Source organism: Ambystoma mexicanum, chromosome 4p (assembly GCF_040938575.1).
Source record: "Ambystoma mexicanum isolate Mex_15411 chromosome 4p, UKY_AmexF1_1, whole genome shotgun sequence".
Lineage (NCBI taxonomy): Eukaryota > Metazoa > Chordata > Amphibia > Caudata > Ambystomatidae > Ambystoma > Ambystoma mexicanum.
Genome location: NC_090927.1, coordinates 838303731 through 838375819, shown reverse-complemented (window position 1 = coordinate 838375819; position 72089 = coordinate 838303731).

Below are 72089 nucleotides of genomic sequence, written 5' to 3'. Positions count from 1 at the left end.
GTCAAGGTGGGCACTACTTAGTGTCTCTACCACGGATGCATGATTCTCTTTCGGTATATAAGGGAGTGCTTGACGTAGCATTCTCAAGACAAAATGGACTGCTTTGGTCTTAGCTCCCACCTGTGCTTCACTACCAAGATCTTCTTGCCACACACAACCCAGATTTTTGATTTTAGATACGAATTTTAAACTTTTGGCCAACAATGTCGGGATAGGTAACTTCTTGGCAGCTGCCAGCAGGTGTTTAGGTCCAAAGAATATAAGCACGGTTTTAGCAGAATTAAGCTGTAGGTAGTTCTTTGACGTGCAACTGCTCACATCTGCCAGACATTGCCATAATTTGCTAAATGCTTCCTGGAAATTAACGATTTGTACAAATATCTGGGTTTCGTCAGTGCATGAGTGGAAATCCAACCTATAATGTCTTAAGATTTCCAGCAGAGGTTAAATATACAGATTGAACAATAGTGGGGACAAGGAGGATCCCTGTGGGATCCCACAATTTAAACAAATGAGGTCTGACAGGAACTCCCCCAGTCTCACACGCTGTTGATGGCTGGTGCATCATTTCATGCCCATGCGATGAGGCAAAGTAGGCATAGGCTTTCTTTAAAAGGGTAAAGGCAGGATGGAAGTCATCCACACTCATTCATTAACTGGCCATCTGGTCATGGTGAGGGTCTGCTTCTTCTGGCCAATGGGTGTGCCTATGAGAGGAGGGACAACAGTGAAATGTGCACTGTTTGACAGAGGACAGCTCATCCAGGTAATATAAGTAAGAGCACACCTGCACACCACATTTATGCACACTTTCTGCAGGCTATGTTACAATGTGTTCAAGGTGTGCAAATCACATGCTACAGGCTAAGCTAGTGCAACACCCACTTCCAGCAGTGTAGTTGGTCACAGGTTGCTAGTCAAGTTACCCCTAATGACCCCCTGACTTTGGCCCAGTCCAACCTTCTTCCCTAAGCCGCTATATCTAGACAAGCACAGCCCGATATAGTTGCACCATCATCTAACAGGCCACTGTACCATCACTAGCAGCACAGCCTCCAGTTTGTGTGGTAGATTTCAGAGTGTGGCATAAGGCATACTTTGGACAGGACAATACAGGTGAGACAGAGTGGTGAGGGATGCAGGCTCATACTGCATGCATTAGTTGCCTTCTGTCACTTGAGGTGAGTTACATGCAGTAACAGTGGCAGAACCCATGGGGATGGACATGCTCCAGCACCATCCTATCCACCTGTAGGTGACTGGGTAAGAGGGTAGCAAAAGAGGAGACAAGGAAAGCGCAGAGACAAAATAGTGTTGTCTTCCCTGGTAAGCAGAGCCATAGTAATTGAGGCAGGTGACTGCAGTGCTAGGATGTGTAGATATTGGTAAAGCCACAAAACACTGAGTGTGAATGAAACATCTCCACTCAACTACTGCAGTCAAAATAAAGGTATCCACATTTTCCCATGCCCCTACCTCTGTGTGACTGTTGATGGCTTGCACACACATCTGAAGAATCGGATCTGTGGTGTTCCATGAGATGGGTCCATGAGATGGGACAGGTGTTTTTTCCCAGTGTAGTCTTTGGTGAAAAGAAGCTCATTCATTTTTATGAAAGTAAGCTCTCTCAGGTGTGCCACTGAGGCATCACCTGTGGTCTGAGAAAGGTGTCCAGTGGTGCAACAAAATGTTCACACTGCAGACGAACGTGGGGCAGCTTAGGATTTCCACAGATAATTCAACAAGTACAGCTGAACATATTGACTGCTTATCAAGCCAGGACGGCAGTGGCTTGTCATCATCACCCAGTAAAAATAAGTTGACAACATAGGCAACAACCATCTGATCATCAGTGGGTCCGCTGATGCATAAAGCAAGCTGGACTGGTGGAGGAGTCTGTCCCGTAGCCTCCTATGTTTTCCACTCATCAAAAGCTCATTTATGTATTTATTTATTTATTTTCCGCGTGCTTAAAGGTATATTTCATCGCCTTTACCTTATTAAATACAAGCGTATGCCAGTAATGACGATGTATCTGATCTGATCCACTTTTTTGACTACTAGATTTGTTACAAACACAATTGGATTTTATATTAACCCCCGCTATCACGACATTGCAGTTGGCCCATCTCTCTGTGGGCACGTACGCTTTGTTCTACACCATTTGCCACACCAATAAGGTAAAACTAAACTTCATTGCCTTATGTTGCTATTGATTTACATTTCATATCACTTATAGGGTATTCTTATTTTGTCTTTTCTATCCACCAACTATTGAAAACACTGCTGATCGGTATGTTACATTTTCTTTTATTTTTTACAACAAATGTGCATATTATGATGTTAATGTGTGTGTTTTGTACATATCCACTCTGATTACTAGACTTACCCTGAAGAAGGAAATGATGTCCGGAATGCATTGGCATATTTCAGTCTGAATTTGATTGTGGCAATTGCTCCCTCACAAAGAATTCATTAGTGATATTTTTTGTTTTGAATTTCTTTTGGATAAACAATCTTTTTGATACTCAACCATGAAACAGACTCATCTATTTTTTGTATTAAGCATTATACATTTTTGATACCTGATCATATTGCTTTGAACTTTGAATAACTACGTGCCCAGATTGGGCCCAAAAGAGAGCGGCTGTGTGACATAGTATCGCTACTTGGTCTCTAGCTTTTGTTTTATTTATTTATTTTGACATTTAACCGAACCCATAGGCATCTGGGCGCTTTTGCTTAAGAAAGTGGTTACATCAATTGCAAGGTACATTAGTGTCTTGGTACACAAATTGGAATGCCTCACCTCATGTTGCAAGGGGGCTACCTCCAAGAATGCTGTGACAAGTGGTTAAAAAGTGCAGTAAAGATCAGTGCACAAGTTGGAATGCCTCTCCGCATGTTTCAAGGGGGCTGCATCAAGAACATACAGCTACATGTGGTTAAAGATGCGTAATGTCCACGTGCACAGATAGGAAAGCCATCGCCTGATGTTGCAAGGGGGCTACCTCCATGAATGCTGTTACAAGTGATTAAAAGTGTGTTAAAAATAAGATTCACAAATTGGAGTGCCTTGCATCATGTTGCAGGGGAGCTACATCATAAACATACAATTACAAGTGGCTAGGAGATGTGGTAAAAGTCAGGTGCATAAGTTGGAATGCCTCACCTCATGTTGCAAGGGGGCTACATGAAAGAATGCAGTTACAAGTGGTTGAAAGTGCATTAAATATCAGGTTTACAAATTGGAGTGCCTCACATCATGTTGCAGGGGAGCTACATCATAAACATGCAGTTACAAGTGGTCACAGTGCAGTAAAATCAGGTGCACAAGTTGGAATGCCTCGCCTCATGTTGCAAGGGGACTACCTCCAAGAATGCCATGACAAGTGGTTAAAAAGTGCAGTAAAGATCAGTGCACAAGTTGGAATGCCTCGCCTCATGTTGCAAGGGGGCTATATCAAAAACAGGCAGTTACAAGTTGTCACAGTGCAGTAAAATCAGGTGCACAAGTTGGAATGCCTCGCCTCATGTTGCAAGGGGGCTACATCAAAGAATGCAGTTACAAGTGGTTAAAAGTGCGTTAAAATCAGGTGCCCAAGTTGGAATGCCTCGCCTCATGTTGCAAGGGGACTACCCCCAAGAATGCCATGACAAGTGGTTAAAAAGTGCAGTAAAGATCAGTGCACAAGTTGGAATGCCTCGCTTCATGTTGCAAGGGGGCTGCATCAAGAACATACAGTCACATCAGATGCGGTAAAGTCCAGGTGCACAGATTGGAAAGCCATCGCCTTATTTTGCAAGGGGGCTACCTCCATGAATGCTGTTACAAGTGGTTAAAAGTGCATTAAATCAGGTTTACAAATTGGAGTGCCTCGCATCATGTTGCAGGGGAGCCACATCATAAACATACAATTACAAGTGGTTAGGAGATGTGGTAAAAGTCAGGTGCGCAAGTTGGAATGTCTCGCCTCATGTTGCAAGGGGACTAAATCAAAAACATGCAGTTACAAGTGGTCACAGTGCAGTAAAATCAGGTGCTCAAGTTGGAATGCCTTGCCTCATGTTGCAAGGGGGGTACATCACAGAATGCAGTTACAAGTGGTTAAAAGTGCGGTAAAAATCAGGTGCACAAGTTGGAATTCCTCGACTCATGTTCCAAGGGGGCTACCTCCAAGAATGCCGTGACAAGTGGTTAAAAAGTGCAGTAAAGATCAGTGCACAAGTTGGAATGCCTCGCCTCATGTTGCAAGGGGGCTGCATCAAGAACATAGAGTTACATGTGGTTAAAGGTGCGGTAAAGTCCAAGTGCACAAATTGGAAAGCCATCGCCTCATGTTGCAAGGGGGCTACCTCCATGAATGCCATTACAAGTGGCTAGGAGATGTGGTAAAATTCAGGTGCACAAGTTGGAATGCCTCGCCTCATGTTTCAAGGGGGCTACATCAAAGAATTCAGTTACAAGTGGTTAAAAGTGCAGTAAAAATCAGGTGCACAAGTTGGAATGCCTCGCCTCATGTTGCAAGGGGGCTACCTCCAAGAATGCCGTGACAAGTGGTTAAAAAGTGCAGTAAAGATCAGTGCACAAGTTGGAATTCCTCTCCTTATGTTGCAAGGGGGCTGCATCAAAGAATTCAGTTACAAGTGGTAACAGTGCAGTAAAATCAGGTGCACAAGTTGGAATGCCTCACCTCATGTTGCAAGGGGGCTACATCAAAGAATTCAGTTACAAGTGGTTAAAAGTGCGGTAAAAATCCGGTGCACAAGTTGAAATGCCTCGCCTCAGGTTGCAAGGGGGCTACCTCCAAGAATGCCGTGACAAGTGGTTAAAAAGTGCAGTAAAGATCAGTGCACAAGTTGGAATGCCTCTCCTCATGTTGCAAGGGGGCTGCATCAAGAACAAACAGTTACATGTGGTTAAAGGTGCAGTAAAGTCCAGGTGCACACATTGGAAAGCCATCGCCGCATGTTGCAAGGGGCTACCTCCATGAATGCCGTTACAAGTGATTAAAAGTGCGTTATAAATCAGGTTTACAAATTGGAGTGCCTTGCATCATGTTGCAGGGGAGCTACATCATAAACATACAATTACAAGTGGTTAGGAGATGTGGTAAAAGTCAGGTGCACAAGTTGGAATGCCTCACGTCATGTTGCAAGGGGGCTACATCAAAGAATGCAGTTACAAGTGGTTAAAAGTGCGGTAAAAATCCGGTGCACAAGTTGAAATGCCTCGCCTCATGTTGCAAGGGGGCTACCTCCTAGAATGTCGTGACAAGTGGTTAAAAAGTGCAGTAAAGATCAATACACAAGTTGGAATGCCTCACCTCATGTTGCAATGGGGCTGCATCAAGAACATACAGTAACATGTGGTTAAAGGTGCGGTAAAGTCCAGGCGCACAGATTGGAAAGCCATCGCCTAATGTTGCAAGGGGACTACCTCCATGAATGCCGTTACAAGTGGTTAAAAGTGCATTAAAAATCAGGTTTACAAATTGGAGTGCCTCGCATCATGTTGCAAGGGAGCTACATCATAAACATACAATTACAAGTGGTTAGGAGATGTGGTAAAAGTCAGGTGCACAAGTTGGAATGCCTCTCCTCATGTTGCAAGGAGGCTACATCAAAAACATGCAGTTACAAGTGGTCACAGTGCAGTAAAATCCGGTGCACAAGTTGGAATGCCTTGCCTCATGTTGCAAGGGGGCTACATCAAAGAATGCAGTTACAAGTGGTTAAAAGTGCATTAAAAATCAGGTTTACAAATTGGAGTGCCTCGCATCATGTTGCAGGGGAGCTACATCATAAACATACAATTACAAGTGGTTAGGAGATGTGGTAAGAGTCAGGTGCACAAGTTGGAATGCCTCACCTCATGTTGCAAGGGGGCTACATCAAAAACATGCAGTTACAAGTGGTCACAGTGCAGTAAAGTCAGGTGCACAAGTTGGAATGCCTCGCCTCATGTTGCAAGGGGGGTACATCAAAGAATGCAGTTACAAGTGGTTAAAAGTGCGGTAAAAATTAGGTGCACAAGTTGGAATGCCTCGCCTCATGTTGCAAGGGGGCTACCTTCAAGAATGCTGTGACACGTGGTTAAAAAGTGCAGTAAAGATCAGTGCACAAGTTGGAATGCTTCGCCTCATGTTGCAAGGGGGCTACATCAAAAACATGCAGTTACAAGTGGTCACAGTGCAGTAAAATCAGGTGCACAAGTTGGAATGCCTCGCCTCATGTTTCAAGGGGGCTACATCAAAAACAAGCAGTTACAAGTGGTCACAGTGCAGTAAAATCAAGTGCACAATTTGGAATGCCTCACCTCATGTTGCAAGGGGGCTACCTCCAAGAATGCTGTTACAAGTGGTTAAAAAGTGCAGTAAAAATCAGTGCACAAGTTGGAATGCCTGGCCTCATGTTGCAAGGGGGCTGCATCAAGAACATACAGTTACATGTGGTTAAAGTTGCGGTAAAGTCCAGGTGCACAGATTGGACAGCCATCGCCTCATGTTTTAAGGGGGGTACATCAAAAACATGCAGTTACAAGTGGTCACAGTGCAGTAAAATCAGGTGCACAATTTGGAATGCCTCACCTCATGTTGCAAGGGGGCTACCTTCAAGAATGCCGTTACAAGTGGTTAAAAAGTGCAGTAAAAATCAGTGCACAAGTTGGAATGCCTCGCCTCATGTTGCAAGGGGGCTGCATCAAGAACATACAGTTACATTTGGTTAAAGGTGCGCTAAAGTCCAGGTTCACAGATTGGAAAGCCATCGCCTCATGTTGCAAGGGGGCTACATCAAAAACATACAATTACAAGCGGTTAGGAGATGTGGTAAAAGTCAGGTGCACAAGTTGGAATGCCTCGCCTCATGTTTCAAGGGGGCTACATCAAAAACATACAATTACAAGCGGTTAGGAGATGTGGTAAAAGTCAGGTGCACAAGTTGGAATGCCTCGCCTCATGTTGCAAGGGGGCTACATCAAAAACATGCAGTTACAAGTGGTCACAGTGCAGTAAAATCAGGTACACAAGTTGGAATGCCTCACCTCATGTTGCAAGGGGGCTACATGAAAGAATGCAGTTACAAGTGGTTGAAAGTGCATTAAAAATCAGGTTTACAAATTGGAGTGCCTCACATCATGTTGCAGGGGAGCTACATTATAAACAACAATTACAAGTGGTTAGGAGATGTGGTAAAAGTCAGGTGCACAAGTTGGAATGCCTCGCCTCATGTTGCAAGGGGGCTATATCAAAAACATGCAGTTACAAGTGGTCACAGTGCAGTAAAATCAGGTGCACAAGTTGGAATGCCTCGCCTCATGTTGCAATGGGACTACCTCCAAGAATGCCATGACAAGTGGTTAAAAAGTGCAGTAAATATCAGTGCACAAGTTGAAATGCCTCGCTTCATGTTGCAAGGGGGCTGCATCAAGAACATAGTCACATCAGGTGCGGTAAAGTCCAGGTGCACAGATTGGAAAGCCATCGCCTTATGTTGCAAGGGGGCTACCTCCATGAATGCTGTTACAAGTGGTTAAAAGTGCGTTAAAAATCAGGTTTACAAATTGGAGTGCCTTGCATTATGTTGCAGGGGAGCTACATCATAAACATACAATTACAAGTGGTTAGGAGATGTGGTAAAAGTCAGGTACACAAGCTGGAATGTCTCGCCTCATGTTGCAAGGGGGCTACATCAAAAACACGCAGTTACAAGTGGTCCCAGTGCAGTAAAATCAGGTGCACAAGTTGGAATGCCTCACCTCATGTTGCAAGGGGGCTGCATCAAAGAATGCAGTTACAATTGGTTAAAAGTGCGGTAAAAATCAGGTGCACAAGTTGGAATTCCTCGACTCATGTTCCAAGGGGGCTACCTCCAAGAATGCCGTGACAAGTGGTTAAAAAGTGCAGTAAAGATCACTGCACAAGTTGGAATGCCTCGCCTCATGTTGCAAGGGGGCTGTATCAAGAACATACGTTACATGTGGTTAAAGGTGCAGTGAAGTCCAGGTGCACAAATTGGAATGCCTCACCTCATGTTGCAAGGGGGCTACATCAAAGAATTCAGTTACAAGTGGTTAAAAGTGTGGTAAAAATCAGGTACACAAGTTGAAATGCCTCGCCTCATGTTGCAAGGGGGCTACCTCGAAGAATGCCGTGACAAGTGGTTAAAAAGTGCAGTAAAGATCAGTGCACAAGTTGGAATGCCTCTCCTCATGTTGCAAGGGGGCTGCATCAAGAACAAACAGTTACATGTGGTTAATGGTGCGGTAAAGTCCAGGTGCACAGATTGTAAAGCCATCGCCTCATGTTGCAAGGGGCTACCTCCATGAATGCCGTTACAAGTGATTAAAAGTGCGTTAAAAATCAGGTTTACAAATTGGAGTGCCTTGCATCATGTTGCAGGGGAGCTACATCATAAACATACAATTACAAGTGGTTAGGAGATGTGGTAAAAGTCAGGTGCACAATTTGGAATGCCCCACGTCATGTTGCAAGGGGGCTACATCAAAGAATGCAGTTACAAGTGGTTAAAAGTGCGGTAAAAATCAGGTGCACAAGTTGGAATGCCTCGCTCATGTTGCAAGGGGGCTACCTCCTAGAATGTCGTGACAAGTGGTTAAAAAGTGCAGTAAAGATCAGTGCACAAGTTGGAATGCCTCACCTCATGTTGCAATGGGGCTGCATCAAGAACATACAGTAACATGTGGTTAATGGTGCGGTAAAGTCCAGGCGCACAGATTGGAAAGCCATCGCCTAATGTTGCAAGGGGGATACCTCCATGAATGCCGTTACAAGTGGTTAAAAGTTCATTAAAAATTAGGTTTACAAATTGGAGTGCCTCGCATCATGTTGCAGGGGAGCTACATCATAAACATACAATTACAAGTGGTTAGGAGATGTGGTAAAAGTCAGGTGCACAAGTTGGAATGTCTCGCCTCATGTTGCAAGGGGGCTACATCAAAAACATGCAGTTACAAGTGGTCACAGTGCAGAAAAATCAGGTGCACAAGTTGGAATGCCTTGCCTCATATTGCAAGGGGGCTACATCAAAGAATGCAGTTACAAGTGGTTAAAAGTGCATTAAAAATCAGGTTTACAAATTGGAGTGCCTCGCATCATTTTGCAGGGGAGCTACATCATAAACATACAATTACAAGTGGTTAGGAGATGTGGTAAGAGTCAGGTGCACAAGTTGGAATGTCTCGCCTCATGTTGCAAGGGGGGTACATCAAAGAATGCAGTTACAAGTGGTTAAAAGTGCGGTAAAAATCAGGTGCACAAGTTGGAATGCCTCGCCTCATGTTGCAAGGGGGCTACCTTCAAGAATGCTGTGACACGTGGTTAAAAAGTGCAGTAAAGATCAGTGCACAAGTTGGAATGCCTCGCCTCATGTTGCAAGGGGGCTACATCAAAAACATGCAGTTACAAGTGGTCACAGTGCAGTAAAATCAGGTGCACAAGTTGGAATGCCTCGCCTCATGTTGCAAGGGGGCTACATCAAAGAATGCAGTTACAAGTGGTTAAAAGTGCGTTAAAAATCAGGTGCACAAGTTGGAATGCCTCGCCTCATGTTGCAAGGGGGCTACCTCCAAGAATGCTGTGCCACGTGGTTAAAAAGTGCGGTAAAGATCAGTGCACAAGTTGGAATGCCTCGCTTCATGTTGCAAGGGGGCTGCATCAAGAACATACAGTTACATGTGGTTAAAGGTGCGGTAAAGTCCAGGTGCACATATTGGAAAGCCATCGCCTCATGTTGCAAGTGGGCTACCTCCATGAATGTCATTACAAGTGGCTAGGAGATGTGGTAAAAGTCAGGTGCACAAGTTGGAATGCCTCGCCTCATGTTTCAAGGGGGCTACATCAAAAACATGCAGTTACAAGTGGTCACAGTGCAGTAAAATCAAGTGCACAATTTGGAATGCCTCACCTCATGTTGCAAGGGGGCTACCTCCAAGAATGCCGTTACAAGTGGTTAAAAAGTGCAGTAAAAATCACTGCACAAGTTGGAATGCCTCGCCTCATGTTGCAAGGGGGCTGCATCAAGAACATACAGTTACATGTGGTTAAAGGTGCGGTAAAGTCCAGGTGCACAGATTGGACAGCCATTGCCTCATGTTTCAAGGGGGCTACATCAATAACATGCAGTTACAAGTGGTCACAGTGCAGTAAAATCAGGTGCACAATTTGGAATGCCTCACCTCATGTTGCAAGGGGGCTACCTCCAAGAATGCCGTTACAAGTGGTTAAAAAGTGCAGTAAAAATCAGTGCACAAGTTGGAATGCCTCACCTCATGTTGCAAGGGGGCTGCATGAAGAACATACAGTTACATGTGGTTAAAGGTGCTGTAAAGTCCAGGTTTACAGATTGGAAAGCCATCGCCTCATGTTGCAAGGGGGCTACCTCCATGAATGCCATTACAAGTGGCTAGGAGATGTGGTAAAAGTCAGGTGCACAAGTTGGAATGCCTCGCCTCATGTTTCAAGGGGGCTACATCAAAAACATGCAGTTACAAGTGGTCACAGTGCAGTAAAATCAGGTGCACAATTTGGAATGCCTCACCTCATGTTGCAAGGGGGCTACCTCCAAGAATGCTGTTACAAGTGGTTAAAAAGTGCAGTAAAAATCAGTGCACAAGTTGGAATGGCTCGCCTCATGTTGCAAGGGGGCTGCATCAAGAACATACAGTTACATGTGGTTAAAGGTGCGGTAAAGTCCAGGTGCACAGATTGGACAGCCATCGCCTCATGATGCAAGGGGGCTACGTCAAAGAGTGCAATTCCAAGTGGTTGAGGTGCAGTAAAGTCCAGGTGCACAGGTTGGAAACCCTAAGCACATATTGCAAGAGTGCTATTTCAGCATGCAATTACAAGGCGAGGTAGAGAATGGTCTAGGTGCACCGTTTGGGAAATATAGTCTAAGGGGACGCAGCAGCTATAACGAAACATGTGATAATAAGTGGGCGAGATGCAGGCTGTGGAGTACAGAGTGTATGAGACCATGGTTACAAGTGGGTTAGCGCGGGCTGCAACATGTCCTGCACCAGTACCTAGACGTGGGTTAAATGCAAGAATAAAGCAAGCTGCAGAGGGACAAAGCCAGTAGCTATAGATATGTTGCACGCAAGTGCAGCGTAGTTTATGTCAATATATGTATCTGTGGCCACAGTAGAAGAGGTGTCGGCTGCATAGTGTTTGAGGTCGGAGAAGTGATTAGGTAGTGTGCAGAAGCTGCGCATAATGCAGTGATATAGTTGTAGTAGTTACAGATAGGTAAAGAGATTACAGCACAGGCCGCAGCAAAATTCAGGCTCAGTGGTAAGGTAATGCTTCCTTGCATGGGAGAAGAAGTATTACCTTGTACTGCATATGAGGAAGGGCAGGGTTGATGACATCGATGTAGATGCCCGGCATGGCGAAAAGACTCGGGCCGGAGCACCGTCCACACCCGGACAGGGACAGCTAGGGGGAGAAGCCTTGAACGTCAGCCTTCAACGTCAGGACCATCCGGCTTTGCCATCGAGCTCGGGGGCTGGGTGGCTATTGATGCACTTCCCAGCCAATGTTAATGCTCAATAGGAGCAGGCTGGTGAAGCGCGGAAGTAAGGTTGCATGGCTGGAGGGGGTCACAGGCGGCAGCCATGATTGTGTGGAGCTCCGGCTCCCATACACCAGCTGGGGCACCAGCAGGCAGAGCTGCAAGGATGGAAAGAGCAAGCCTGCCCTGCTGGTGCTGCAACCAAGATTAAATGAAAATGTGGTGCCACCTAAACTTGTTTCAGGATTTATGGAGAATGAGGATGCACTGTCAATTAGATTTCTCTGCAGTGCTGCTTCCTCACACTGATTTTCTGATCTCTGATCTTTGTCTCTCCCTTCTCATTCCATACAGGTATTTAAATAATATTTTTAGTGCATCCTATTGCCAGCATGTCCTTTTGGGAATGACAAACCCCTATATTTCCCTAATCTGCACACCTGTGAATTTGAAAAGTTACCAACTTGAACTGTGGCTCAAAATAAGATACCCCGAGGTACTCCGTATTCCTATTTATCACAACAATGCCTGGATCCATTTGGAAGGCCATGAGCAGATTCATGGGCAGTTGCACTGGTCCTGCATTGTTAGACAAGCCATGTTCATACATTATGTTTGACAGTTCGAATTCCAACAGTTTCACATGGGGCAGCCAGCTGCTGAGTGATGGAGCACACAGGGTGACCAGCTGGGTGGCCTATTAAAAAGGCTGCAGAAAAGAAAAGAAAATATTGCCCAACATTCGTAACAGCATATGTGTTAAGTATACATGAAGTTGCTAGTTGCTGGCTCTGGCTATTGCAGTGAGCAGTCACTGCACTGGACTGTTCTTGCAGATGCTCCAGTTTTTGAACGGTTAAATTCCACTGAGTCATGTGAGGGGTCAGAAAAGAGAGGCAAAAAAAACGTTTTTATATTTTAATTATTTGACATCTTTATTAAAATAAAAAGGTTGGATGAAGGCCTCTCTGTCTCTATTCTAAAGAGAATTTCCCTACCTAGAAAACTAAAACTAAAGATCAGTCTGTGTCTCGTTGTCAAAACATATAAACTGTCTTTGTGTGCAAAACATACTACTCTGACCCTCACACTAGAAATAAACAACTAAGGGTGTAAGGAAATGTCTCTGACTCTGGTTTGGCAAAAAGTGTTTGCAATGAAAGCAAGCAGAGTAATCCAACAAAAATGGTATTTGCCAAGGATAAATCCTTGGATCCAGAGGTGGTTCCCTTCCCCTGGATTATCTAGGTAGGATGGTAAAAGTGTCTCTTTTAAACAAGTTTCGTAAGGATGGCAAAATAACTCTTGGTTCCTTATATCTGGTTCAGGAAGTTCCTGTGCCGGGAATATGTCCCATATCATTTAGCCCTTCCTAGATTTCTTTGCACTGAGTTCACAAACCAAAAGTCTCTTATTCAAAATAAAATGTTCCACATAGGGTTCTCCTTAACCTTGTTGATATCTTAGGGGACCACTTGATCTACTTGTCCATCATGAATCCTCCTGAGAGCTAGTCAGGTCTTTGCTTATACCCTTCTGTCAGGTATTTTGATTTCAACAGGAAACAGTCTTTATTTAATTTCATAACTTCAAATTGCCGGTTTTCCTAGAGTCTCTGGTATACTTGTTTTACCATGTATTTTGCAAAGTAAGTATGTTTCTTTCTCGGACTTTAGGGGACATCCTTGTATATTACCCTGCCAGGAGTCTTTTAGTAGGTTCTTCAGATCCCCTGATATAGTCTCCTGCCAGGTATCTTCCCACAATTTTAAAGTGCTTATTTAACTTGAACTTCCTTTCATCTGGTTCTTAGATGCCTTGGTATACTCTCCTGCTAGGTATCTTTTTACAGTTCCTATTTATAGCGGGTTTCCTGGTACACTCCCCAGCCAGGAATTACTTGCTGGGGTCTTGTAGTTCCCTTGTATACTCTCTGCTAGGTATTTTCCCTCAAATGTTCACTGCCTGATGTACTCCTTGCACCTTGACTTCCTCAATGGGTTTTTATACAGCACAGTTGTATTACTTCACTGTGCCTATACTTCACTGGCTTGAGGTACTACATGTTTCAATTTTCCCCACATTTATATATTCATTAGTATTCATTTGCTTGAGGTAACACCTTCTCCAACTGTCCCCACATTCATATCTCATTCATGGGGACTTGTTTAAGTTCTGTCTTTCCACTTTACTTGGTCAGTATTCAATATGTGTCCCCCACATTCACCCCATACAATGTCCACTCTGGGCAACCCCAGATTATTTCTGTCTAGTTCTGGAAGGTTACGTTAACATGTAACAGATAATCAGTCCTCCATGATTCAAGGAGATGCTGGAGTACAACTAAAGGCCATCATGCATCCCTGTACTCACTAATACCAGTGCCAATATTGCATGAAAGTACTAGTGGGTTGTGGGTTATAAGCTACTCTGAGGAGCATTTTGAATTAGCCCTTTTCCTGATCAGTGCTATTCCCCAGTCTGTCCCCAGTCTGTCTGTATTGACACCACTGACATCTATGCTATCATACACTTCATTCCTTCCTTAAATCCCATCTCTGTACATAACAATCCCTCATGCCTGTCTACAATCTGCTCCCCCTTCTCTCATCCTCTCCTAGTCCCTGTTACATTCCTCTGCAGCCTAAGATCTGGAGACCTCTGGTGGAGGCGCAATATGCCACACTTCTGGCAAGCCTTGGCACTGTAAGACCCCTTCTCTGGTGAATGGCACAGTATACAAATTCAGTAGCAAAACAGAGTTGCAGAACTTTGCACATAACATAAAATAACAGAAAATACCATAACATATATAATGATGAGAATTCCATCGGAGATGGTTGTTGAAGATTATTGGGGCTGGGTTAATAACACTATAAGACTGTAGGGCTTCCTCCTGGGCGAGAATATAATATGATTGTAAGGGTGTTACCATTGAAAAGTCCTTAATCTCTGAGAAAAGAGAATTGGGGGTGATGGGGAGCAAGCTGGGTGAAGGAAAGGTGTGGGAAGCAGCACAGGGCTGAGGGTTACGCTTAGGATCAGGAGACCTTGGGAGAACATAATGTGAGTTATTAAGTAGCAGGTTGGAGATGCAACCAGTTGGCGGGGGGGGACTAGTCCTTGGACAGATTTAACAACAAAAGAAGGAATGTAGAGAGTGGTGTTTCATGGATAGGCATCATCTGAGAAGACAAAGTGCGTAGGGGGTAGGGATGGTAAGAGGTTGTAGAATATATGGATAGTTCAGTACCTTCATGAGAGGCTCCATTTCAAGTTGAGCAATATTGTTAAAGGCATTTTGTGGCATGAGAATGCATGTGTGTGTGGAATGGTTCTCACCTATAGCATATGAGGGACATCATTATGCCACCAGTCCTTTGTAATAGGTCGATTTCAACAGACCCATGCAATATTAAGATCCACAAAACGTCAAATACACTTCGTTAATGTATATAAATAATGCTTTGTTCCTTTGAGGGAACTTGTTTATGTCTCGCCATGGGGATATGTGGCTAATGCGTGCTTTGCATTCTACAGGTGTGTGCTTTTTAACGGCCAACAAATTCTGAAAAGCCAAAACAACCATTTTGGCTATAATTGTTGGTTTTGCAAAGTATTAACATAACTCATTTCTGGCACCCGAATTAATTGAAAACATATAGATATGTGTACAATATCTCCCTATACAGCTTAGAAAATTACAGCTGGTTGGTGAATCTCTGGAAAATAACCACGCTTGTCCATGGTCACCAAAGTGGAGATTTACATTTAAATTATCAAATGGAATGCGTACATGGCAAGTGTGGGCTATCTGGCCCCATCATCTTAACATGACCTGGTGCAATGGGTCCTGTCACATTGGACTGGCACAAACCCTTATTCTAACATAGCAGGAATACATAATCTGCGCTGCATGTCATGTGGTGTTCTGACTACAATGCCTGCAATAGTTTAAATTAAACTAGGTCACTTATTGAAGAATTAATACAACAATGTTTCTCCAAATGAACATGAATGCCTTTCTTCTAACATACTCAAAACCGATAACACCCAACATCTTTTGATGATTTAAAGTCATAAAGAACCAGCATATGAACATGGAGGAAACTCTCATTGGATTAAAGTGAGTTTAAATCACCAGCATGAAAGTATATTGGTGGTCATAAACATGACTTCTGCTGTGATAGTCAATGAAAGATGCAGTTTGCATAATTGTTAATTATACCTGTATCAAAGGTCTAAAACCCTGCACATACTGCTGCAATCACTAGTGTGGAGCTATGAGGTTCCACTAAGACTAGAACCAAATTTCTTAAGACAGCTGTTGTCCATGTCCCCCCAAGTGCCTCAACAATCACTGTGTAATTGAAGTTGGCCATGCATCTGATTAGCTGTGAAGTGACACCGAAGGATATGTCGGATTTTGGAACCAAAGCAAACTCTTCCTAAAATATTTCAATTCACTTTCACTTTGAGTAGGGAACCTGGGTATGCGAGGTGGGCACCGCTAAAGGATGAGGAAGATAGATAGAGAATCAACACCTAGGATTGGAGTCCTTGCCATCTCGTTTTATATATATTTTTTTTAATACAAAGATGAACATGTATCAGGCCTGTCCCGCATGCTGATCAAGACTAATTTGCTACCAGAACATGAGTTATGTAGACACAAGACACATGTCCGTAATTTGTTTTGTAAATAAACGGTAACTCCATTTTTGAGAAGTTCCTGAAAAGAAACATTATACAATTATTATATATTGTTATACCGCGAACAGAGAGATGTACAGTTGATACACCTTAGAGGCCAGGCAGAGACCACAGGCAATAGACTAGATTTAGTTATCCTTTAATACAATCAAGTCAGATGCAGTTTCGCTTGAAGCCTTTAAAGTACATGAAGGACAAATTGTCACCCGCCAGCCATCTTAGTCGCTCACCTCAGCCTCACAAATGACACTCTACAGTCAAAACACAGACCCAGCATTCCAACATTATCAGGGCTGACAGGCACATTACATTTATGAACATTCGGGCTCCCATTCAGAACAGCAAGCAAGGCAAGCAAACAGGACATAAAGCACATTATTTCCACACACCACACAGATCTAAACCAAACCCAAGACTCACTTAAGGAATGCATAACATACAGCTCAGAGAGCAAAACATTGGTTGCCAGAATTTGGCAATTCATCAACTAAACATTAGAAAAAATTATCAAACTACAATATATAGGGATGAGGGTGTGCACAGGAGAACTGGAAACTAAGTTTCTCCGGCTCTCACAACACAGACACAGACTCTAAATCTCTAAACTCAATCTACCAAACCATCCAGGCTTGGATGGCCCAACATGGTTTGTGCCTAAATGATGAAAAAACAGAATTACTCCCCATAGGATCACAAAACCTTCTCAACACTCTGCGACTCCTTCATGTCCTTCACTATCGATGCCATCACTATCAATGTGTCCAAGGAAGTAAAGATCCTGTGTTTTTACCTTGACTCAGCTCTTATCTTAACAAGACAAGTCAACGCCCCGCCATATGCAGCAGCTTACATTTCTAAGCTTATCAATGCCTGCAGACCCTTCCTGCCATCTGACAGGTGTATTACGCTGGATAGAGACCTTATCTTATCCAGATTAGACTACTGCAATGTCATCTATGCTGGCACCAAGAGCCATAATATCAAAAAGCTGCAGGTGAATCAAAATAACGCCTTAAGAGCGGCCTCGAACATCTACAAAAATACTCACATCACTGTAACGAGACGAAACACCCACTGGTTATCAGTCCAAGATCAAATTCTATTCAAAACCCTCTCCTTAACACACAAATGCCTATCTAATTCAGCTCCCAAGTATTTAGCCAATACATTTTCCATGAATCAATCCAACAGACCCACGCACTCATCATACTCTTACCTAATCTCCATCACCAGATTTAAGTTACAGAAGGCCGGGGGTAGCAGCTTCCCAGTGGTAGATGCCAACCACTGGAGCAACTTGCCAGCCTCATTAAGGTCGGAGTCCTCCTTCTGAAAAATTTGAAAACCTGGCTATTCACACAAGATCTACTAAAGTATGCCTCTCTCACAGCTACCCCAACTATATTAACAACCTGAATAAAATTGTAACCTAAGATGTATGATGTATTGTACTATTCTATGTATATATGGAATCATGTAATTATTTGTTTCACTACTGTCAAGAATAGCGGCCAGATGCCTCTGGGTTCGGTGCACTCTACAAATATAAAAATAAATAAGTTAAACGAAAGGGTTCTTACAAAATCCAGGTCTTCGATTATTTCCTAATCTGAGGAAGTCTGAGTAGGCTGCATTGCCACAGGGATGAACTTTCAGAGAATGGGAGGGTAACATGATAATTACTGTTTCTTAGCTTTATCCTTTTGAGACGGTTTAGTTTACAGTTTGTGGAAGGTCTTACTGCGAGATGACCGTATGCTGCAAGATGTTTTAAGTTTGGCCGTTAGGTAGGCCCGTGCAGCAGTGATGTTTGCCTTGTAGATTAGGAACATTGTTTTGAATCAGATCCTATCCAGAATGGAGAACCAGTGTAATTCTCGCACAGTGAGGGTGATATCATAACATTTCCTAGATTTTCTGGTTCCTTGATTTAGTGATCAAAGAGATTGGAAGGACCTCCTGTGCAAATGCACAAAAGGTTCTATGTAAAGTCTGTGCTTCTCTGTTCCTCCAATGGCATGTACAAAGATAGATGGTCAAATTATGAGCTGTGGGTGAAGGACTAAGGGGGGTCATTATTGCGCGTTCTCATTGGCAGCAATCTGAACTTCATGAATTCATCACCCCCACTACTATGGCTGCCAGGAATGACCAACTTAACATCCATAAAACCCATCCCTATCTCACCTTTTCACTCTACCAAAACACTCAGCACCATATAGCAGACAATGAATCCGTGGGGGAAGTGAAGGGATGAAGGTGTCATTGGGAAAGAGTTTAGGAAAAACAACATTTGGTCTGTCTTTGGTGACCACTACTTTTTTAGTTGGGCATTATGAAAGGGAGCATCACCGGGTCATGGATAATAGAAAGGCAGTTAATGTTGTCAAAGGACATCTATGGGGTGACGTAAGTAGAGGAAGATTTTAATACAATTTACATATAGTTGACATCGGAAGCTAAAGTAGGAGATTGGACAGTGGAAGTGTATACCTCTACCAAAAGGCAGGTGATGAACCGAGTATAAGGCCAACCAAGTGAAGACAGTGTCTTGAAATCCAAGAGAATGTATAAGAGAGGGATTTAGAGGAGAGTTAGAACAAGAGAGTTATGGAATCCAGACAGCTAGAATCCGTGGATTCCAGACAGCTAGCATGGATGGGTTCACTGGATCAGATTGTCACTGTAAATCTAGGAGACAAGATGATCAGATAGCTCAGTGAGTTAGGCATGTATTGCTGAGACCTGCGTTTAACATACAGGAGACAGGCATTACCCTCTGTAAGGCCTATCCAGCGTGTGATTATTTAGAGGTCAATTTTTGAGAAATGAAAACCATTGCTTATCTTAGTTCTGCAAAATGGCCAAAGATTTTGATTATATGTTCTACATAAAAAATGTATATTATTTTTATATAATGCCTACCTGTTCAATAGTTCGTATTGCTATCTTTAGATTATCCGCCCCAAACACCTTTTCTCTGTTTTTGTCTCTTAGCCACATTCCTCCTTCTTGCATCCCCTGTTTTACTTTTCCTTTCAGTGCACTTTTCAGAATGATTTACCATTATAAGATATCATAGACCAGAAGTACTTATAATCCACACTGCAAATATGTGTGTTTACATCCTCAATTCATGTTCAGGTTGTGTGCACCATGTTTACCAAGTAAAATAGCAATATATACCCTTGGATTCTTTGTTCTCTTCCACCCACCCATTACAATGCCAAGGGCATAAAGTGGCAGGGTATGGTGAATTGCTGTGTACCTTTGTAAAGTATTCTGTGTATATATGTTATATGGATTTGTTTTGTATCACTAACCACACCAGAAAGCACCAAGGTGGCTCTGTGTTTGAGTAACTGCACTTCTGCAGAAGAAACTATGGAATGGTTGGTAACAATGGGACTACATTTTAAAGAGTTGCAAAGGAGTGTGGGAGCCCTTCTACTGAGAACGAACATGGGTCAAACACTGTGTTCTATGGAATTTCTTCCACTCAGGAGGGTCTACAACCAAGTTTTAGCTCACTGCACCCTTCACAGAGGAGAAATAACCATTTGCATATCAGTCTTTGTCCCACCCACAAGGGCAGCCCAGCACCGAAATGATAGTACTCTTGTTCAGAGAAGATTTGCCTATCAGCAGAAGCGTGTTTTGGCCTAGTCGGGCCTCGTCAGGGAGGTGAAGCTGAGCCTCTCTAGGATATGTCTAGATTACCCAGGGTTACTTAGAGTGAAACCCCAAGTTTTAAAAAGTTAAAAAGGAGTTTGGCAGCCCCTCTACAGAGAAAGAACAAGGGTCAAATACCCCTCCTTTGTAACTTTGTAAAACTTGGGGTTCACAGGGTAAGTTTCTAAGTTCATGACAGCTGAGCCAATACTGTGAAAGGTTCTTTGTGTAACACACATAGACTTACATTCTTTTGCTGACTGGTAATCAATGTAGTTGGAGATGTGTCAAATAGATATAGGATCCTCTATGGATTTTAAACAAGATACTAGTGGCAATTTATTGTTCTCAATGATGTTACTCTGCATCTTTCTGAGGCAAGGTGAAGTATGCTGAGTTACAATTGTCAAGTAGTGACGAGATACAAGTGGTCACAGTGTGAATTTGCTGACTGGAAGGAAACAGCCATGGGCATGTGCAAAAAATGCTCATCTGAGCAAAGCATGCTTGCTAAAAACATTTTGGAACTTGAAGGATATTGTCCATAGGAATACCCAGATAATGGACGCAGGACTGACTGTGGAATAGGTGACTGACCCAGTGTGATGGGCAACATGCAAATGCACCCACTAGGTTTACTTAAGTGGTGTGCACAGATTCTTTTCTTGCCACTGTAATTTTGGGACGTTCCTGACTTTGCAGTTATGCAAACTTGCCAAGATGTCTGCAAATTATCGCTGCAGCTAAAAATCAGTGGAAAACAGAACACACATACATACATCTGCATACATACTACTAAAATACATTCAGCAGAAAACAACATGCATAATCACATTTGCACCACTCCCACAAAAATGTAATCATGAGTTTACCAAAAACGGGTTAACTCTAATAAATGTAATTAGTTATTATATAATTTGGGATAAAACAAATGTAAGGCTCTCACAGGACACCAAAGGGTGCTTGCTGATTCTACATGTCCTGAAGATATAGTCGATCATCACTCAGAGCACAGTAACGAGAGAAAAGCAGGACCTGGAAGTGGTATACTGTCTAGTGCATGGCATGCTCATTTCTATCACCCTTTTTGGATCTGGAAGTAATTGGCTTGTGAGACGAGAACTAATTTCAACAAATAGTGGTTTGTGGGAATATTTTTATATATACATCATCTTCCTTGGTTCAACCAGCATCAGTTAGCAGAATGTGTTTCTTGGTTACTGCTTTTTACAAAGGGGTAAACACCCAGCACCACCAGAACACCATTTAACACATTAATAATCGCATATATGCACATTTAAATCCCTGCAAAACCAATTTGGCGAAAATGTAAGGTGATGCAAAAAACGTCACAATTGTGAAGTTTGTGATATCTTCCAGTATACTTAATGGAGTATTCAAATTAGAAGTCCTACATCTTCGAACGGCCTTAGTTTAGTTGTGTCACAGAGGAGTATCTCAGTTTTTGCTACATCACACTTGTGACAATGTACACTTATGCAATATTCTTACATAAAATATACGGATAGCTCAATTGTAATAGGTACTTACCAAGGCAGAACAAAATCTCTGCATCTTTTACATACATGCAGCAAATGGCATTGAAAGAGTAAAGAAAAGTAACCAATTATAAAGATGAAATAAAAGTAGTGGAGGCAGGGCTGAACCTTTGGGAATTCCACAGTCAATTAGGAAAACTTTGGATTCAGAGATCCACATACCTTTTGGCGGATAATGGTTAGTAAGAAGGGATTGAAGCCATTTCAGGGCTAAATCAGTTAACTATCTAGAGTGGCAAATATTTGCACATATTTTTACTGCACCGTGCAGTATGCAAGTATGCCTTTGTGAGAGAATGCTATCTGCTAAGGGCTTGCAAGCCTTAGCTTTTAAAATTATAATTAATATGAAAGAATTCTGTTTTCTGAATGTGGCCTGGCTAATCAGATCCTCTTTTATAAAGCTCCATGCCAGAAGCATAGGGCATCCACGTACTTTGGCTGCACTAGTTTCCTGCCAACTACGGCACCTGATCTTAAGTGGCACAGGGAAGGTACAAAGGTCTCATGTGCATTTCTGACATCTGATTTGACACAAATTTAAAGTAACCAGATAACTTCTGCAACTCTGATGTAAAATGTAAAATGTGTTTTCTCATCAGTCTGGTGGCAACGTAATCTTTAAGACTAAGCTATACCTTGTTATGGTATGGTGACTGAGAAGAGCACACACTTATTAATTCCATAATAATTTGATATCATACAAGTGTCATTCCTGTGAGTCTAGCTCTAATGTACATCCATGGCTAGCCCGGTTGTCTACACTTCTCCCATTGAGACAATAGCTGTCTTCCTTTGATTCCCTGGGAGGAAGGGTAACACACACCCTCAGGCACAGGAGCTCTCATCTGGAAATATTTTGGGAACCCTGCTTGAGTACAATTTATGTGAAAAAGGCAGGAACAGAATATCCAGAGACAGGAAGATGGACTTGAAAAGGGGTTCCACCATCTTGCTTTTCTGTTAGGGTAGGTGGATTTAAGAAAGGGTTTCACCATGTGGCTTATCTGTTATGGCTCTTTCCCTTCATAACAATCAATTTTCTGCAGTATAAGGCACTCTGCGTATGATGTAATAAGGCAACGGTCACTTGTTATAGCAACAGGGATTGGAACGCTTACAACAAGCTTGCGTCTGTCAATCCCCAGTGACAACTTGCCTTTATGAGAAAGCAGTCTCCCACTCCTTCCTTTGAAGAAGACGAGAAGAATTAATTGGACATCCATTGGCAGTGCAGTCCATTCCAACGTCCTCCAACAGCGAGGTGACTATTAAAGGCATACAAGATAGAGGAGAGCTCTGACCCCTAACCATCCCATGGGAACAGTGGGGGTGAACTGATGCACACCAAGGCTTGCAACTCTGCTAGGTTCACTGTTACCAGGCTCATTATTGGAGGTGAAAGGACTCATGTAGGAGTTAGCCAAAGTCCCTGGACTGGGAAAGCAGAGCAAGAAGAACTCACCTTCTCCTTGCACCCTCTGGATTCGGTTTGCCAGCAGCCAAACATTCCAGGAGCAGCTGTAATCCCATTCACACAGCTCCAAACTGTATTCAAATCATGTTCAACATTGTAGGGATGTTCACATATCTGTGGTGCTGCTTTTGGCATTTCACAAACACCTCTCCTGTTCATTTGACTCCAACTACACACGAATAGCTAACAGATCAACGCAAATTGCTGTATCTCAAACCTGGATCGGTTGGAAGGAAAGCACAAAAAAGCCCATTTCAACTATGTCTAAATTTCTAAGATCAAGAACAAGGAATTGATAAGAGGCCATGCCCCAGTTCACCTTTGGGTCCATAGTGACGTATAAGCCCTTTTGCAAACATTTTCTTGAAAGACACATCCTTTGAACAGTGGCATTGCTCTGATTACTTGCCAGAAAACCTCTGCCAAATTTCCCAGAATGTCATGCAATGCTATCTGCATCTTCTGTGCTCTTTCATATGGGGTGGGCTTTTGCTTGCATTTTTAGTGATATTAAAGGTCTATATTTGTATAGAACCTTCATTGGACATTGTTTCATTTTGGACGCTTGGGTTGCTATTGTTATCACCTCACACCCCTCCTGTGAGTATAACCTACCCATGGCCCTCATTACCACAAAAGTCAAAGGAGGGGTATTATTGCCTATGTTTTGCCTTTATGTTTGGGACCACTGCTGGTTTAGTAGTAGTGGAGTGCTTAGACGGTTTAGCTGCACCTCATTCCTGTGCTCCTGCAGAGCAGTAGACTTTTTGTCACAACCTTGAGAGAAACGTTCATCTAGATATCTGTGGAAAGCTGATAGACTAAAGGTAAGAAATGCTAGAAATTTATTTCACAAAGGAAAGCTATAGTGTTCATTCTCAAAGCTTCTGTAGCTCCCTGAAAAAGTTACCAAATTGGTCTGGAAAGCTTGCACATACAAGCGTGCTTTCGTTTAATTCAGGAATCAATTGTTTTATTTATTCTTTGATGTAAGGCGTGAAGGTTTACTGCCTCACTTACTTAATAAAGTGAAAATCTAAATATCATGTTCTAGGTTTGTTAAAGAGCTAAAAGCAATTCATCATTCGGGGCTGTCCTGATGTTCATACTCAACTCAGGGGTCCTCGTGAGACTGAACACAAATGACACAATATGCACAGTGTGCATGGCTGATGATGCGCAATCCCATTATTCTCTCTCAAAAAAAGATCTGCACTCTACACTGAATCGGAGGTCAGAACCACATGGCAGGATGTTTTATTTTAAGAGATATGACTTTTTGAAGCTACTGATAGAGTCCAGTGCTACAAATGGTTGAATATGTTCTGACAGTAGTATGAAGGAAAATTCTAAAGAGAAAGAGATGTTCCCGAGGAATCACGTGACTAGTTTGTCACCAACATATAGGTGTTCACCTTTAATGGCAGGTAAACTAGGCAATGATAGCAAATTTAAAAAGATAATGATTTATGAAACATTAGAAAGCAACGTTCATATGTCACACCAACAAGACCTGCATGCTCATCTGACAGTTCCCTGATAGTCTAGACAAGGCATGGACAACACGTTTTGTAGAATGTTTTACTCGGGTGACATGTAGATTAGGGGATTTTTCCACCCACCCCAAATCCGGAGCGCACAATTTTCATGTATTTAATAAAGTTCTCTTTACCAACCTGTGACACCCAATTCAATAATATTGTTTCCCAACAGCCTCCCTCCCATTTCTGGACAAGAAACATACAAAGTTGCAGAGATGTTCTATTTGTTAAAAAAATAGAAATAATTGAATCAATTTAAATATACACACATCTTTCATCAATGCTATTCTAACATCAATGGTTAAACGGCATTATTATGAAAGTGAACTTTTAAAACACACACATCCCTATGTGTACCTTTGAATTATCCTGAGCGTGCATCCATCATGTGTTAAACAGTGAATCAGGATTCGAGATAAAATTATAATTTGATGCAAAATAAAAAAAATTCAAACATCCCAGCCTATCAAAATTGTTCTACTTCTTATTCATTGCAAATAACATTTTCCCCTCAATGAACAAGTCAGAATTGTAAACTGCGTTCTAGAAAACTCAATTGAGACAGCTGCATAACATTCCAGCATGTGATTTATTTACAAAATGAAAGAACATGTATTTGCTCAATTTTCCTCAGTGGTATTTCTATTGCTTTACCATGTGAAAGTGTTTCTTTGTCATCTTTAATGGGAAACTTAAAGGTGGAAAAATAAGTGACATTTAATAACCCTTTCCCCCTCTTCTTGAATGGATCAGTACCAGTAACAGAACATTGCTTGGTGATGTAACAAGGAAGAGACTTCCATTACTTTATTTGTTTAGGTATGCAAATAGCGGGATGTCCTTTGCTCTTCTGTGCTTGTACATTGCACAGTGAAGGAGTCATGGTGTCTCCCAGTATACACACAATAGGATCTATGTTATCAAATCTATATTTCCAGAAGCAGATACGCTTCTGAAATATTTACTGGACTGGAGTTTAATCTATTTCCCTTTAAATATTGCTTCCCTCAGGATTATTTCGATTTTATATTATACTTACATCTGAGTTTTGTTTAGCTGTCTCCCAGACAGGCAGGGACCCTCTATGAACAGGTGAGCATTAGTTAGCTAGATGGGGTCAGCTTCCCATCACAAACTGTTCTCCCTCTTTCAATATTGAGACCTGTCTGCTGTCTCTTCTGAAAAAGTCATGGGTCTTTTACTTCAGGTCAGCCTCTCTTACAAAGCTCTGTTTGTAATCCACAAAATGGGTCCAAAAGGGAAGGCAATGTAATTTGTGTACCTTTCTCTTATTATCAACTCTCCTTTTTATCCTTTTTACTCTCCATCAGTCAGTAAGCAACTGAATGTCCATGAAGAATCTATAGATTTGAACTTTTATAGAGGAGAAATCACACCCCTTAACGATATGTATCATTTCTCTAATCTAATTGCTTAATATATGTGTTTGGACAGTGTTCCAAAAGTGACATCACACTGAATCAACTCCTCTGTGGTCAGTGGGCATATTAATGAAGGGAGCAGGCTGATGGGAGTAAATTCTAAACACAGTGTCCTGTCCATTTGATGTGGCATTGTCTTGGAACTTTTGATATTAAACAATAGTATCATTCTGAAACACCATATTCCAGATATGTAATCATGTTACTTACTGGTTACTCAAATTGCTTTCATTCAGGTGAATTAAATAATGTTATTCTGTTCTCGTCACAATATGGGTTGTGTATGCTGCACATTTCTGTCTTTTTCGCACTGATACCTTTACAAACAAAATATTTTTCCATCTCAAAGTAGTAGGCTCACAGGCAAGGGTACTAAGATATATGAATCACTAACATGCATCATTTCTGTGCAAATCTATCCATATGTGCCTAATTTGCATAATGAAGTTACCATACAAAAGATTAAAAACCATCTAATAGGGCTTTCAAGCTGATTTCCTTTTAAACAATTAACTGCCTGATTCATGAAATTATTTGTGTGAAAAACTCAGATTTGCACGCCTTTCTGCCGAAAATCCCCATACTTCAAGCAGGAATTTTTGGGCAGAAAGGCACGCAAATCTGCGTTTTTCATGCAAATAATTCCATGAATCAGGCCTTAAGTCTCTATGGGGGTCATTCCGAGGTTGAGATAAGGGATTACTGGCACCGGTAAGGGTGCCGATGCAGGTAATCCCTTACCTCCATATTCCGAGTTCCCTTTACGGGTCCTTCCTTACCTCCTGCTTGTAGCAGGAGTTAAGTACAGGATCCGCAAAGGTACCTCGGAGGTAATTACGGGACCATAATTTACAGTGCCGTAATTACCTCCTTCCCCATTCCCATTGAGCCCTATGGGGCAAAACTGGGAATGGGGTAGGCAAAAGGTAAATGGGGAATTACCGGTCCCTCCAACCCTGGAATGGACCGGTAATTACTCCATTCACCAAGCCGGATTTGGGACGGTTTCGGAGGCAACCGTGGAGCTAATTACTCCATGGTTAGCTCCAAACCCGGAATGAGGCCCATAGTCTTTTGTAAAAACTTGAAGGAAATATGTTGTTGCATTTTTGTACAGCCTCAATAGACTGTAATGTTTAGCAGAAAAAGACTCCTTGGTCTACCTGGTGCAATAAGCCAATGCATTTCGGTGTAAAACACCATCTTCAGGGCTACACATGCTTGATATTCAAATTAACAATAAATTAATACATTCAATATGCAGTACATACCATAGCCTGTCAAACGTGTTCAGATACGAAAAAGAAAACAAAAAGCAAAATCACCATAAATATTTATCTCAACATAACATCTGGTGCTATCTGCATCTGATAGTAATTGCTAAAATACAAGTAGGTAGTTCACCTCGTACGTTAATTAGGGAGTCTTCCTCCTAGGATTCTGCAACTTCTTTTGCATCAATCACTTTATATTGAATGTGGTGACCTGTAAAATATCCCTGTGTCAGATCGCTAAATGAGTAGATATAATAGGTTGTGAATACGATCGTTGGGTAGAAGTGTCAATTATTCTAGTTTCTTACCTGCAACGGCAAGCAACAGCAGTTCCACACTTCAAGGAAAACCGCTTGGACACGTGGTTCTCTGAGGCATTTATATGTTGTTATGGAGACCCTCCTCAGCGTCGCACTCCAGCAGCTCTGCAAAGGACCACCACAATAACAATACAACTAATATATACTGAGAAAAAGGCATTATATAAATAGTTCTTTCAGCTCCCATTTGTGGAACAAATACCTGAAAACAAAAAAGTCATATTATGCTCTTGTTGTTTGACTATTCATCCCTTGGTTTCTTCTTTATATATGAGAAATTTGATTTTTTTTAATTTTAAACAAATAATAAAACTAATTGAGGATTGAAAATAAATATATGTTCGACATATTTTTTATCATTATTACTCGAGTTTGAATATGCTTATTACATTTTTCATTATTTTTTTCTTTACCACCTACTGCCTCCCACCCGTACCTATATTACTGCTATATTTTCCTACAGTTGTTATTTTTTTCTTGACATTTTGCCATAATCTTTTAACTTTGATGTTTAAAAATGCTTGTCAAGCTATCCTTTGCAAACTTACAACTAGATATCCAAGGTTAATAAACAAGGCCAATAATGTGTGCTGCATTATGGTGAAAATATGTTCTACGGTCATAGAAGCAGCCTCACTTAGGGAGATGGTGTGGAGGACAAAGCAGAGTGAGAGTGCAGATGGGTGGGTGAGGGGCAGATGAATGAATATGAAAGAGGGCATTGATTAAAGAAGGCGCGCAACGGACAATAGGTGAATGAATTTTTATGAGCATAAATTAATGAGTAAAGGTGTGGCCCTAGAAGGATGAATGACAGATTTTAAAGCTGGGTGAAAGAATAAAAGTTTAAGGGCATTTGATAGTGATCGCATGAATGATCTGCAAAGGTTTTTGATCATGCTTGTGCAGATCTTTCATTCGATCAATAGGTGATCGTGAGAAAAGTATTGGTGGATATATATACAGCTAGTGAGACACCTAGAGACTACATCCTCAAACAGTTAATTGAAATACTGTTGCACTTTAAGGTATCTTGCGGCACTTTATTGAATTTTGCACAGAGATGAATTGTTCGAGTCTTGTACTGGTTTTCTTTGTATTTTAAAATGTGTATTTATAATAAAAATTGATTGAACATATGATGGTGAGCTTTTATATATATAATGTTTGAGATATTTGTAGGTCCAATTTTTGTAAGAAAGAGAGCGCTGATGGAAGTTGTTGCCAACAAAAAGTAATTTACAAACTCAATGTGTCCTTTTCAGGATTCACAAGGGCTGGGCTACCTACTCTAATGTGCGGTAAATTATAGTACTTCCTCTCTGGTTAGAGTAGGAGTACTTTCATAGGATAAATGTCTGGGGTGACCCTTTTTGAGAATGTGTTATGTATGCAGCTGGCACTGTGAAGTCCTGCCCACATACTGGAAGAGGCAGCTAGCTTTGGAGTAGGGTGTGTGGCTCATTAGGGGGTACCCGCATTCTAAATAATTCAAGATTTAGTAGCGGCTGGTCATCATTGTCAGTTGTGGTGCCTTCATATTTCCTCCAAATTAGTGCAAGGGGCCGAGCATAGCGTGAGATTGAAAAGTAATGTAGAGTTGGACAGGAAGATTTGTTTAGAGAACTTACTTTCATTAATGGGTTTAATTGGTACATTTTAAAGCACCGTTTTTCAGAAAAATTGGGAAAAACATCCATACAATTTGGAATCATTTCAGTGATGTTACACGTGAAAAAGACAACAGACGCCAAGTCATCAACAGTGCCCAAGAGTATTTTACAGCATTTCCATGATGCCTGTGCCCTCAATATATGGTGGCATTGCCGCTGTTCAACACTTTCATAAGAGTGCACCCATAATATATGGATACTACTGAAAAGGGATGCCAAATCCAGCTCTACCACACAGGAAAGGTCTTGCTGTAAGGCATGTTGCACTAGAAAAACATGCTTATAAAGCAAATAACCTCCCCAAAATAGCAGTGCTGTGCCATTGCAACACTTGGAAAGCCCTTTTATCCAGATCAATTTCTCATTAGTTTCTCCTACTGGTGTGGACAAGTATGTCCGTTTTAAAAATTACACAAATTGAAAATTCTAAGTAAAATACCAGACACTACCATAATGGAGCAAACTCCTGTGGTGAGTAACTGAGAAAGATCCTGTAAATTTAGAATAGGACATCTGTGAGGTCATGAAAAGCATGAAAAGCACAGACTGTAATATTACGGGTGGTGTGAGATAGAGCATTGCAAAACTCTTGAAAGTCAGTGAAAGAAACTTAATTTAGTCAAGAAGGAGTTAAGTGGACACATTTCCATAAAAGAAAATCCTTGAAAGTGGTGGAAAAACGTTAGTTGACATGACATTAAGGTGATAGGTAACACAACAAAGAAAACTTGAAATTCAGCAATGCTTAGAATCTACACCACATTAACTCTTAGTCCCTCTTAGTGCAATCTATAAGAACACTGATGATAGCATAGATGACATCACCTCTTCCAAAACTTGTGACATCACAACGTAACACACAGAAAAGTACCCATCCGAGAAAAATGTACTCTTGGTCTATTTGATAACATGTGATAAATATATTGTACAGGTGTATTTATAGTCAATGCTAACTTATATGTAATATCCCCAAGTTATGCAGTTAAAGAGGCCACTGGGCTTGGCCACAAAGGCGACCCAGTGGCTACTTTAGAGTAATCTGCCAGGGCCTGGAGCATAGCTGAAGATCATGCCCAAGGCAGTGAGGCCAAACGGCCACTGAGGAGCTATGGGGGTAAAGTGGCCACTGCCCCAAGCTGCATTGATCTTCTAATAAAATAAATGCAAAGCCTGTTTCAAGGCATGATTAATCATGAGTGGAATGTTTTGAAGAAGTAATTCAACTCATAGAATGTCCACGGGTTCGATCATGAGGTTTGCAATATGAGCTTCTACTGGGATTGAACTCATGCCTATGTAATGACAGGCAAGTACAAACTCCAGACAGTGGCCCTCATTACAAGTCAGGCGGTAAGGGTTTAACGACGCCATCCCTTAACCCCTGATTCACACTTTAACGCCTGCTTTTTGCAGGCGTTAAAGTCCAAGGCGCTAAGCGAACTTGGTGCTACTTACGGCACCATAATTTACGGTGCCGTAATTAGCGCCTTCCCCATCCCATTATGCTCTATGGGGCAAAAATGGGAATGGGGAAGGGCAAATGGTGAATGGGGAATTACCGCCCCACTCACCTTGGAATGGGGCGGTAATTCCGCCATCCACCATGGTGGAATCCGGCATGGACCATGGTACTAATAGCACCATGGTCCACCGCCTGACTTGTAATGAGGGCCAGTCAATGGTTAGTTAGCATTTGAATAGGCAGAAGTAGTGATAATTAGGGAAGGGGGTTGCTGGACTGTAGATAAGTGGGCTGATGTAGAGTTAGCGAATTAGGATGGAATTTCTTTTGGGGGTTTGAAGGAACATCATTTATACATGAATGGGGGTGAATTGTGAGCCCCAGGGCATTACAGACCGTGTGTTTTCCGTAGAGATAGGAGATGGCCAAGTCACTGAGAACCCCACATGCACTTATTGGCATAGCACTGATCTCCACAGGCTCCCCATTGAAAAACAATGTGCTTTCTTCACAGGGCCTTTTACGGACTTGGAGACGAATATTTGCAGCATAAATGTCGGCCTCACATCCCTAGCCATGTGCTGCGCTTTCCTTTTAATGCAGTCATTGTGGTTCCTAGGATTAGGCTTTCTCGCATGGGTGGTTGCATGTTTTCTATTGCGGGGGCTAAGCTCTGGAACTTGCTGCCTCTGGGGATGCGTAGTTTGGAGAATCATTTGGTTTTACGCCAAACTTTAAAGACCTTCCTTTTCTATTGAGGTTGGGTGTTGACTCTTTTACTGGTTCCGTAGCACCAATGTGCCTCCGGGTGAATGTGCGCTCTATAAATAATCAAACAATTTTGGAGGCAGAGGATAAGGCCGAAGCAGTGAGAATAGTATGTTCATTTTGTTTACAGAGGAGAAGGTAGAAGCACCAAGAACCCCACATGTACTTAATAGGCAGAGAAGGCCAAAACATCCACAATTCCATGTGAAATTATTAGGCATAATAGAAGGGCAAAGATCGTCGAAAACAGCGTGCGCTTAGTTGGCATAGAAAAGGGAAGATCAAAGGACATGCATTTTGTAGGCAAAGGACAATACCAGGGCACTGAGAACCCGTGTCTATTTTGTAGGCATGGAAGGCCAAAGCATTCAGATGTGCTTGTGCTTTTAATATGGATAGGAGAACATCATAGCACTGAGAAACATATGATATCATATGATATGGCATTTATTACGCGCCAGTACACAAGTGTTTCTAGGCGCGACAAAAAAAGGGAGGGAAGGCAGAGGGAGGACAAGACAAACAATCTTAGTAGGCCTTGTGTCATTCATATTGTGCAAGTGCGACAATGCAAAGTGCAATGGCACTGGAGAGGGGAAAGTGCCAGGGAAAGGGAAGGGGGAAAGTGCAATGATGGCAGTATTTCTCTGAGTAAGTGCAGCGAGGGGAGCGGGCTCTGGGTAAGTGCAGGAGGCAGGGGACTGCATATGTTACAGTTACAGCCCCTAAATGCGCCGTAGTGCCTATCCCTAGTATGATCCCATACTAAGGATAGGCAAAGGTAAAAGGTCTGAGAACCTCCAATGCGTTTAGTTGGTGAAGGAGAAGGCCAAATGATTAAGAACCCTACATGTGCTTAGTAGGTGTAGGAGAAGGCCAAGGTGCTGAGAACCACCACCTGCTTTTGGTAGGCAGGCAAGAGGGCCGAAGCACAGGAAAAGGACACTGCGAACCACACACGCATTTAACAGGTGGAGGATAAGGTCACATAACTGAACCCCTGGGCAATGTGCAGTTGGAGGAAATTGCCAAAACACTGGGAGCCCCATGCCCACTTAATAGGTGTAGGAGAAGTAATGAAGAACTCTGAGAACCCTACATTCATTTTGTATACAGAGGAGAATGACAAAACACTGACAACCTCCCATACATTTTAATGGACTTGGAGAAGACCAACACACTGAAAGCCACACATGCATTTACTAGGCATAGGAAGGTTCAAAACAATGAGAAACCAACAGACATATAATAGACATAGTAGAAGGGCATAGCAGTGAGAACCCATGGGCATTTTCTAGGCCAATGAAAAGGCCAAAGCACTACAAAATCCATGTGCATTTACTACCTGGAGCAGAAGGCCAAAACACTGAGAACCCCACATGCTTTTTGTAGGCAGAGAAGGTGAAATCACTGCGAATCCTACATGCATTTTGTACATTTCTATGTACAGGATAAGGCTGAAGCACTGAAAACTACACATGCATTTTCTAGGCACAGAGAAGGCCAAACCTCTGAGAACACGCACGCATTTAGTAGGTGGAGGAGTAGCCCAAAGCACTGTGACCACCATCCATTTATTGAAGAGAAGTGGATAATTGTATGAACATGTCTACTGCAAGACGCACCCATGGCTGGGCATGGTGTGAGGGACAGGGGAGGAATGCATCTTGTGAGTGCTTTTTACCTGCCACAGCAACATGTGTTTGTGTTAGAGAAGCCCAGAAAGTGTGCTTCCCTCTGCACCATCCAGTCAGTCAGTAGCCACACATCTCTTCCTCTGCAAGAAGAGCGGTATCTGTCTGAAAAGAAGGTGGTGCATTGGGAAGAAATCTAAATGTTACTGAGGATCCAATGTATATCATCAGGTGACTGAGGAAGGAGTAGTTCAGGGCAAGGAGGAAGTTCTTTCACCACCAAATGAAGTGCAAAATAGAGAATATATGACATCAGCAGAGTAACAAAGAGCGCAATCCCTAGATGAGGAAAAAGAGGTGACTCCTGAAAATTCCCAACCTCTGACTTCCTTGGAAACAGGTGACAACGAAGAACATGACAAAGATGATTCTACATCCTCTGATTTAAGATTGAGAATCAGACATCTATACCTTGATGATGCCACAGATAACAAGGGAGACCAAGATACAAAATGAAAGAGTGCAGTCATTGACAGGCACACGCCACTGTCAATTCCAAGCACTGTACACAGGAAGCAAGCTTCAGACATTTCTTGTGTACCAGTTACCAATGAGCATTTTGTCCAAACAGTCCAAAACAACACGTGTGGTTATACAACTGTGCACATAGTCATATCAAAAGCACCAGTTCCACAGTGAAGAGCACTCACACAGCATCCACTGCAAAGAACCCTAAGCAAGCCCCAAGCATGACAAGAGTTTGTTACCTTTCTAAGACCTCACCAAATATTGGGTGCAGTGATGTATTTTACGTAAGAAAAGCAACAAGCATGTATATGCCAAATAAGCCAAACAATAGTTGTACGAGGGAAGTTCTCCTCACTATGGGCCCGCTTATTAGGATATCATCCATATGCCTGTAAAATGCAATAAGGGTAGGGAAACTTCCCTCCCATTAATTGAAGACAATAGGCACATTTGTACCATAATCCCACACCACTATGCCAGAGAATCTTGCTGATCCATTGGTATTCACAACCCCTTTCGGAACCTTATTTTTAGTGAGAGGAAGCTGCTGGCCCATCCCATGGAAGAGAACCCAACAGATTACACAGGTAATGAAAACAATGTATGTGTAAGCCAGCTACTGTCATGCAGATGGAGCGGCACAATAAAAGTGTGTGGAGACATTGACTCTGACAGTAGCGGTTGAGGGCATTCTAAATGTAAATATTTACTTTTTCAAGTTATTTAGCTCAACCAACCAGTGGAACCACTAGTGTTTTTTCTGAACTCACCCACGGTACCATGTGCACTATTTTACTAGCCTCTGGATTACTTTTTCCAGTCATATGGAAGTTGGGCGGAAGGGTGCTAGAGGACCATATATTCCATGTATCAACCACTAACTGATCATCCACCTTACACCAACTGACAGGTCAGGAAGTGCACATAGTAAGTGACTGCATCACTCATCAATTTGTGTTGCCTGTTCTGCCCAAATTGCGCCAACACAATTAATTCTACCCCCAACACCATGAGGCTGTGCTGCTAGTGGTGGTGAAGTGTCCCTGATGGTAGCACTGTGTGAGGCTGTGCTGGGTCAGTCATGGGGGGGGTTGGAGAGTTGGTTTAGCTGGCTCGGAGTCGAGGGGGGTGGAGGTCACTTGCAAGAATGTGACAATTGATGCTCTAGAATGCCATCTGACATTCTTTTTTGGCCACCATCACTGCTGGATGTGGGTGCTATTCTGGCTGTGTCTGTGGCACATGCTGTGGGTTCATTGGCCACCTCATTGAGCTATAGCCTGAAGTGAATGGGCATCAAGGAGGTGCCCAATGCATTCTTTCTTGGGCTACCCCAGATGCATTGTCTTCTGGCAGAGGTTGCATATTACACAGACTTCCTCCCTCCTGGCAATGACACCCTGCAGCGAGCTGAAGTAGTCTAACACCTGCTACAATATGGGCAGTGATGAAATAGGTGGTAATGTCTGAAATGGCATCAATTTCTTGAGGAAAGCTGGAGCCACCCTTGACCCCTTTGTATAGGCAAGCAATGTGTGGTTGCCCCAGTCTCCTTCTGAGTCATCTGCTGGTGGACAATCTCCGGCTTCTCCACCTGGTCCTATTCAGTCTCCTGCACCATCCCCAACTCTGTCTTCTCTCCCCTCTGACCTTCATCCCCAGCACCTTTGTGGCTGTCTATCACAGCTGCTCCTGCAGTCCATCCTCCTCTCAGCCTCCAACAAGGTTAAGGTACTTACACAAAGTCTGCAGGTACACATCCTCATCCTCCTCAAGCTCTGTCTCTGCATCTCATACTCAGTCTCACCCACAATCGCCCCCTCCTCAACCACTGTCTCCCCTCCTCAATCACCGTCTCCCTCTTCCCAACCACGGTCTCCCCTCCTCAATCACCATCTCCCTCTTCTCAACCACTGTCTCCACTCCTCACGCTTTGTCATAATCTTCATCCTTCCCTTCTTCTACTCTGTCCCTCCCTGCATGACAGTGGTCTTATAACTGTGGTGCTGGCCCCCCTGGGGTGGGGGGTGATCTAAAAAGGGATTATGGGGATTGCTTTTATTGGAAAATCTAAGCATTTCATTATGAAATATAAGCAGCTATAGCTTGTGTGGGGGGTCTGGAAATAATTGTTTTATTTAAGGGGTGCTCGGTATAAAAATGTTGGAAGATCAGTGCTGCAAGATGACCCCCACTGCAACTGACATGGAGACTTAGCTGTCCAGCTCCTCCCTCCAAATAAAAGGCAGGTTGTCTATGGTTCCAATGAGCAAAATAAAAATGTGCTTTGGTCGCCTAATGTGGGTACTGACCCAAAGTTCATGGTGACTTCTTGGATTCACACACCAAAGTTTATCAACAAACACCACGATGGAAAGGACTCTCGAAAAGCTTTTTTCAGTTTTAGAAATTCATGGGCTGACGAAAAGTTAACAGAGAAGTACAATAGGAACTTATTTTATTATTTTCCTTTAATATGGGTAAAAAGTGATGTTTACAGAAGAAGTCTAAAGAACACAAACAGATAGACATTTAAAACAGGAATCGGGAAACACCAAACCCACTACTAAAAGTCTAACAATCTCCCTCAACTCACTCCTAAATTCTACTAGACTCACCAAAAGTACTCCAAAACACCTCAAAACCATCCGTTTGTGAGCCTGTCCCATTCATTCCTAAACTTGACATCCAAATAAAATGAACCAGGAAGCCCTCGAATCCGTTTTACAATGATTGGCTGATCCTGTGATTGGTTGATCTAATCGCCCTCTCAAGTCTCTGGCCTCCCAGTTGGACGGCAAGCCTCAAACGCTACCATGGCAGGGTTACCGTTACCTTCAGCCTTGGGAAGTCCTGCAGGATACATCAAGGTGGGTAAAAGACACCCAGAAAAGCTTGACTTTCCAGCAGGCCACATTTGGGGAGTTCAAGCACCTATAGGTATAAGAGGGTTCTAGGTCATTTGGTCGAATCTAAATGGTCGACAGGACAAATGGTCGACACCAAAAGGTCGACAGGTCAAATGGTCGAATTTTTTATTTATTTTTTTCACATTTTTTTTGTTTTTTTGGGGGGGTCCCCCCGAACCCGCTTTTTTTTGATAAAAAACCCTTTTTTCCCTAAACAAAAACCTAAAAAAAATATATATATATATATAAATTAAAAAATATTCGACCATTTGACCTGTCAACCAAATTGTGTCGACCATTTGTCTGTCGACCATTTGTCTGTCGACCAAATGACTAGACACCGGTATAAGAGACCATCAGAATGATATGATATATGATATGGCATTTGTAACGTGCCAATAGACAAGTGTTTCAAGGCGCGTTACACTGTTTTTCACTGCAGATGTGACTAATGCCATCTGCAGTGAAAAAGTGTGAATAATAAAACTGAATGTATAACATTGACAATTTAATTACTTTCATTGTTGTAAGAAAAACACATTGTGGGAAATGCAGATAATATTTTCCTCAAGTTGTTTATAAAGCACACACAAGTGTAGACAACCCATGTACCTTGTGAACCAGCATGCACACATTTCTGTGCACTGACAGATACATTTAAATGACTATTAAAATGCAGACTTCAAAGTCCCCACAAGCATCAGCTAGTGGGCCTGCTTGGGGAGGAGCAATGCCTTTACCAGGACATCTCTGATTCCTAGGAGGAATGCTCCCGTATGAACGGTACCCCTGCTCATTCCCAAGCACTTAGTCACCCCCGTTGCAGAATAGGCCCAAGTGGATGTGCGATACTGCAACACATCTTTTGAGGATCTGGGTGCATACATTTTCATAAAATAAAAACAATCATCCTTTATGCGACAATTTCTATTTTGCATTTAGTTTTCCACCTCCCAATGTGAGGTTGAACTCTAAATACTGCATTTGCTCAGATTGGCCATGTTAAACTCATCACTTCAACTGTACTCACTGACCTCACATGGGTGGGAGGCCGACACCAGCCCCCGCTCTCGTTAGGTCAGTGAACCAATGCATGTTTAAGTCCTGGATTATGAATGGAGGGATGGGCAGCTGCTGGTCACTTGTACTGTAAAAAGTAGGAGTCATTATTACCCAATCTAATGGCACTCAATGCATGGTTCTTGGAATGGTAGAGAGAAGTGAGTCAGCCTTTTTTCAGGATTCAAACTTGTGAATGGAGTTTGCACACATCCCTGAAGTGATACCTTAACTTGCAGAGCTCCGCTCACTGGCCAAACACATGAATTAATGCACCCACCACTCTTATATGTATGCACATGTTCAATTATTGATGGCATCCATTCCATAGCACACAGCTAGAGCAACACGTAGGCAGGTAGATGTGTAAACACAGCTTACACGTTGCATTTTATGAATTTCGTTGAAGGGAGCATTCAACTATTGTAACAATCACCTTCAGTAAGTATGCACAAACCCATCCATGTTGTTATGCATTTATTTATTTGCAAAATTCTTGTGCATCTGGTAATCCTCTCCAAGTTGCTCATATAGGGTAGAAGCCAAATCCTTGTGCAAGCAAAGTGCTAAAGCCTGTAATTTAGCCTGTAACATTAAGCTGCCTCGACCAAGCAGTTTAGGTCATCATTCTGCTGTAGGCAGAGCTGTATATTCCATCTTTGTGGGAATTTAATCAAGCCTTAGATAGAGGAGGTGCATTTCCAGAAGGATGACCCTTGAGAGTACCACACCGTGCATGCATTTTGTCAGGAGGGTGGTTAAGCTGTTCAGGAATCCATGCAGAAGACATCTGTCTAGCAAGTAAGGCTAAACCCCTTCTTGGGGACACTGCTGAGCATTTAGTGCTAGCAGAATGTGCTCATTTTACAGAAGACACAAAATAATGTGGTCAGCATATTTTTGTATCCTGCAAACAACATTGAAATAGATGATGTGGAAATTTACCACAGAAAGGAACAGTGCAATTGTGTTTGGACAAGACAAAAGGAGAAAAGTATCTCTGAGTGTGTTGTCTATGTATGGTGGTAAAACATGTGATATTTTAAATTCATCACAAAACCTCCTAATCACGCGTTTGAATCACTTGGTATTCTTACAATGTAGGGTACATTCACATTATTGTATGGGGTAAATAACCGATAGGAGGCAATGCAAACATTAAAGAGGATCAGGGATACTCTGGTGGAGCATCTGAACGTGCACCACATCAATAGCAGATGTTTTGTAGAAGAATGAGGCTAGATTTACCTGATGAATGATGTTTTCCAGGTTGTCTCTAACCAGCATCAAGTTCAGAGGCAGGCTTTTAGTCATCAAGGAAACTATTGAAGCTATTGAATTCATGGTGGGTCGACAGGTGTTTTGTGAATAGAGTTTGTAACGTTCTTCTATAGGCAAACAATTTTGTACTCAATATGGCTGTCTTCTTTCCTGGTAGGTGCGATTCTTCTTGCCGGTGCAGTTCTGGTGCAGACTTGTGGAATATGAACACTTCCCTCAAGAAGTCCAGAGGGCAGTTATTGGGCTCTGTGCACCTCGGGGGCAGCACCTTCGGGAAACCATCGTGGGGAATAAAACCTGGTAGTCTGGTAAGCAGCGTAATTCAGTTGCAGAAAGATGCAATTTGTCAGTAGTGAAGCTTGGCAGCATGGAAGAAAGTCCCATTTTCGTGGCTGCTGCTGCTGAGGAGGAGCCGCTAGGAGCCGCAGCAGTCAGGAAGCAGAAGTCAATGACTACGGCAGCTGGAGTAGTGGAGAGGGCGTTAGGAGCCGCGGCAGCCAGGAAGGAGGATTCAATGGCCGCAGCGGCTTGTGCTGCAGAGGAGCCACTAGGAGACGTGGCAATCAGGAAGGAGGATTCAATGAACGCAATGGCTTGTGCTGAAGAGGAGCTGTTAGGAGCAGCGGCAGCCAAGTGCAGTGACAACATAGTGAAGTTAGCCGTGTAAGGAAAGGGGGTACGGGAAAGACCAAGCTAAGAAGGAAGGAAAGGAGGATAAGAAGCAGGAAGGTAGGAGAGCTTCTGGAGCAGAAAGAACGGAAGCAAGCGGGAAATACAGGACTGCTAGGAATGCAGAAGATAGAGAAAGGTTTGCTAAAGTAGTAGCGCTATGCAAGTAACGCTGAGGCAAAGGCTTAGGCAAAAGGAGCAGAGCTAGTTGCGACACACCAACCCGTTCTCTATATGGATCCCGGAGGAAGAAAAGGCTGCCATCTTTAGAAAGACTAGACCTGCACATGATTTTCTGTGACATGGAACCGAGGAGGCGCCATCTTGGATTCTGTTTCAAGCAGCGTGGATGATGTTTCTTCCACTGCATCCAGAAGGATCTTGGGGTCCTTCTAACAGAGTTTTGATGATGTTTGAGATAGTAGGGATGTCTAAAATGAGTCATTTAAGACTCAGCTAGTTGAAATATGAAGATGATGTCATTCTCTTAGACCCCACTCTGTTTGGCCTTCCGGATCCTCTTGGTTCTCATCATTACTACGCCTTGAAAATGATCTGTTAATTAATATTAACTAGTATTTAATATTGTTCTACCTCCAGACAGCCTTCCTGGAAAATTGAAACCATAAATTGGAAAATGTAGAGGAGCTTACGTATTTGGGCTACTCCATCTCTTCAAAACCAAATAATGAGGTCACTTACATGAAACTTAAACCCAAAAGAATTTGTTTTGATGCTCAGATAATAAAAAACAAAGCAACAAATTGCCTGTTTTCCCTGACCACTGTGATCAAATATTAGAAAGACAAGGTAGTACTGGCAGAAGTGTACAGCCTTAATCTAGCACAATTGGTAGATGAGGCAAGGTTAATTAGACTTGCAGGTCTTCTGTAGAGGACAGCATGTTCCTACCAAATTACATACCGGTTAATGTTATATGTTTTGAGCTGGGTCTCCTGTGCATGCACGCTCGGATACAATGGAATTTGTTGTCATTATATCAAAAGCTGCTTGACCCCACCTCAGTCTCCCTATTTTAGGATCTCTTCAATGTCTTGTGGAAAAGTAGTCTGTAACAGGGATCCGTAAGACTGGGGCATATGCATTAATCTCATTATGGCCTTAGGGAATACCTTCAGAAGTTCCTGTTGCTTACCCTTTGCAGGAGAGAATGTTACTTAATGATTGGTTTGATTCGCACAATTTTATTACAAGTTTCAGTTTGTATGATAATATAGCTGAGGCTGAAAAACATGGGATTCGTTTTTTCTTTTTTTTTCTTCTTTTTCTTATTTTAGAAAGTTTCCAAAAACATGTAGAGTTCACTATATGAGCATGCTCACGTAGATTCTGTATAAGGTTTACTTCAAACCAATTCATAGGATGTAAATATATAAATAAAACGGTCTTTACTTGGGCCGTACTTCGAGGTCAGATTATTTGTTTAATATAGTTGTGCATTGTGAAGATGTCATGCCTGAACTTGTGGTAATCAGTTCCTGAAGTAAATGAGTAATTTTGAAGACAGGTGATGAGCTCGTTTTAAAATGAATTCCTTGGACCGTTGAGTGAGAGCCAGTGTTATCTCCCTAAAGTTAGGAGAACATGCTATGTTTAATATGTTTATGTTTAATATTTGTAGCGTGCACCAGGTACCTGAAGGCTGACGGGCGCAGACTCACATACGTAAAACACACAACACAGAAAAAAGAAAAAATCGGAGGCTTCCGAGTACAATGCGCGCAGATTCGGAAAAAAGAACTCTAAGAGAAGAGCAGACTCTTAAACTTATTCTTAAAGACTTCTGTGGAAGATGTAGTTCTTAACATAGGCGTTAAAGCATTCCAGGCTAGGCGGGCCGCTAAGCCGAAAGCACCAAACCGTGCCTTATTGGAGTTGCACCGAGGAATGTTAAGGAGATTGGAATTATCTGGTTTTAGGGCCCTGGTGCTGTGTTTGATAGCAATGGCTTCTGTCAGATAGGTTGGCATTTCACCCATAAGGCATTTATGTGTGATGAGAAGGATCCTAAAGGACACCCTTGCTCGAATTGGAAGCCAGTGGAGACTTTTACTTGCCTCAGATACGTGATCTCTCCTCTGGAGGCATTTAACAACTCTCACCACCCCATTTTGGATTACCTGGAGACGTTGGAAATCTGATTGCTGGATGCCCACTAACAGGCTACAACAATGGTGCAACTTGGGTCCTATTATGGCCCTGTCTATGGTCTCCAAGCTTTTTCGGATATGAGAGGGCGCAGATGGCGGAAATGTTTTACAAAATAAGACGATGATGAAATCAAGCTATTGACCTGTGCCTTCATATTCAAGTTTTTGTCAAGGTAAAGTCTTCACCTTGTTCATAATCTCAATGAAACTATTTTCTATATTGAATTTATTATGATCAGAACCCAGTTTATTAAGTTTGCCTGCTGAACCTACAAGGAGAAGTTCTGTTTTGGGGCTGTTAATGGCCAAACCATTTGCAAGCATCCAGTTTTGGATCCTTAGATAGACTTTGTTGATATAATTTTCATCCTCTTGATAGGAACCAGAGATGGGCAGGATGAATTGCGTATCATCTGCATAATTTGCAAATATGATCCCCTCGTCTTCAAGCATTTGAAAGAAGGGGATCATAAAGATGTAAAAACACGGAGAGACACATGCTCCCTGTGGAACCCTATATAAAAGTGTCAAAGTGGCGTGGGGTTTGCTTCTGCCAGGTCGCTTGCAAACCTTACTTGTCTGTCCTTCAAAAAGGAGGGAATCCATTGTATTGCTTCAATGGAGAAATTGTCATTATCCCTTAACCTGGTGGACAGAATGAAATGGTCCACCAGGTCAAAGGCTGCCAAAAGGTCTAGGATCATAAGAAGGGCGATATGCCCTTTATCCATGCCTTGTAAACGATGAGATTTAAGGGCAAGAAGGGCCGTCTCGGTTCCGTGATTGCTACGGAAACTTGATTGTTGTTTATGAAGGATGTGGTTTTGCTCAAGAAATATGGAGATTTGATTGTAAGTGCCTCGATCCAGAATGTTCAATAAAAAGGTGGTATTATGATCGGTCTATAATTAGATGGTGTTAATGGACAGAAATTAGGTGTGTTCAAGAGTGGAGTAATCCAGGCATTTTTTATATTGTCTGGTACCCGAATGAGCCTAAATGAGGCATTCACAAATTTTGTAAGTGCTGGGATCAAGATGAGTGAGCATTCCTTGATCATAATATAGGAGCAAGGATCTCCTTTACAGTTTGTAATCTTAAATTGGACAATAGTTTTGGCCAATTCTTCTTCGGAAATCAGCCTGAAATGAAAGGTAGGCCGTTCCTTAGCCTTTAAAGCAGGGGAATAGACATTATCTTCCAGTTCTTTTTTTATTCAGGGAGAGTTTTTTTACCTCTATTGTGTCTCTAATTTTTTCCAGTTTATTAAACATGGCCTGTTGGATTTCTGTACACCAAGACTCAGTTTTAAGAATAGGGTCTTGCTTTGGGCCTGGGGAGTGTGATTGCTCCTTTAATATTTTGAAAAGTTCTTTACAGTCATATTTTGCAGTGACTATTCTAACACAATACTGTGAAAGAATTATCAATGATAGCTCTTAAGAAAGGTGTGGAGTAGACAATAATAAAGGGTAACACATCTGTACTTTGAAGAAGAGAATGTAGATGCAGATATATATTAAAATATATTTTGATTTTAGAATGATGATGTAGCCTGAATTAAGCCTTTTGGATTTATAAAGTCACAAGAATTAGAAGGGTGTATTTGACAGTCTTAACCCTGCCATTCGTATGTTAATAAGAACAAAGTGGCAACAGTGGTTACCCAAGGCATCTCTTTGCTCAACAATGTCTTAGTTTCACATAGGGAATAGTAGAACTGGTAGACAGAATTTTGACTGACTGAAAGGCATACAGGCCATTGTGCTGTGGGGTTCCTGCAATGTTGCAGATGTTGTCTATTTTTAAATCAAGTGCATTGTAAAGCTAGGACCACACGATGGACGCAACTCGTGGTTGGGTATCATTGCCCTTTTCTGATTGTGTCAAGTCTATACTCAGCTTCCTGTGAAGGCGAGAAGGCAACGCTGGTAGTTCCATGCTGCAGTTCTTCAGCAATTTTTTCTCTGCAGATATTCAATAAATCCTGGCAGCTGTGGAGCAAGTTAAGATTATGGTATGCTGAAGAGGAGCAGCTGTCCAGTTCCATGAAGATGGAGTACTGGAGTCAGAAGGTGCACATCGTTTCCAGAAGCAGAATCTTAGGCAGGAGATAAGCATCTCACAGTGCCAATGTACACCTGGGGGTTTGCTAGGTTGCATGGTGTAGTTTCACAGTTGTTAGGAATTTCAGGTCTCAAATATGTTGGGTTCCCACAAACTCAGTGTTGGGAAATGTTCCTAAATTTATGCATTCTCGAGAGCTTGCCAGACGAAGAGGAGTACGCACCATGACTGGCATCTCTTTGGTTGCTGGGCATAAACTACAATAGCTATCCCATCAGGAAGTGCCTTTGCAGGTTTAGGGAGCACCTCCTACCAATGAATCTTTGGGTTGATATCTTGCATAATATGGAGCCTGTGCAAAGTTGTTAGAATGCAAGGCAGCAGATTATCCATGTTTTTAATGTATCATTTTATGGAACTATATTGAAAGAAGAGAGACATTACATGTAAGTCATTCTCTAGATCAAAACACACATTTGCCACTTTGTCCGATGACAAACCACAGTAGACTTCATAAAACATATACATTTTAAATCTATTATATTACCAATCATTAACCAACTAACAAAACAGCTTGGAGGAATGACTAGAAAACATCCATGAAGCCCAAAAGTGTGCAACTAAATACAAGATTTCCTTTCAAAGGTACCGTCTCAGAATCAAGTGCTGATATCCACCACTAACACAAGAGTCACAACCCCCCAAAAAAATGGATGCCCAGATGAAAAGATGTATATTCGAAAACCTACAGCTCAATTGATTCCTGAGTGAACCCCTGAAACCCTGGATGTGTCCACTAGTGTTACAGAGAATCTCTTACCCAGGTGATCCAGATTAAGGGGGCACTGGAAAACCGTGTCTGCAATCCTTATCTTTTACAGGTATGTCTTGATATGGAGCAGGGCGTTATACTAAGGAGAAGCCTCAGGATTTAGTACAGGAACCATTGAAGCATGTGTGAGCCACCATTAGAATCTGTTTATCCTAAATATCTAGATGATGCACCCAGAGCCAATGATATGCATGCCTTAAAAGTGGTGTGTTATCTCCCTTCAACTACTTGATAGTACCTTGTGGTTAGCAGCAGATATGCAAACTGATGAAACTGACAACAAACATTCTACGGTCCAACCTAGTCCCTTGCTAGACAGACCAATTTTTAAAAACCCGCTGAAAGCTTCCTGTGCCCATAGAATAGCAGTGTTTCCGACTACATCAAATACAGAAGAGTCGCTAAAAATGAACAGATTTAACATTTTACGCTTATTCAAAGCGATTCCTCAACTGGCTAAAATTAATTCTGATGACCTGGAAGTAGTACTATTTCCCAATAAACGTTATATGGAAGAAGCACATATTGACTTTTACAAACAAGAAACAATGCAATGTGTCCTAGCAACTAAACATCAGCTCTCAACATTGGGTTTTGAAATAGAAGAAATCATTGTTTCAAGAATGATGGCTGATAAAAAAGAAAAGAATATGGCACTCTTTAAGCAACAGGCATTTAACAAGGAAATGGAACACAGCAAGGAAAGAAGATCTGCATTAAATGCCAATGATTCACGAACAAAGTCACAAGTACAAGTCCAAAGAAATACCCAAATTCTATGGCGTGATTATCGTGAGTCCCCGCACCAGAATATAAACTGGATGGTGGACCAAAGTGCAAGGAAAACCTACCTATAACAACGAAATGCTACTGATTTTCAAAAAAGTAAAACAACTTTAGGCTCGTGGAATATGAGAGGATATTAACATCTACTGGAAAAACACTCTTTAATATTGGATGAGCTGGATATCATTTGTCTCCAAGAAACTTGGCTGAGAGAAGAGGTAGTATGTGATGGGTATAGTATCTTAATGAACCCAGCAATACCCTCACAACAGGGACGACCAGCATCGGGAATGCTGATATTAATAAAGCTACTGACGGCATGGAAAATAATTGCAAGCAAAAACTTACACCCCTGGGCACAATATTTAATTATTAGAATGTCAACAGAAGACAATACCGAAGCAAATGCAACAAAGGCTGGTGAGCTGATAGCCATCTTTAATATATATTGGAATCCAAACACAATGTCAGAGACAAGGTTCATAGATTCAATTTGTGAAGAAATTGACAATCTGGCCCTCTCCAACAATGGAATTGAATGTATCATAGCAGGAGACTTCAATTTCCATCTCTTCAATAAAGGTGACAATTTAGCCCTCAGCGAGATGTCAAATAGAGCTAAAAAATGGACTAAAGAAGTAAATTTGCGAAACATCTCTCTGAGTGAACAACCGGCAAATAGTAAAGGTAAACCTCTACCGACGTGGTCAAGAGAAAAGTCCAATTCAACCATCGACTATATTTATATATCCGAAGGGATTCGAAAAGTAATAACGTCGACTGCCAACTCGATTCAGCCAGGCAGCGATCACCATTTGATACAGATCGAATGGCCAATCCATCCAACAAATGACCAAAAAATACATTTACCTGAATTGGAACTGACTAACGGGCTGAATAGACTCGGAATAAAACAACACCAAATAACAGAAATAGTCGCAACTTTTGAAGATGCACCAATCCAAGACAAACAGAAATTGAATTACAGATGGATCTTAGAAAAATATCTACAAGTGGGAGTAAACCAGAGACAGAAACAAATCCATTCCCATTACTTCAACATGGAAATTCAAGCGTTAAAAAAACAACATCATAAATGTTTGAGAAAATTGAGAAAAAAGAGGGAAATCAATTTTGAATCTGAATTAAAAAAAGAAAAAACACAAGTATTCCAATGCCATAAAATCAATTACAGCCTTGATAAAGCAGAATGACGCAGAAGCAATTTTAAAAGCGCTGAATCAAAAAAACACGTGGCAGCTATGGTCCTTACTGAATGGATCTGCCACATCACAGTATATGATTCAAGAAGTAGAAGCAGATTGTTGGGTGAATCACTTTTCAACATTATACCAAAAGACTGTACAACCAGATACAAAGGAGAGAGAAAAAGATGATGAACCATGGGCTCTAAATTGGGACACAGAAGCGATTATTAGTACTATCAAGTCTCTTAACTCTTCACAAGCTCCAGTCCCCGATGGCTTAGCAAATAGTAATCTAAAAGCGGCGCCAGAAGAGTGGGCTAAATTCTTTGTTTTCCTCTTGAGTTTAATAAAAAGGCTGAAAGAGATTCCTCAGACGTGGACAACAGCTGTTCTGATTCCGATCTATAAGGCAGGAGACCGAAAAAACCCAGCAAATTACAGGCTGATTGCCTTATTAGATCCCTTGGGCAAATTATTTGCTGGCTACCTACAGAAGAAATTGAATGCATGGGCAACGGATCAAGACAAAAAAGCTAAAAGACAAACGTGCTTTGTAAATAGAATTGGGACAAATGTCAACCTTTTGTTGCTGAATATGATAAAACATGAAGCAATAGCCAAATCATACCAAGTATATGCAATCTTTATAGATCTAAGGGATGCGTTCGACTCAGTCAACAGAAAATTACTTTGGATTAAGCTAAGATCTTGGGGATGTCCTTTAAGCATTCTAAATCCAATAAAACAGTTATACTCGAACACCGCGATACGAGTCCTACTTACGAAGGACGGAAGAGTGACTGAATCCATTCCTACTGGTAAAGGGCTAAAACAAGGGTGTCCCTTGGCCGTGTGCCTCTACAATCTCTTTACCTATGACTTTGGTGACAAAATTCAAAATAACATGGCCAATCTGCCAAAACTCAACAGTGAAGCCATTCAAACATTAATTTATGCTGACGACATTATAATCCTAGACAAAACTGTGAAAGGCCTTTAACAAACAGTGAACAAAGCCTATGTCTATATGACAGAGAATAATCTACAAATAAACATCGACAAAACGAGAACAATGAAACTTATTATGAAAAAAAATAAGTCTCAAGAGGATATGAAGATTCAACTAGAAAATAAAGTGGTTATGTCAACCAGGACAATAAAATATCTAGGTGCTCTAATCAATCCGTCAGCGAATGAAATTGAATGGAAACAACATATTGAGGAGAAAGCGAGATCTCTAGCAAAACAAGGACACTTCTTTCACCTAAAATATGGGACATACTCAGCAAAAGCCACAATATTGCTCTACAAACAAAAAGTAATTCCAATCTTGACATATGCCAGTGAGTCGCTCATTAACCAACAACTAATGAGATAGCCCTACTACGAAGCAATATTTTGGAGGAAAACCCTTGCATTGCCCAAAGCATTTTCTGTCCAGAGAATAGGGTTTGAATTAGCGTTACAATCAGTACAATCCATAGTACTGTGGAAACAAATGGATCTGCTAAGAAAAATAATTTCAGAGGATAAAATACCAACACTAGAAATTTTAAAGCAAAAGAAAGAAACAATTCAGGCATCAGCTCTCTTGAAATGGTCCACTGAGATCAAATTGAAAATGAAAAGAGAAGAGATCACGGAAGAGATGTTGGTCCATAGACCACAATATGCAAAACGGAAAATTCAAATGAATTACTGGATAAGAACTGTAGAAGAACAGAAAAGGTATAAACGACATCTGCATGCTGAAACTGAAGTAAGAGCACTGAATGAATTACCATCATACTTATCACAGTTTCCGTGTTGCCATATTCGTGATCTATTTCTACGTTTCCTATTTAATATACTGCCCACTCGAGATTATCTAGCTTTGATTGACAAAACAAACATCAGAGCCTCGGTCTGTCGATTCTGCAAAGATCAAGATAGTGTGGAAACTCTATTTCATTTGATTATGGTTTGCTCAGCCCTGAAACCAAAAAGAGAACTGTTTAGAGACTTTTTAAAAATTTCTGACAAACAGTTAACAACTGAGGAAAGATGGATAGAACTTCTTGAAGGAAAAAATCAACGTCTTATATTCACGGTGTTGAAATTTTGGAATGAGATTATGAAAGAAGCTTAGATGAACAAAACAAATATATTTTTCTAAATCTGTGTAAAAATTGATGTAAATATAAATGAAAAGTTTGTTAAATCAAACAAACCATTTTAATTAAAAATAAAAAAAATAGAACCTTGTCCACCTTCACCAACATGTCTTTGATAGTCTCTGTTTTGGAACTCCAAAACCCTAAGCGAGGCAGTCCTTTGCAATTTCTCCAGTATCTTGAAGCTTGGCACTGCCCACCAGGACCATTTCCACAATTTGCTTTTCACAGTCCTCCATAACCCCCAGACCAGCTGCCAATTATTTTACCTGATACTACTAGTGGGTAACTTCACAGACACAGTGCCAATCCCCTGCACAAAAATCCCTCCTGCTTAGCATGCCCCAATTTGAAAGCCTCCTTTATCCTGTGAATTTAAGAGCACAGGTCATTGTACAGATAATTGCTTTATTTCACCACTAAATACACCCTCCTCATCAGGGAACTCATTAGTTTTCACATTCCTTCATCCAATAAGTCAATTACAGTGCAAATAGGACATGGGGTCTGAAGAATCCCCCATTCTTGCGTGTCTTCATTTTACAGCCATATGCAAGAATACTCTTAGAAAATGGCTGCCACACATTGTCTAGTGGTCCCAACTTCTCTCAGCACTGTTCTGCAGAATCTTCAATCATATTGACTTATAAAGCCATCCATCAGGGTGCGCTGAAAGTAATCCCCAGTCTGTGCCATCACAGAATGAACACACCACCACTGCCCTACAAAAAGGTTAATTTCAGGTCACATCCAAATGGAATCCTGACTCATCTGACTGGTGTTCCCTCATCTATGTATTGTCCCATGCTATTGGGATCATCCCACTGCTGGTCTGGTCCTCTGCAGTACTCAAATTGCCATCTTACCCCACTCCCAGTGGCATTATTTTAATATTCCTGCACTGCCAGCAGGGGTGTTGCTAGGTCTTGAAAAGGTCTGGGTCTATGCTAATTTTGGGACTGTCAGGAGTGGGGGCTAGCTAGTAGTTTTGGTTGTAGCCACCAAGCTTCTATCTCGGGTTACAACCAAAATATTCAGGGCTATATCCCCCTTAGCAACACCTCTGACTGCCAGTGTCTCTTGACTTCATGTTCTTTAGCTCCAAAGGAGGAAGGGAGAGAGCTGTTCTAAAACAGCTACATTAAAGGACTCTCAATTAATATCCCACAATGAGGGAGACCTTCCTACACCAGATCATCCCTTTTCCAGATTCCCTATGGACCTGGAACAATGCAGTGAGTGGTGCTATGGAGTCTAGAATTAAATCCTGGTCCAAAAGTAGCCACCTTCGGACTGATTTTATGTTGTCTCAGCAGACACTGCATGTTTGATGTTTGTTCTGGGTAATTAACCTATGTCACACTCACATGCAATCAATTGGTTGGGGAGGGAACATTACATGTTTGCAGCCTTCTCCCTGGGCTTTTTCTTAGATGCCGATTAAAGTATGCATCCTACAAACCCTTCACAAACTGATTATATGTGATTTTGGAGACTCTAATTCTCTGTCTCTGAGGTAGTCAATAACACTCAACGCCAACCATGTGAGGAGACTCGAACAGAATACATGGAGTTCAGTCAGTGGGAAAAAAATGCAGTTTTCATGTCTGTTCAGAGTTCTCAGAGATAAAATTGGATTACCCAGATAGGAACAGTCAATAATACAAGCCTTTTCAAGAAATAGTCTCAAGATGGTTATTTACAGTCTCACGGTGCCCCCTTCCCAGGTAAGAGCCAATGGTGCCAATCCCTATTGAGAGGGCATGCACTCTCTAATTAGCCAACACTCCTTTACAGTCCATCTCCATGCCCTTCACTTTTCCTCAGCTTGAAATCCATCTTGAAGTCAATCCCTTCCTTGCTGATGGACCACTTAATGAACTTCACTCCTTTGTCATACGCCACTTTAGTCATACGCAAAAAACCTAAATTAATCAAATAAATACAATTCCAAAAGTGGATGAATTGGTGTGAACTATGAAAGAATGTCTATAATCTGATGTTGTTGCAAAGGTGCAACTTTCAGCCTTTGAAATGCCTCTTGAATCCCTTTGATACTTAGCCATCGCTTGCCACAAGGTTCCAGTAAAAAAACGTTGACCTTTACCTGATTAGTCTGTGGATTTCAATCAACAACCACTTGCCCCTTACTCTACAGAAATCCTTTCTTGCAATCACCAAATGTATGCTCATGGTAAACCAACAAGCTTTGGTCTCTTATCATTTAAAGGATTTAATGGTCAATTTATGCCTATGTCACTCTATGTACTCTACAATACTTGCCCAAGGTGGTCCAGATGCTCCTTACTTGAAACAAAAGCTGATGAAATAAATATTATGTAAGGAAGCACCACAAACATCTTCCAGTGATAGCATGAACAGCAGTTTTTGTAATCTGGAAGGCACATTCTGCAAATCTGCAAATCAAAGGCCATTACAGTGAACTGGTACAATCCCTCAGGAGTTAGGAATACCGTTTTCTCCTTGGCATCACGGCTAAAGACAATTTAAAACCCCTGAGGCATGACTAGATTGCAGAATAATAATGCCCTATGTAAAGGGAATTTAAATAACCAGTATCATGAATGGTACACCTGAATCCCTGCCCAGATGTAAAGGTAAGGCCTGCAGGTTTCTCACGGATAAGTGAAGCATGTGCACTAATCCACTGAGCTAAGATTACAGCTTTGGTTTTGATTTTTTTTAAAGCATGTTAAGTCACCACAAGGGGATGGATGTGTGTGGGAGGCATGGATCACAGGGTGGAAAAGAAGGAGACAGTCTGATAAAACAGCTCTCTGGGAACATCAATTGCGGGGAATTGGTTACAATTGGTTGAGAATCTAGGTTACATATTGGTCTAGCAGTTGATCTGTCATAGCTTTTCAATGTGCTAATGTATAATTGGTTTTTCCCTCACGTGCACAGGTCTTGCCACTTTCTTTCCCTCCACCACGGGGTTGACTTGTCTATGTTTTTTAGCCACCATTACAGTGGCGTTCTTTGCTCTGAATTGGCGAGCACCTTGTCTTTGGTAGCATTCATTTGCCTTGTAACAGGTTTTTTAGCTGCACTCTGGATGCACCATTGTTGCAATATTGCAGTTAGAGGCTTACTCATGCACTCTCTGCAATTATGTCTTTTGTGTCTCCTATTCCAGGATCCCTTTGCAGCCTGTTATTGCTGCCCTCCTAAGAGGACAGTCGCTACTCAGCAGCATATGAAAATCGATCTTGTCCTGAAGAAGATGGTCGGTAATCACCCTTGAACCATCGAAACCGGTCGACCTCACCTGTTGTGGCCTCACCACAACATTTTATGATACCCCCAATACCAACAGGGGTTACTGCATGTAATTGAGAGAAAACCCCACAACAACATGGGTTTTCCCATCCCATAACAAGTGGGACAGTGCATTTTTTAGTGATATTTTGATATCACCTCACCCACCCTTTGGGCAACCACCCTTTTGCAAGGAACTTTCCAGTTATCAATGCTAAAATAAAAATTACATGACTATTCCGATGCCTCAATCTCTGCACTTGTGACTGCTAGCTGCTTAGATTTAAGAATCCGAGATTTAATTCCCCTCTCGCACTCCCCCACATCATTGTGCTGGTTGCCCCCCCCTCCCTCCTTCCCTGCATCAGACCAGCTTTTCCACCTGTGTCTAAGTGAACAGGACCATGGTTAACAAAAATATCATTAGTTGTTTGGTCTTGCCCTCACCGGCAAGTTGATGAATCTTTTTCCCCAGAAAACCGTTCCCTGTGTATCAGTATTTCCCTACGGTTTGGGAAGGCAATTGCCACTCTGGCTCTTCGAGCTTGAATTTACCCTGTTGTTTTTTAACACACTTAATACCCAGAAGTTTCTAAGTGTGGACCCGGGGATCATACCTGTGTTGCTCCGCGTCGCGTCGTCTTGCTTCCAAGACGAGCCCCTGAGCTATCCTCCTGAGACTAGTAGTAATAATATTACCCAGCATGACAGCTGGGTAACTATTGCTCTCTTACAAACCTTGTTAAGCTCTTCACTACTAAAGAGGGGGATTAGAGAGAAGCTGATATGTTATATAAGTGCAGCTACTATTGTTAAGAACAATAATACATATGTTCTGAAATGAAATTAGGGATTGTGATTAAGCATGCAGTGAGTGCTTCCTGTGTGTGTAGTTTACCTTAGCCAACACCATACTCGGTTACTTAATTAACAATCGTAAACCAAAATCATAGTTAATGTATTTCAATAAGCCTTTACCCTCACTAATCATAGACCTTTTGCTGTTCAATGCCCGGGGTTAGTAACTCATCAGACTCTGTGGTTTTCCCGTTGCAATATGGTACCTGTTCTTTTGAGACTTACTTGACAAACACAAGACAAACATAATATCAGACTTCCCACCATTCCGATGTGAGGTCTAATTTAGCAATGGAAAATAAACGTGCCCGTACACAACTGTTTCTAGGTGCGACAAGACAAGGGAGGGAAGACAGAGGGAGGACAAAACAGACAATCTTACTAGGCCTTGTGTCATTCATATAATGTAAGGGTGATACACAAACTTGCAGGGGGGCGAGGGGAAGTGCCAAGGGGAGGAGTGGGGAGGAGTTAGTGCAGCCAGGGCAGCGCGGCTCCGGATTTAGTGCAACGACGCAGGGGACTGTAAGGTTCCAGATACAGCCCCTAAGTACGTGGTCGCCCAGAGGCAGTGCAGGGAAAACTGGTCATGGGGAGCCTCGTACCAGTGAAACTCTGAGGGTAGGCAGGCAAGAGGTCAGTGCAGCAGACAAGTCAGTCAGCAAGGGAGAGAGAGAGAAAAAACAGAAGCCAAAGGGAAGTCTTGAGCTGCTTCCGGAACTTCAGGTGGTCCGGCTCAGTTTTCAGATGGGCAGGGAGGTCATTCCAGAGGGAAGCACTTGCAGAAGAGAAAGCTCCTCCCCCCACTCTCTGCCTGGAGAAGCGTCTGACCCTCAGAGAGTTGGAGGCGGCTGAGCGAAAGGCTCAAGAAGGAAGGTGTCTAGGAAGATAGAGTTGGATGTAGTGCAGGCCCCGGACCCAGAAAGCCTTGTGGACAGTGCAGAGGATCTTGAACTTGATCTGAGCTGCCCCCGGGAGCCAGTGGAGAGATTTCAAGGCTGGAAAGACACAGTCCCTGGGCTTGAGGCCAAGGACAAGTCTCGAAGGCCTGTTCTGAATTAGCTGCAGAGGGCACAGAGTAGGGGAAGGCAAATTGAGAAAGAGTCTGTTGCAGTGATCCAGCCTAGCAAGAACCAAGGCTCTAGAGACAGTGAGCTTCTGGGGCTAAGTGAGAAAAGGAATAATACCTCAGAGGAGGTGCAGCTGGTAGTGGGCCTTTATAAACCTGCTAGGCCACTTCGTTCATCCTCCCAAAACTTGGTAAAAATTCCTTGCTATCGAAGAGTGCGAGCAGGAGGACGATCATTCTCTGTTCTTGTTCCTACTCTGTGGAACTCTCTACCAATACACATTAGAGAAGCAGATGATTACCTGCAGTTCTGTAAGAACCTGAAAACCTGTTTCTTTCAAGGTTGATTGTTCTCCCCCTTTCACTCCTCACCCTGATCAATCTGTACTAGAGCCTTGATGCCTTTGGGCCATTTATTTGTGCTCTACAGGTCTACTTACATTTACAAAGTGTAGTCAAAGATGGCACCAAGGTTTCTAACCTCGAAGGAAGGCGACGGCAGAGAGCTCAAGGAGGGTGGTCAAAGTGAGAGAGGGAAAATGGGAGCAGGGGTCCCAATGAGAAGCATCTCAGTCTTAGTGGCATTAAGGCAGAGATATTTGTAGGTGCACCATTCCTGAATCGCAGATAGACAGTCAACAATAAGTGAGAGAGGAAAGGAGGCTGACGGGAGCTGAAGGAGAGTTGAGTGTCATCCGCATAACACTGAAAGTTAGAGGAGAAGGTAGAGATAAGGTGGGCCAAAGGGGCCAAATAGATATTGAAGAGCCAGGGTGAGAGGTTAGAGCCCTGGGGCACACCACATGTGGAGAGAGAGGTGGTGGAGAGAAAGGACTCAAGTTGGACCTGGGAGGGGTCAGTCCAGGAGGAAGGGGGTCAACACAGGCCAGGGCCTGATCTGCGATGCCCAGGTTCTCACTGAGACAATTGATCAGGATGGCATGATTGACCATGTCAAATGCAAAGGAAAGATCAGGAGGATGAGGACAGATAGAAGGCTAGAATCAAGATTAGAGAGCAGTTCTTCACGGGTGTTCAGGAGAGCAGTCTCCATGCCTCTAGCTGCTCTGAAGCCAGACTGATGGTCACAGAGACAACCAACAGATTCAGTGTGGAGAGTAATCTGGGAAATGGCAAGCTTTTCCAGATGTAGCCTAGGAAAGGAGAGATGGAGATTGGGCAATAGTTTGCCCAACAGGAAGGATCGGCAAAAGGCTTTTTCAAGAGTGGGTGCACAAGAGAGTGCTTGAGGGGAGAGGGGAAGGTTCCAGTGTAATAAGAGTGATTGCAGAAATGGTCCAAGGCTGGGGCGAGGGTGTCAATGTGGTCCTTGATGTCTCTAGAGGACCAGGAGAACACCTGCTTGGATGACACTTTCATAGATCAGACTTGTATAGAAACATTGTCAGGAGTGGTTGGAGAGAAAGAGGGGAAAGGAGGAGGAGAGGGAGAGGCAGCCAGAGAGAGGGCAAGAGAAGTAGAGGGAGAGGAAGAGGAGAGAGAGGACAGGATGCCCTGAGGTTTAGTGGTAAATGAGAAGACAGAGTCGTACAGAGGTACTGGGAGGGAACAAGAGAAGTGGATACTGCAGAAGGATTGGCCAGTTCCTTACAGATTTTAAAGAGTTTGGCCATGTTGTTAAAGGCAGCAGAGATGTGGGCTTAGATGGGGGCTCTCTTCTTGGACAGGACAGAGAGTCTGTATTGTGTTTGGAGCAGACAGCAGGTCAGTTGGTCAAAGGATGAGCCCAATGCCCTCCACTTCCTCTCAGCCACCCTACACTTGTGTATCAGGGTGGCAAGATCGGAGTCATACCAACAGTTGCACTTGGGGATAGGCTTCAAGTAGATTCTCATGACAGGGGAAAGGACATCCAGTGTTGGAGATAGAAAGATGCAGGATAGAGAGGGCTGTGTCAGAGTGTGAGTCAGCCACAGGTGTAGGGGGAGCAGAGAAAGCAGAGGAAAAGGCCTCCACTGACACACACTTCATAGGCTGGATGGCCGAGAAGGTAGGTGGCAGTATTAGGGTAGGCGTTGCCTGGGGGACAGAGACCTTCAGGTGAGAGGAAAGCAGAAAATGGTCAGTCCAAGATAGAGCAGTGGTGAAAGGATTCGAGAGGGGTATGCCTGAGGAGATGAGAACATCCAAGGTGTGCCAGGTAGAGTGTGTCAGACCCGACGGTAGAATGGAAAGAAAGAGAGAGAGAGTGTCGCAGAGGTTGTGGTAGAGCCCGGAGGAGAGATTAGAAGCCTCTATATGGATGTTGAGGTCTCCAAGGAGGAGGAGTTGAAAGGTAGAGGCAAAGAGAGAAGAGGAATGGGCAACATGCCCAGGTGGCCCGTAGATAGTGGCCACTGTCAGAGAGAAAGGTCAGGAGAGATAGAGAGCCTGCAGACCAGGCATTCAAAGGAGGAGTAGGCCTGCATAGGAATGACAGAGGAAGGGACCCACTCCAGAAATATCAAAGCTATTCCATCCCTGGCATGGCTGGTTCTGTGTTCGGAGAGGATCTTGTAGCCATCAGTGAGGAGAGTGTCAAAACTTGTGACAGAGCTGGCCGTGAACCATGTCTTGGTGAGAAAGAGGACATCCAGGTCAAGTTCTTCAAGGAGGTGGCAGATGTCAGAGGAGTGTTTGACAGCAGAGCGAGAGTTGAGAGTAGGAATGTGGAGCAGGTTTCCACATTTGAAAGACTTCTGTGGAGGGGCATATGCTTGAGGTGCGCCATGCGGAGGTGGTAGCATCCCCAAGAATGGGCAGAGGAGGTGGAAGGAGATAGCAATTTAATTTAATTTTATTTGCATTTTTAAAGCGCTCACACAGCCCGCAGGCATCCAGGCGCTGTTACAGGAATTGTTTGTTTTTTAATTGGGTAATTGTTTTTTTTTTGTCTTAGTTGCGTATTTATAACGCGCTTAAATACCCAAAGGTTTCTAAGCGTGGTCCCGGGGATCGAACCTGTGTTGCTTTGTGTCGTCTTGCTTCCAAGGCGAACATGTTGCTGTTGAGCTATCCTCCCGCGACAGCAAGGTAGCCAGAGAGGATGTGGAGGTTGCCAGAGAGGTGACGTCAGTAGGAGGTGGCAGAGGAGCCACAGAGGTGCTGGTTGGAGTAGCAGGAGCAGGAGGTAAGTTAATAAGACACTAGGGCCGCCTATCAAAAAGCAGGAGATTGGGCTGAGGGCCATAGACGAAGATGGTGCCATTCATATAGACATTAATGATGGTCTTGGGGAAGTAGAAGGAGGCCAAGAGGACCTCCCACTGAGTGCCACCATTAACGGGAGTGGAGGAAAAAGGAGGGAGAACAGAGTTCATATGAAGGGTCCATAGGTCAGGAGAGGGAATGACGAAGAGAATGTCGGCAAGAGTCTGTCTGGAGGAAGCACTGATGTAGGTATAAGCGATAGGGAGGCATGGGTTGGAGACCAGGATGTCCCTCTTGAACTTCTTCCTTCCTAACTTAGTGAGAGGGATAGGATAGGAGATAGAGTAGCACTTAGAGAAGATAGGGGAGACTGAGAGCACCAAAGAGGGTGCAAGGAGGAAGTAGGAGGATGAGGGAGTGAGAGAGAGGAAGAGATGCACAGCCCATGCCGCGCAAAGCAGGGTGCACAGAGAAGGGCACACACAGAAAGGGCAGAAAGGTACAATAAACAGTACATGCGGTACCCCCAGCAGGGTTGGGTCCTTGAGAGGGGGAGAGAGGCTAAAGGACATGGATCACAGTACAAAATAATCACAGTTAGGGAGGGTGTGGAGTCTTAAAGAGTGGGAGAGGGCATAAAAGGACACAAGAACACAATACAATAGCAATCGCAATGAGGGACCTAGAGAAAAGACAGAGAACACAAAGTACGGCTAACCGCTGGAAGGATGAGCCTAGGATTGCCCAGCGATAGAGTGCATTATGTCAGACGGTTAGGGTGAAGTATGCGCAAAGGCCGGAAAGTTTAGTACAGAGCAGCAGTGGCTGCTCCCCTTACATGCACCTTTCTTACCTTTCGACGGTTGAAGCGTGCAATCGCACTCTGTGCCACGATCCATATGCCGGCAAACACCTGCATCGCAAAACACCACAGCCTTGTCCTACTCTTGGGCAGCTAAGCAGTTGCTGTTTCCGCTGCTGGTCTGGTCAGATTACACATGCCTCTCTGTTTCTGGCCTAAACAGCCCTAAGCAGGGTATGAAAACCTACAATCTGTATTGCATCTACTTATTTTACATTATGAACACCCTTCCAACACAGTTTCTTACTTCTCCTGGTGAGCCCATTGTGAAGTTGGAAACATGGAAGGAAGACTTCCAAGATTATGTTCTTACAATTCATTATGTTCTTGCAATTCATGGGCCAACTTTCAGCATGGAGCACTGCAGAGCACCTTTCATGCACTGGCAGGAGTTCGAGAGCAGAAGCATATTAAATAGTCTGCCAGAGCTCTCAGTAACGACTATTGGTGCTGGGGAAGGGGAGGGGGTACCTAACCACTATGAAACTATCCTGAAGAAGATGGATAACAATTTTGAAAATGAAATAGGCATCATTCTACAGCACTATTATTTTAGCATCAGAGATCAGTGCAAGAATGAGTCCATTGAAGGCTTTATTACAGGATTAAGGGGGCTAGCCAACTGATGTAACTTTGGTCAAGCCTACAATAAGAGCCTAATGGATCAGTTTATCTTAAAAGTGAGAGAAAATAAAATCAGAGAGGATTCAGGAGATCTGGGATAAGGGAGACCCCATTCTGGACAAAGTTATTGACATTGGCAAAAGACTGGAACACATTTATTTATTTTATTTTTTATTTATTGAACATTTGTATGGCGCCTATAAAGCGAAAAGTGTTTCTAGGTGCCAAAAGACAAAGGTGAGGGGGACTGAGAAGAAAACAACTAAAACTGTCCTACTAGGCCTTGTGACATTCGTATCATGCAAGTGCATTGACAGGAAGTGCATGGGAAGGGGCAGGTCAGGGCAGAAGGGATGGGATGGGGAAGGGGGAGGAGGGGGAAGTGCAGGAGGGTCGGGGCTCCAGAGGATGGGCTAGTGCTAAGGGGATCCCAAGAGGGCAAGTGCCAGGGGAACCAAGGGAAAGGTGAAACTAGTGCGAGGATGGGGGTGGACCAGAATCAGTGGCTAGTCAGGGAAGGGTGCCCAAGGGCACGTGCTAGTTATATGGGTGCTGGGGTAGATGGATTAAGGAGGGCCTGGCCCCTGTAAGACTCCTAAGGGAGCACTGTCAAGAAGAAAAACTTTATTTCGGAAAGAGCTCCTCTCAAGAAAGAGGAATCTGGGGGGAGCCAAGACCACAGAGGGACAGTTGCTAAGGCTGGTCCAGTCCCCTCTTCCCGTAGATGTTTACATTGTGGAAGCGCCTTTTACTTCCCCATTCATGCAGAATACCCTCAGCATGTTGCTGTGTGTAACATGCGTGGCAGGAAAGGGCACTCCACTAGATGCTGTCAGAATTGTGCACATAAAGGAGTTAAAGAGATTTCTGAGATGCATGACAATTAGAATGTGGAAGAAAAGATGTTTATGTGAGTTGATCTGTGTGCGAAGTTGGACCTACCAGAGGTACAGACAACAAACCTCATGTCGTAGTGATGGTGGATGGAGTAGGAGTACCCATGCTCATAGATTTCGATTCACGTTCAGACTATACAATCATTGATAGTGAAATCTGCTAACACAAATTTACAGGTACTAGCTTGCCTCCACCTCAGATAAAGGCCAGTACGTATGTTGGGGTGCACATTGGTATTGTAGGTTATTTTGTAGCAGCTCTTGAGTGTTGACAAAAGTGGACCAAGGCAAAGGTTCATTAAAGGTGTTTGCATGTTGGAAGGATATCAGCAGAGTGCCAAGGACATAATGACTGATCTCAAGGTACCCGGAACACAGCTACCATTAACACGCCTGTGGGGGCTCCTCCAAAGAGCTCCTTTGATGCAGTGTTCAGAGGAACCCTGGGATGCATGCAGGGTTTCATACATAAGATAAGAGTGAAGAGTGATGCCTCTCAGATGTGTTTCCCTTGCCCCCCATGATGAGCTGTCTGTGATGGCACAGATAAGACCACTGATGCGTAAGACTACTCCTCTGCCTGCTCCCAAATGATAGTGAATATATAAACTAAGGAAACTAGAATAAGGTGTAATTTTCTGTATGCCACCGCCATGTAGAATGTAACACAAGAAGGATAGAGTTAGTTTGCCACATTGTAGGGAGCTAGTTTTGCCACATTGTAGGGAGGGTTTGGTTTCTGAATACAGAGAGAGGAAATGTAGTAAATGATGGTATGCACAGTTAGGTAGGGTACATATATCAAGCAGCATTATAAACAACGAGAGAAGCACCATTTTGCCCTTTGCAAGGCCTTGCACAACACACGATTAAAAAGCACAATAGTGCAGTTTAAATAGCTCAATAGGGATTTTGGGAGAAATTAGCTGACCCATTATTCCTGGCAGTATTTTGGAACATTTGTTCTTCATGAACACGAAGTGAAGTTTTTAAGGAAGTGTTGAGTGTCTGCAGGTTGACAGAGAATTGTGGCCCCGGAGGAATGTCTGGTTGAGTAACAATGCATCGGCAGAAACTTGTACATGTGGGGCAATGATAGGAGTGTTGATAAGTGTATTTTGAATGTGCCACAGCCATGGTCTTGGAACAATATTTTGGTCATTATAATTATTGTTGAAAATTATTATGGCAATGCAATGTATTTCGACTTTGCCACACTGACGGTTCAATTCTTTTGATTTGGGATACAAGAATCAATGTTGGAATGGATTATCTATGTGTGTGCCATACACTATGTGCAATAATATTGTGTGATGTTGGTGTATTGTATTCATGTTTTTTAATTTACGATGCAATGTTTTTGGTGATTAAAGTGTGTATAATAAAGATTCATATTTGATAAAGTAGAACTATCATAGTGGGGGTCCATTACTTCATGACCAGACTGTCTATGTGATACACCAGGGGAGGGATGAGATTCATTCTAATCACTTCCTTTTTGATAGGGTATCAATTTATTTCCCCAGTTGGTAGGAATGAATAATTGTCCACTAGAGTGTCTGGGATTTTCAGTTGAAATTGGGGGTGCTAGAATTTGTACCAGGGAAAGAGAACATAATGCCGACTATCTTTCTCGCTATGGATGAGGTGTAGCTCAGGTGGAGGAGTGTGAGGCAGAGTCCTCCCATATTTTTAGTGTGCAATGAGACGATTTCCCTGGGAGAATGGGAAATCGCAAAAAGAGAAGATTCTGAACTGGGCAGGGTAAGAGAAATTATTGAAAGGAATTGGTCTGGGTGGAGTAGTGGGGTTGGACTCAGCATGTTCATCAGAAGCAAGGATGATTTGAGTTTTGAGGAGGGAATTATTGTGTAGTTCAGGATGCATTGTTCCTCCGGCAGTTGTCAGGAAAGGTTTGCTGGAGATAGCCCATAGTGGACACCTTGGGAGGATGAAAACCAAGGGGCGTCTGAGGGCTGACTATTGGTGGCCAGGATTGGATAAGGAAGTTGAACAGATGATAAAGGAGTGCAACAGCTGTGCTGCTTCTGTCAAGGTTCTAAAAATATTTGTGCAACCACTTAAGCCATTGGATTTCCATAGAATGCCTTGGGAGTATGTGTCATTAGATGTTTCAGGACCAAGCATTACGAGGAGAGGTATTAAGAAGTATGTGTTTAAATTGGGTGAGCGTTACTCAAAATGGGTGGACACCAAGGTGGCCCAAGAAGCAGACTCAAGAGTTGTTGTGCAATTTCGAAATGAAATCTTTCAAATAGAGAGTTTTCCCAGAAATAATGGAGTACAGTTTACCTCCAATGTAATTATGGATTTCTTACAACCAATAGGGATTGTGCAACACAAGGCATCCCTGTTTCATCCAGCCACCAATGGTGTGGTCGAAAGATATAACAGAACGCTCATGCAGAGTGTCTGCATGGCGGTACATGAAGGAAGAGAGTGAGAAGAAATGTGGACAGAGTGGTGTGCGCATACAGACTGGCACCATATGCCACACCAGTACTAGTCCCATAGTTGGGCAGGGTGAGGTTTATAGACTGGGATGAAGATGCCCTGAGAAACAGAGTGCTCTTCAAGTATGAAGACATGAAGCAGAGATTCGACCGTGAGAGAAAGATATGCTTCACCAGAGTGGAGGAAGGTGACACTGTTTGGGTGCGCAGGCCGTGTGGTGTTGTCAAGGGGAAGTACATTTTCAGGGCCTTTGCATGTGAAGAGAGTGATGGATGATGCGCTACTACTTGAGGATGGGAGCGTCTAGAATAAGGGTGTTGTGGTGATTACATCCTCATGTTAATTTGGTGATGGGGAAGGAGGGAGATGTGTTAGGTAGTTGCTTGTGGGATGTTGATGTTTAAAACTGTCTGTTTTCTTTTGATTACACTCGTGTTGCAGCCTCCATGTTTGTTTATCTTGTTACCACAGGAGCCAGGAAGTTTCCAGATTCTAGGCTGTTCTATATAAATCATCCTCACCCTGGCTGTGGGAGAATAGTTGGTGGAGCCTTGGACGAAGAAGGGCCTTTCACCATATGACAATAAACCAGTTTCTGGATACAGACCCGTGTCGTGCAGTCCTGATCCTTAACAAATATGCTAGATCTCTGTGTGTCAGATTGGCGTAATTCTTCCACTCCATCCAATGTTCTTCCTTCATCCTACTGGAGCAGTTATTAAATCTGTGGATGCTGCAACACTGTCTTGGGTTGACTCCACAAAAACTGAGCAGTGTATCAAGACATTGTTTCACTGTGACATGTAAAAGCGAGACGCTAGCCATATTGCTTCCAACCTCCTCAGGCCGCCTAATTTATAACATTGTAAGTCAGTCCCTGCTCACTATTGAGTGGATATCGAGTGGTGTTTGCAGCTTGTGAGACTTTATTAAAAGGGCATAGGCATGCATGGTAGAAACATACTTGCTTGAGTGGGTAGGTTCTAGATCAGCTTGGGAAGGGGATTGAACAACCTCCAACCAACCGCTAGACTCATTGTTTTAAGTAGATAGCACCCTATACCACAGGGGTCTGCAGCCTCCAGCTCTCCAGATGTTTGAACTGTGACTCTCATGACCCCTCACCATTGCCTATTCTGGCTAGGGCTGGCGGGGATTGTAGTCCAAATCATCAGGAAAGCCAAAGGTTACAGACCCCTGCTATAACATTGCAGGGATTCCTTAAATGTGTTTGGATATGGCACTACCTGCTGAGAGGTGTACCCTGACGCCCTTAAAACAGATTTACGTGATGTCCACCATACTCAATAATAATGTTTATAAAACACAATTACTTAGCATGTGTCGTATGCTGTGCCACGTGCCTTGTCCAACCTATGCCCGCTGCTGTGCATTGAGGCAGGGCTGTCATTTAGGGGTCGCCAGGGGTCACAATTGCGACCCCTGAGGTCTCCCTTGCTACCCCTAAAACAAACAAAAATATATTTTAATTTTTTTACAAATTGATGCTGCTGGGCTGTGGCCAATGCCATGTGCCTCTTTATTTCTAGAGTGGCTTGCTTTCAGGCTTCTTAAAAAAACAGGGGGATCCACAAGTGTAACACTGAGTAGTGACCCTAAATAAGAAAGAATAGGAATGACAATTTGTCTTTCTGGAATTCTAAACAATAATTGATAGACTCATTAAAGGTTTATTTCAGGCACACTTCAGGAGGTGAGTCACTGATTTAGTTTGTTCTTAAACCCCTCAAATTCACAATGCAGACAAAAACCTCCCAAAAACATTTAGAGTAGAATAAGCATCCATTTTGGACTATGTATCTTGCTTGTCGGAAGTTGCAGTTATAGCATGTTTTTTTCTGCCGATACATATGATGATGCATTCTTGTACGAAATGTATATCACGTTACAGTGATATTGTAACCATATTTATCATAATGCACTTAAAAACAATGATATGTGATGCCACTTACTGTTTTGTCAAGGGGTAAACAGTCATGTTCCATCACTTCCCGTGGTGTCACTTTGGGGTAAGGTCAAATGACATCACTTCCTCTGATGTCATCAGAGGTCAAGGGTCATGTGATGTCACTTCCGCTACCCCTGGCATTTTGGTGAAATTACGTGCATGCATTGAGGCATGTAAGATTGCATTACAAATCCTTTGCAAGGGAACGAAATACATGACATTGCGAGCTTGCTACCCCCTGCGCCTAGTCCCAGTCGTGCCAGGAAGGCATTGATAAATTGGCTTGGTCGCTGCCTGTGAGACCACACAGTGAGGGGAGCAGATCTCTTTGCTCCCCAGTGAGGCATAATACTAGCCATGATTAGTGCTTCTATTTCTGGCTCTCATGTGTGTCTTGCATTTGCCGTGTGCGCGCGCTGTGTTGAGAAACCATCGAACAACCCAGATCCCGCGAGCCCAGGGACCAGAAGTCATCATTCACATTTGAATAGAAGCTGAACTAATAGTCAATTTTCAAGAGAAGATTTCAATAGACTTGACATCCATGTTTTAAATCACAGGGAAAAATATGTTTGTCTGTTTAGGGAAATACGTTGCTTTTGTTTGAATGCATAATCTTCTGGCTGGCTACTAATAAAAGCAAGCCAAAGCACTCTCCCGCTGTAGAGGCCCAACATCAGAGAGACGGGAGCAGGTAGCTGCATTAACTTGAAAGAAAAGCCGTTGGAGCCAAAGAAGACAATATTCTGATTGCAGTAATGAGATGGGCTTCATGGTGCTCCCGCGCCTCTTTCCCAGGCCCTTAGCTGGAGCCGTAATTGAGATAATGGACGCGGAAGGATAAATGGGTGTTTTCATAAATGGAAACAAATGAGTGTTTTCCTTGCAAAGAATTACTGAAAATCAACCCTTTCTCTGAAGTCTAATCCCTTAACAGCTAAGGCTTTAAGTATGTACACCAAGCCGGTGGCCGCGCAGGCACAGGTGCGCGCGTGCCCCCTCTCGCTCGCATGCACAGAGTGGGTGCAGACTTACACATTGGTACAGACGTGCACACAAGATGCAAAAGAAATCTAAATTATAAGCGGTAGTATTACAGTTCTTAGAAGCGGGAGAAATCTGGCTTGATGTGTTCTACATTATTATTATTATTATTGTTATTATCATTCTGCGCTGTCTGAGAATCACATGACTGAAGAAAAGCGTTGTCCTCACACTGCTTTATTCCCTATTTATGTGGGCATGAGCATTCATTTTAGTTTGATGTTTGTCCTGCCTTGGCCCTACCGAGAGGATTTCGGAGCACTTTACAAAGTTCATTAGTAGGTTGCTATGTCCTTAGTCAAAATAAAAGTGCCATAAACATTAGATTTGTATTTATTTATTTATTGTTTATTTGTGTAGCGCCTATACACAGGGAAGTGTTTCAAATCGCTCAAGGAGGAGGGATAACAGTGGGAAAAATAACAAGTCATTCAGAGCCCTTGACTTTCTGAATGATACATGCCTGCAAGGCGCATAGTAAGTGCAAGAATAAGTGCAAGTAATACTTATGACAGTGAAGATAAATCTTTCATGTCTGGGGGGCGTGGCGAAGGAGCCATGTAAGAGGAAGTGTCTTTGCTGGAGCTCCTGTAGATCCTTCAATCATCCTGCTGTAACAGTGTGAGAAATGATGCAAAAACTTCACAATTTGAGAATCGTGTGTGGGACGCTTCAGGGCATGCCTTGATACATTATGGTGCTGATTTGCAAAGGAACTATAGTTTTCAGAGCTAAGGAAAATCGAGGGGGTCAGCTGTGACGGTGGAGAAGATGACCACGGCCCGTCGGACAAAAGAAGACCAACGAACATGACGGGATCGAGTGCCTGGTTGCAACCTTAAGATGTGCTGCATTGGAGGTGACAAGGACGGTGTACGGTGTTGGCCGTGTGCGCCATAACATTACTTTATATTGGACACTCCGATCGGAGTTCAGCAGCTGCACGGCTGGTGCGAAATCAATGCAGTAAGCTGGAGCGTGCACTCTGAGACAGCCCCCGGAGCAACCCGGGCTTGCGCGGCAGGAACGGTGCTGTGCCCTGAACTGAACGGTGCTACATTGTCACACAAGTTCCAGAAGCCAATGACATGAACCGGCTACATTTTATCCCGCACTGTAAATGATAGAAGAGTTGCATCGGCATAGCTACTAGGTGTCGGGTACTAGCTCCTCTGCATGATACTATTATGTGTGCATAACACTGAGGCACAACAAAGGAAGCTGACGCATACACCCTTCGGTTACGAGAGGGAAATGGAAGGCTGAAGGGCGGCGCGGAAATGTGGACACAGAGCGCCCGCAATGTCTACAAGTATGCTGAGCAGTGACGGACACGTTCAGTCCGGATGCATCTGACAAGTTGGCTCGCAGACAAAGGAGTAGCCGCCGGGTGCGAGTAGACAGCCTGGGCCGTGCCCAGATAACGATGAACAATTACTGGCCGCACCCTACGATCCTCATGAGGCACATGGAGGCATTAACTATGGTGGCTGCTCGCACAGTGGTGCATATTATATGGATGGTACTGCTAGCTGTGTCTGATACAACAGGCACACAAGATCTACATTTTGCGGGCCCCCCAACACAGGCACTGTAGAGGTCATATACCCAGACTGAGCACGAGGGAGCTTGTGTGCCTTCCTGCCCCAGTGGTGGGGTACACACTGCAGCATCCCCTGGACTTCATTTTACCCCTAGATATGGAACTACATAATATAGGTCACTGGTGAGCCCGGATGAGGCTATTTCTATCGCCTGCCACTCACGGCGAGGTGGTGGCCTTGGATTGCACGCATCAATGGGGTGGTGCCCACATAACTGACCCTACATCTTGCTCGAGGGGGCACATCGTCCAAAATAGTGTTAGTAAGCACGGCTGGAACCAGGTGCAAGTGCAACGAAATTGCGGGGCATCGTCCATGAAAGTAGTAGGCAACCTGTAAGTGGTTTGAGGCAGACAACTGCTCCAGGGGCCCCTTGCTGGAATCTGCACGGGACGTGGGAAGGATTGGCAACAAAGGTGAACAAGGCCAAGAGCAAACAACCCACGATGGAGGACTTCACCAAGGCCACTCCCACGCCAGATGGAGCCAAAAATAAGAAGCAGGGGGTTCAAGCTGAGGGAACCCAGATGCAAGACGACCACCAGATCTTGGATGCAATAGCCGAGTTCAGGACGTCCTGGGTGAGCAGGATGGATGCATCCATAGCCGAACTGCGGTCTTTGCTGCAGCAGAAAATCCACGCTGTTTGGGTGGACATTAATCTTTTGCAGCAAAACATCAGGAAGCTGTCAGAACGTACCGGGACATTGGAAAAGGATGTGGCAACCAAGACGAATACCAGCACAGACAATGCCAGGGAGGTTGTGACACTCCGGCAACAAGTACACAATCTGAATAATAGGGCGACGGAGGCAGAAGGGAGAGCGTGCAGGAATAATGTCCGTATTGTTGGCCTACCCGAGGAAATGGAGGGCTCGGACCCAGTTAATTACATAGAAAACATGCTATTGCAGGAAATCGGAGGTGGTGCACTTTCTCAGGGATTCTCAGTTGAAAGAGCACACCAAGCTCAGACCCGACGACCCAGACCAGGAGCCCCCCCAGACTGCTGATTGCCAAGATTTTGAATTATAGAGGTCGAGAGAAGATCCTGGACCATTTCCGAAAGGGAGGGTTGGTCAACAGAGGACCTACTACCATCACGGCTTATCACGTCCTACCCTGACTACACTTTTCTGGTGCAGAGACAACGGTTGAGCTACGTGTCGGTGAAAAGGAGATTACATGTTGCTGCGTATAAATACATGCTACTGTACCCGGCAAAACTGCAAGTTAGACACAATGGCAAAACGCATTTCTTTGACACCCCTGAGGATGCGACGGCATGGATGGATGCACTTAACTGTTCGGCAGATGCAGACGATCAGACGAAGAGCATAACAGATGGGTGAACATTTTAAGTCATTATGACCCACAGTGTGCAATGTTTGGATAATTCTGCCGCCTTTAGATAAAAGTGAGTGCTGTGCATTCCCTCTAGGACCACATGACAGTTATAAGACGGACCATGACAAACTGACCCTCTAGCAGGTGTGCAGGCGGTTACAGGGGTTTTATACAGGAGCAACAGTTGAAGCGTGTTGTCACCCCAAGTAGCTTATGCTAGTAGTTAGGATATTAGAAGTTTAGTATCTCCCTGCTGAGTTCTGAGTGTTGGTGTGAACCGTAGAAAAGGGCTAGATGTGGGTGAGCCTGAGATCCAGGGATGGAGCTGGGCATTTGTTTTTGGAGTTGGGGGGGGGGATGGAGTTGGGGTAGTTTTGTTTGGGTGTTTGGGGAAGGGGAAAATTGTTGGGGAAAACAGGGGGGCTTAGAGCCTGCGATCACGTGTTAGTTTGGAAAATGAGAATACAAGCCTGCATTTACGAGCCAAAGAGGAAGATTATTGGGAGGGAAGGAGGGGAGATGGGAGTAGGATACAGATAAGAGGGGTGATTTTAGAATAGTGACGTGGAATGTGAGGGTTCTCAACTCCTATATCAAACGTACAGTGAATGGTAGATTCTATGAATATTATGAAGACCTATATGCAGAAGCTGGAGATGAGGGAGACACAGACATATAGGAAGCTCTGACTGAAATGACCCTGCCGCGGCTGGAGGAATGTGAAAGGGAGAGTGTAGAGGAACCTGTGACAGTGGAGGAATTAGAATATGTTATCAACACACTAACTACTAGTAAAGGCCAGGGAGCAGATGGCCTAAAAAGTGAGTTTTGCAAGGCATTCCTGAAAGAGTTTCTCCCTCCCCTGCTGGCCATGTTAAAGGAGGTGTTTGAGACTGGTAAGTTACCCACATCCCTTCGAGAAGCTATCATTATTCCACTGCTGAAGCCCAAGAAACCGGAGGTCGAGTGCAGGTCTTATAGACTGCTCTCGATGCTTAACCAGGATAGTACAATATTAATAGCAGTGATGGTGAATAGGCTGAAACCTTTTCTGCATCCTCTTATTCATCCAGACCAGTCAGGTTACGTCCTGGGGAGGAATATATCTGATAATCTTAGCGGCTACACCATGTTATAGATCAGACCGAAGAAAGCTCACAAGAAATAGCGATAATTTCATTAGACGCTGTGAAGGCATTTGACTTGGGCAAGTGGCCATGGCTGTTGGCGGTGTTGCAGAAATATGGAGAGGGGCCTGGATACCTCAAATGGGTACAGCTATTATATAATGACCCACTGGCTCGGGTCAAAACGGGGACGACTATTTCTGAACAGTGACGGTTAAGCAGGAGCACCGGACAGGGATGCCCGTGGTCCCCAATGCTGTTTGTCCTGGCACTTGAGCCCCCGGCGGCGTACTTATGGCAACAGTATGGCGAAGTCGGGATTACTACCAAAGGAGGGCGGCACCTGATCTCGATGTATGCGGATGATATGCTGCTATATTTACAATACCCTGAGGAGAACCTGCAGTATGTCCTAGAAGTAATGGAACAGTAAACAAAGTTGTCGGGAATAACAGTGAACCCCAGTAAGTCTAGCATATTCCCTTTGGGCAGGTATGTGGGACTACCAGTAGTCAAGCTCCCCATACTACAGATTGGGTGGGTGACTGATACATTCAGATACCTAGGTACAGCTCGCTACCATAAGATTGAGGTTGAATATAGGCATAACACGGTTAAAGCAGTGGCTAACATTAAAAACAGTATGGTATTCTGGGCCAAGATACAGTTGACCACGATGGGGAGAGTGGCTCTGCTGAAAATGGTTGTACTGACTAGGCTATTGCATTTTTTGTTTATATTCTATACCTGATAGCAAGATGCCTTTTTGTGGACATACACAGCATATGTAGAGGTTTATATGGTGTCATGGCAGAAACAGGATTGCGCTGTGAAAATTACAGAATCCATACGAACTGGGAGGAGTTAGACTACCTAATTTTGAGGTCTCCAATACGTGGTACGATGGCTGGCGGATGAGTCCACATCTGAGTCCAGGTTGCTTGGGGTGGATTGTGGCCCTTATTTTTTTAAAGGATGGACGTGGTTGCCAGCTGGAAGGTGGAAAAGTGGATCAGGATTGTTAGAATTGGGAAAAAAGGTTTGGCAGAGGGCCTGCCGGTTGCTACGCAACCCGGAGCCGTGATCCGCACATATACCGTTAGTGGCGCTAGAAGGAATTGACCTACAAATGAGGATGATACTCAGGGGGCATTGGGAAACTGTGGGCATAGTGATGCTAGGAGATATATGGCGAGAGGGTGCAGCGATACCATTTGAGGAATTGATGAGACACCCGGCATTACACCAGGGTCAGTACATTACGTATGCCAGGTTCCTTAAGTTAATTAAAAGTAAGTAGACTGAGTCGGCTATGACGCAACAGCCTGACACTGTGGTGGAGACATTCTGGGATATATCTGAAGATGGACATGAAGTCTCCCGGATATACCAATCGGTGATGACCCGAGTGGTGAAGGAGTGGTGAAGGAGGTGATTAAGGTGAGACGTGATTGGGAGACAGAAGGGGGAGTGTTGATGGGGGATGGGTTGTGGCACAGGGTACAAGGGTATCATAAACAGATTTCTAGGAACGTGATGCTACATTCAGCTGTTTATAACCCACAGAGCATATATGACCCCCGAGAAGATAGCTGGGTTTAGGGGTGCAGGGCCTCAGTCATGCCCGAAATGTGGAGAAGTGAATGCCAGGATGGTACACATGTTCTGCTTATGCCCGGAAGTTAGGAGATTTTGGGAGGAAGTAGTGCACCTCCTAGCTGAAAAAGAGATAATGCTTGACAGGGGGCGTGGCTAGATGGCTGCGTGAAAGGACGTTCCTCTAGGGAGCTCCCGAATATCCGTCTATTGATCCAGTGAGAAATGTGGGATTTCGGTGGACACACACGTCCACGGCACACCTGGAGGTGTATGAAGGCTGGGGGCTCATTTTGAGTGCAAAGATAGCCCGAGCTGCAGAAACTACGGCGTAAACAAAAGACGAACTTTGGGCACAGGAGGTAAATCCAAGATGGCCATCAGGACACAAAGGGCCATAAAGTGACCGCGAGGCTGAGGCGCACTGAGCTGGCCAGCACTGTGAATGCTTTTCCAGTGACATGTGGTTGGAAGAGCGAGGAATACTGCTGGCGAACAACTGGAGGCACCTGGGGGTGAATTAAAATAACATTTTTTAAACAAAATAAAAAAAAGAAAACGAAAGAAAACGGAAAAGTGGGACCCCCGCAGGACCTGGGAGCAGAGCAGCAGCCGGAGACATTGATGGGAATGCAGCCGGACTCCTGCCCTGCGGGGGCGCCGGATGGCGGTACGGAACCAACACACTAATTGTGGCCCGAGGACAGTAGTGGCTCCTGTGGCCCCCGTGCAGTAGGGAAGGAAGAGGGGAGACGGAGCTTGCGACGCCGCGTCGCTGCAAGAGAAGCGACCATACTGGCGCCCAGTCGGGGCCGTGGGGGGCCGTGCTCGAACTGAGGGTGCCCAGGACTTGCTGCGCTGGTGGCAATCTGGCTAGGCAGGACGCAGGGTGGATGGTGCGGACATAAGCGCGGACCCGCCCCTGGAGTGACTCACACGGCGTGGTGCTGCACACAGTGCCATAGTGGCACAGGAGCCACTAGTACCAGTGGCAAGCAGAGAGGGGCCCGAATTGCCAGTTGGATGTCGGCAGGACCTGTGGGGGACAGCTGCTCGGAGGCCCGTGAGTGGACGATCCCGGAGGGCTCCTCTGCGGGCGGAGCGGCAAGGCAGCTGGTCACGCTCTTCTAGTGCAAGGGACAGATGCAAGTGTCCCCACACAACCGGGACAACCAAGGATGTGGAGTGGCTGCAGCAAGTACCAAAGGTGGCCACTAAAGGTGACTGAAGAGCTGGGGCCCGGTTACAGGAGGAGTGGACACCTGGGCCGGTGCCAGCTAAGGTGGAAAAAGGGCCCCATCACACAAACCAAGATGGAAGAGCGGATGTGGAGCTGCTAGGGTGGGAGCCTGGAGGGGGAAGACACTGCAGCTAGTGCTGAGAGGCTGAATGGCAAAGCCCACCCTAGGCAAGCGCAGCTCTTAAGGGACACGCAAGGGGCAGCTTGACACTG